A 72,089-nucleotide genomic window follows, 5' to 3' on the forward strand; every position below is an offset into this window, starting at 1 on the left:
GCATGCATGTGCACAGGCATTTGTACTCACCAATGAGCCATGTGTTGCCATGCTTCACAGCTTCCAGGTCCCGGCTCAAGGCGTACATTCTGTATATGAAACTGTCATTGGTGGACCGAGGATAGTTAGCATCACATACTATCTGCATGTTGATGGTATGCCAGTGCTTGTGGTTGAGGTGGATATTCTCCGTGGCCCTAGGTGGACGTAGTGCCACATGGGTGCAATCTAGGGCACCGGGAACTTTGGGGAAAGTGCCACCCTGTAAAAGTCCTGGACCATGGCCTGCCTTTCTGAGGGTGTTCTGGGCATGTATATGTGCCTGCGGACTGGGGGTTGCACAGTCATGATTGCCAACACCTGGTGTAGGCAGCGTGACTGCGTGGGCTGTGAGACACCCCCACTATGAGAGTGGTCCGCTGAAATGACCCAGTGGCCAAGAAATGCAGTACATTGAGCACCCTTTCCAAGGGGTTCAGTGCTTGGGAGCACAAGGTGGGTGTTGTGAGGTCATCGTTCCACTCCTGGACCAGGTATAGGATGATATGAGGTGGAAACCTATACCTGTCATAGACCTGGTCATCAGGCATCCCAAAAAGGCTGGTCCTGTGCAAATAAATGCAGGGCCTGGCTATTCTCCTCCTCCTGCGGTGTCCCATAATCAGTGCTGCGGGAAATGGGACATTCAGCGTAGCTGTATGTACGTGTTTGTTGTTTGCGTGCATTTTTATACTGCGTGGGGACTCTTCCTCCTGCCTTTGTGTGGCGGACGTGTTTAGGCCTGTGCATGTCTTTTGGCCTGCACGGGTTTCCCCTATTCGATTCCATGAATACATGTAGTTTGCGTGCGTGTGGGCGTTCCGTGTACTTCCCAGCAGTACTTTGCCAGTTACGCCCTTACTTTCATGCGTTGTTCCCCATTCCGCGTGTTCCACCCCGTGTTCCGCCCCCTTTTTGGTGTGCGCTAACGTTGTGGGCTTTTGCTGTGTGCGTCACGCACATTGTTCGGGATGTTGCAGTGACATGTGCACCCATGTGCGCCACCCGCAGATTTGGCGCACATCCCGGGGAAAACACGCGCAGGGCCTTCCATGAATCACACTTGTGCACATGCGCTTGCTTTTTCACACTTGCGCCACAAATTTCGGCGCACATTTGTTCCATGAATCGGCCCTGTTATCTGTAATACTGCCTCCTTAATAAAGGGCAGATGGATGGCAGGTCGCTACACATTAGGAATATATCACCTCTTGCTACAACCACACTCTTCTCTCAAAATGTTGCTATAACGATTCATATGGTTTATAGTCATAATGTCGACAACAAAAATGTCGACAGTCAAAAAGTCGAAAAAAAAATGTCGAAAAAAAAATGTCGACTTTTTTTTTCAATGCATTTTTTTTTCGAAATGGGGGGGTTCCCTCCCAGCCCCCCTTTTTTTTATTTCTTTTTTATTTTTCCCTTTTTTTTTACTCCCGAACCCCTAAAATAAATATATAATTAAAAAAACGAAAGTCGACATTTTTTTTTTCGACATTATTTTGTCGACATTTTTGTCTGTCGACATTTATTTTTCGACATTATGACTCCCCACCGATTCATATATTGTCTGGTTGTGTTGTTTTATGATTCATACACGTTTCGAGTCATAGATATAAAACTGAATGTTATTTTAGCATATATCTTGATCACATGGTTTCTACATGTTAATTTTTTCCATTTTACCAATTATTTTGACATAAAGTCTTTTAAGGGTAGTCAACAAAGTAGGAATTAAATTGGCTTACTTTTGCATGGCTGAATTCTGTGACTTGACAGACATGTGAGCAATTTGCATGAATTGGGGTTATGCTAAACTAAACTGGAAGTGGATTGCATTTTTTGAGAAAGCAGAACATGGTATATGCTGAATTGTTTTAAAACAGTGTAACACATTGATTGAAATTCTCCTCAGATTGTTTTTGCACATGCAGCCCCAAAAGAAACAAATAAACTACCCTTATAGAAATCAAGGAGGCTGATGCAGACACACCATCCGACAAAAGCCAAAAGATGTACCATTTCCATCCACAGTGGGAAAACTATTTTCTTTCTTCCAGCGTAAAAATAAAATGTGCATCTTTAATCTACGGTGCCCCAGTTCCAATGGGGGAAAAAGAGTAATGTTGAGAGGCGTTTTGCAATAATATGCACGCATTATGATAATAATTTCCCCAAAGGAAGCTGTCCTGGATCCTAAAAATTAGGTAAACTAAATGTTTCAATGCAAATGCTGTTAAAGAGGCATCCTTTAAAATTGCTAATTATTTGATGAAAAACAAATGTACTTTTATAGACTGTGCAATTGTGAAGGGTGCAGTGACGCCCATAGCTGAGTCAGTTATACGAGATATTTTAAACTGTCCTGAACTGGCCTGCCATGTCAGGCGTGCAGTTAGGTGCAAACACTATGGCAAGGTGGGTATCTGCACTATCAGCCAATCTGATTGCCTATCTCTGCGGATCTGCCTTTTTCAGAACTTCCTGAAATTAAAACTTAGATCCCAGCTGACAGCATCTGAGTGCTGTTCCTTTTTCAAGCTACAAACCAGAATACTGCACACTGGTGGATAGCACACTGTGTCAGCCCTCACAGTGAATGTCTCGATTGGTTTGCTACATTCGGAAATACCTGACAATTCTTAAGAGACATCACTAATAAAAAATTATGAAATAAATATGTTATTGAAGTTGTTGATATCATGGTAAAGGTATATATTTTTTTTATGAAAAGAGCTAATAAACATCCGGAAAAAAATCTTGGTGTAAATATTCATACACATGGACATCACCACCTCAGTAGCTCTCGCCACTAGCTCCCGCCTATTGGCCATTAATTACAAGTAGATCTTGCTAACGTACAGGTTGGAGACCCCTGCGCTAGAGCATTTCATCACTTACGCCAAAACAAGGAGCCACCCAATCCACAAAGGACATCTGAATGGGTGCATCTCACACGAACATTGTCTTTTTCACCTCTTTGCGCATTTATGCAAATCAGGGGCGTTTCTGAGCATTTAAAAGCATATCCCGAACTCACAAGCAGGATGCGCTTTGAAATGTGCAGAAAACTAAGGCAACCCCAGCAGCCCCATCTGCCTGAATAGGCACAGGAGTGTCCCACCCTGCCATGCAATTTTTTTAAAGTGTGACAGCAGAGGAATAAACTGCTGCTGTCGCACTTGTATTTCGATTCCTCAAATGGATATTTTTTCAATTACACTTTACAGTGACATGCCCTTTAAGGGCCCATCATGGAGAAATGCGCTAGGAGCCTTATAGCATTAGTTTGGGGAGAGTGCTCCGTACACTAATGTATACAAGGTGGCAGGCCAGGGCATAATTTGCGCTACAGCTCAATACACTGGAAATATGAAGGTCATCTTTGAGAATAAGGTGACCTGCTCATTTCCCAAAATGGGGCTATCTAAAAACCGCAACTCCTCTGCTCTTTTTTAAGATGCCCCATTTTTTGAGGTTCTGGAGCAAAAATTAATATTTCATTTCTTTTTTTTAAAGTCACAATTTGAGGTGTACAGAGAGAGATGGGGAGCGATGAGCTAGAGGAGGAGTGATGGGCATGAAAGCAGAGGGAGAGCAGTGGGAGTTGGTGGGCAAGAGAGCAGAGAGGGAGCACTGTGCCAGAGGTAGGGCAGTAGGCTAGAAAGCTGAGGGGGAACGACATGCCAGAAAGCAGAGTGAGAATAGAGGGCCGTAAATTATATGGAGCGGGTGTGCTAATTGGGAAGCAGTGGGCCAGAAAGAGGGGGAGTGGTTGGCCGGAAAGAGGCAGCGAGCTGCATATCGTGAGAAAGGATGGAGGAAGAGTGCAATACAGTGGGAGAAAGGATGAAAGAAGCAGAAACAGCAAGAAAGAGTGAAAGACAGTAGACTGCTAGAGGAACTGGGGAGCATAAGGTGTGAGTTGGGAGCATGGGTGTGGCAGGGACTGGAGAGAGTGAGTTGAGACTTGGCGGTGTGACAAAGCATATATGCATGCGTTTGACTGACAGAGGGAGAGATTTGGAAATGTAAATTGTGATGGGGATTTGTTGAATTTGCACGGTTTTGGTGAGTGGGGCGTATGAGTGCTTGGTGAACAGAGAAGAGGAATGTTTTCACCATTACACCTGATAATGATAAATACATTTCAGATTACATAGGCACATACATTAAACCTCCAGAAAAGGCAAGCAAACAATGTTTTGTCAAGGCAGGGATATCTGAGACTCTTCCTTGTAAATAGATACAAAATGTGCCAATAATGATAACCTGGCTCTCTGGTAGCCACACACGGCCTCTTTCCTGAAACCTGCACCTTTCAACCAATGAAAGATTTACAGCACAAATGAAAAATACAATTTTGTGCCACAAAGATTATTTTTTATGATGAAAACATTTCAAATTCATCTCACAATAAGAGCTTACTGCCTCTCCTAAGTCCATACTATGCCAAAGAGAATCAATTTCCGACGTCGACTTAGGACTGGTCTTTTTTTCATCGCTTTGACCTTGGACCGGTCCTGATGGAACTATTTAGAATAACCATTTATTGGTTCCCTCCTAATAATGGCAACAAACTCCCAATTAGACATGCAATGCATGAACTTTGATCTAACTGTATCAGTTATTCATATATGCTTTAGGAGTTATTTACATTATGATTTACTTTAATATCTTGTTTCTTTGCATTGAAGTGTTCAACTCACATTTATTTGCAGCAGGATTTTATATGTGTATTTTCTGCTCCGCGTTGAATTCATCAATATATTTGTTTGTGATTTTTTTGTACATGCACTTGTATACTGTTTGCGTTGTAAAATATGACAAAGATTAATTCTGCAAAAAATGATCTAAAAATAAATATACAGTGGCTGCAGATTGAACTACAGAAAAAGAAAAGAACCCATATAGACTGAAGTACATGTGCAAAATAGTGGAGGGAAAATCAACAGTTGTGAATTGCCTCAACAATGACCTGGTTCCTCTAGGACCTACAAAGGGTTCTTTTTGAGACTAATTGATTGTGGCCTTGTGCGTTTTTTGAACTCAATACATACTGAATCAAGAGTATGTTGCAAATGAATTAGTGGAAAGACCACACCCCATTGTTTCCTAATCTTTGGTAGCCTCACACACTGCCTCTTTCCTGCAACCTGGCAATCTTACACCCTTCAACTAATGAAAAATGTACAGCACAAATGAAAAATACAATTTTGTGCCACAAAGATAATTTTTTTATGACACAAACATTTCAATTTCATGTCACAATATCCTAGGGTCTGGAACGCCTCCACCCCTCCTGACTCACATACTATAACTATGCATATGTCACCCAAATTATCTACAAACTGGAAAAGGACCCCTCCACTACTGTGCCAGACCTAAAAGGAAGTCTCACACAGGTGGATGTATGGATGATGACAAAATCGACTTAAGCTTAGCCCTTCCAAAACGGAACTCATGCTTTGCATTCATTGCAACCCCTGCAATACTGTGTATTGGTGTGTTGTATAAGGTACATGTCATTTAATACACATGTGAAGGGTTACTGGATGGTGTGAGCAATGGACTGTCAATACAAATATATATGTGACCTTGGTAAACCTCTCCTGTGCTGGCAATTGAGAGCAGCCGCCTACTGCAGGGGTTGTTGCATGCTCCCTTTACTGTGGCACAGTGACGGGTACATGTTTTTTCCTACCCCATCTCCCACCACAGCCCCTGCTGGGGGCGTCGTGGGCACTCCCATGCGGGTGGAGGGAAGGCTCTGGAGGTAGGGGTGATAAAAAATCACATCAGTTGAGTCTGCTGAAACAAAGCAAACATGCCATGAACACTCCTAAGAAATCACCATAAGTGGGCCCCATTCCTCTGGCCTCACTAATAACTCACCGCATGACACCACCGCTCGCGGATGCTCTGTAGACCTCCCGTGAGGTCTAGCAAACTATATGCAGATTCCTATCCTTCCTCTGCCTAGCAACGCCTCGCCCAACTCCAATTCATCGACTACTACAGCCAACACACCCCAGAGCATATCTATGTGCGATAACACAACAAAGTCCATACCCAGCACTCGGGCAACGGGTGCTCCCAATCTGTAAACACAACAACCTTTCCACACCTTGCCTTTCCCACTATTCCACTGAATAGTCCCACCCAACACTTTTTATTTCAAGGCCACAAGCAGCGATGCCAACATTCTTTGCAGACGGGCACTAAAACCACTTCCCATTCTCTTACTTAATCTCAGTCACCAACATTCCGACTTCATTCTCGATTGGCTAGCAGGACACTTAGACAAGTGAATCCACATACATGTGACACTCAAGTCCAGGATACAACTACAACTTAATGACAAAAAACAGATAAAGAGGAGCTACCCAGCATACCCACAAAACGTAATAATCATCAGTTTGTATTTGCCAAATTAGGTTAGGCATCCACTACGTATTATTGTTGAAATAGACTTGTTATTCTTAGTCAATAGTGAACATGTAAATATTGCAGAAGAAACAACAAGCTACATAGAAATCTATTCAACACCTTTGCTTGCCATTCTATTCATGTTTTTAAAACTTCTAGATATGATTTAAGGCAATAAATACATTTTTGCTCTTGCTTGGACAATTCTTGATGAATCAATAAATGTTCAAGATCACTCTCAGAAAGGTTATATTCGACAGAATGGGCAATATTCAGGGGCTTAAAGAGACTTACGGCCTAATTACAAGTTTGGCTGTAAGTGGTCAGGTTGGTGGTAACTCTGTTACCGCCAACGTTACCACTGTGCCAAATTACGAGTTTGTGCCTGTAGTGGAGGATTTGCCTCCAGGAACATCCTGGAGGTAAATCCTCCATCTCACTGCCAAAAAATCAGTAGAATCGGCAGAAAATTCTGCCACAGAAATGCAACCAAAAAAGCCCTATTGAGTCCAATGGACTAAAAATAAATGGAGAATTACACTGCCACCAAAACTTGTAATCCGGCAGAAATTATGCCAGACCAAGTGGCAGTAATGGTAATTCTATTTGGCAGTATTCTGGCAGATTTACCACTGGGATACCGCCCAGCTTGTAATGAGGCCCTTAGAAAAAAATTTGTATTATTATTATTATTATTAGAGCCAAGTTCTGTAGTAGTGGTAAAACAAGACGTCATTGGAAATACTTCCAGCAAGATATTTGTAAATTCTGCCTGTTTTACCTCTCCACCCAATGATGGGCTTTGGAACCGATAAACCAAACAAACGCCACCTTTCATGCGGTATCGCCTCTACTTTACAAAGGCAGTATTGACCCATTTGTTTTTACCACATGTTTTAATACTACATGTCCACAATACAGTCCAATGGGCTCCAAAATGGGGGTTAACTTGTACTTTAAATAGTGGGCCTCATCACTGATTACTGGTAATATCACTTGGTCCCATGGGTTTAACACAGGATTACAAGTGTCAGCATGGCTGTGTAAATCCCTATTTTCGGAGTCCATAGGACTCCATGGGGGTTTTGGCAGAACTACATCTGGCGGTAGTTCTGCTGCGGTAATTCCATTGAACATTGGTGGTAGGGGTTTGGATTTGGGAATGCAGCAGGAATGCAGCAGGAATGCAGCAGTAACATGATTTCTGCTGCATTCCCGCTGATCTCTCCCACACTGCCAAACTTGTGATAAGGCCCAAGTGCAGCAATTTACCATTACCTCATGCGGTAACAATAGCTGAGGGTGGTGATGATACTGCTTCTAATACTGCTAAGCTTGTAATGAGAGCGTTAGCGTGAATATGGGTCTGACGTTCCACAAACCGGAAATAGGCAGAGCATGGGTCATTCCAATATAGACTTCATTACTTGGGCATCTAGAACAATAGTTATATGTGTGGTCCAGCAATTGCTGTGAAAATGTAAATCCCAGGCAACAGTGTTAATGCTGAAATGTATTTTTTGGGGGGAAAAGGCATATGACCACAGGGGAAATGTTCCAATCTAGGAGAGTGAGCCCAAATGTCAATGAGTGACAATTCTCGCTAGTTTTTTGGCACGGATTGTGGATCAAATGGTTTCATGTACGAAGCAGGGATCCAGTCCAAAGAGCAAAATGGGGGGATACATTAACATATCAATTGAATGTTGCCTCACCAGAAATTAGCATATCAAGGAGTCCGCTGAAAAAAGTGTGGGGATTCCTGAAAAAAAGTGGCGGGACTCAGTCCACCCGTGTGTACCCTCGACTTGAGTCCTGGTAGAAGTAACTGTGTTAGTTGTTGCCTGCGATTTATTAATCGCTGGCAAAATAGACCAAATATCTAAGGTTGCTTAACCCCACGCCACACCACATACAAGTCTGCGCAGAGGTTGACTGGCCCATCCTACGAGTGGCCCGGAAGATGAAAGCCGTGAGATCAGGCTGCATGTAAGTGTGTGTGTGTGTGTCTGTGATGGCGAAGGGATGAGGCAGGGAGTGAAGGAGGTTTGGGGGTGAAACCGCCCACCCATCGATGCAAACAAATTCCCATCTGCGCGGAAGATGCTGAGTGTGGGGTGTGCGGGTTGGGTAGCAGCACCAAGGGGAGTTCAGGGGGTGCAACCCCCCAAACTCGGCATAAACTTGCCCGTTGACGGCCGCCCCAGATCAGCTTAACTTGCCAACATGACCCATTCCAATCCTTAGGTGCTTATCAAGTCCTGGTTTTTTCTTTGCATTCTGGGTCTTGTAGTTCGAGTTTTATAATGGGAAAAGTGGAACTTCAAATCCCAGAATGCAAAGTAAAAAAAAAAAACAGGACTGCATAAGCACCTACAGATTGGAATGGGTCATGTTGGCAGGTATATTGTGTGCGACCTTCAACGTGCGGCTTTTAGATATGGAACCGTCAGAGAAGCAATTTAAAGTGATTAGGTCACTTGTCCAGATTATAAGGCTATTGGCTGATGTACATGTTCAGAGATCTACATGGGTGCAGAAATAGGCGCTCTTTTATGTATACGTTTCTGAGACTGTACGTGCATTGGGCATGGACACACCCACAGCCATCCATACTCTTGAAACCCAGCCCCTCCTAACTTTTTCATGGGTCTCCTCATATGGGAGAGAACACATTATCTGTAGCTTTCTGGAAACAAGAGGCAGGACGCTCTTTGGCCCCAGACATTTTATTCCGTGTGATGAACATACAAATCCTGAGACTGTTCGGACCAGTATACATGGGTTAGGATGAATGTTTGATGCAAGAGGTGGGTCATCAGAAGGCTTTTTTAGGATCTAAATAATAGAAGCATGTTTAAAAGAAGAAGGAAAAGTAGCAAATCCATGACGGAGACACCACCACCTCAAAGTTGCCGATAAATCGACCCAGGTTGGGTAAATAAAGCTACGGGTGCACCCAATCCACACAGATTCACCCAATACACACAGGAACAGTTTAGCATTGGTTGGAGTTATTGGTGTCGGGACTCCCTCTCTCCTGCGCACCTCCTCTTTGCTTGTTCCTGAATCTACCAGCAGCCTAAATCCTGGTTTGTCTGGGAACCAACTCCGGGGTTCCCAATTACTTAGAAGATTTGTGGGGATGACAGATCCATGGATCATTTGGGCACTGCTTGGATATGGTAGTCCAATGATCGCTGTTGTGCAAATTGATTCAATATATGGTCCAGTCAAGTCTTTGTCATTAAATTAATTATTTATTTCTTGGTTAGTTAGCACCAGAGAAAGAATCATTGTAGAAATGAATGACAATTTTTGACATGGTAAATCGCTACACAGCCCGCTGCGGCTATATAATTGTGTGCTCTTAGTAGTCACCATGACACAGCAAGGCATGGCTTATATTTCAAGATGTACTTGCCACCAGACTGAATAAGGCATGCAATTATTGAGTTTGAATATAGAGGTGCGGAATATTCAAAAGCCACCTCTGCCTGCAGGAACTTTGTGTTCCAGCGTGCGTGACCATTGAGCCTGTCCTGTGCTACTGAAGGGCTAGGGCAGAGTATACTAGGAGGCTGTCACAGCAAGGGTACATGTGTGCACTATAATTTTGGCATGGAGCATTTATGAAAGGGGGTGTAATTAGCAGAAATCAATTTCAGAAATAGAAATTCCTGCATCATTTTATATTAATAAAATCAAAAAAAGTGAGGCTATTCTGCCCTCACCAGATGCCATTCTGCCACAGTAAGAGGACAGGTGGAAATGGGAGATGAAAGTGCATGTTGAACTCTCCCCAAAGTAGAAATGGCATGGAAGAGGAAACGTGGACAACATTATACTGCATAGATATCACTAGAGAATGATTGAAGTGGCCGCAGTGGACGACGCAGAATTGAGATAGTAACAGGAGAGGTTTTGGAAATGGTGAGTTAGTGAATCCCAGATGTTGAGCAAGAAGACAATTGCGTAGAAAAGGAGCCCCCAATGACCGGGTGTTTAGTGACAAGGAAGGATTAAGCTACAAGTGGGAAGAACAGTGGCGACAGCAGGATCGAGGGCAGTGATCCAGATTCCGGAATGCACAGGAATTGGAGGGAATACACCCATATTAGATGCAATCATGTTATATGAAGGCTGGGCTTTCCAAAGCCCTAATAAAAGAAAAGTGGGTAGAAAAAGTGCGATTGGATTTTACTAATATGGGCGGGAAATATTTGTATCAAGTCATAAGACTTGTGAACAAGCATATTTATTGGTGCTAAAGCAATGTACAGAGCATCGAACAAGATACCAAAAAACAGCAAAACATCATGAAAGTTTACTATCAGCTCTTAAGCATGCTACGAGAAAGTGAATTGCTGCACGTGGCGACTATCCTGACCCAGATGTACAAAGCGACGTGCTTCTTGTGAATTAGGATTTTACAATGTACCTTCTTCGCCGCTTTGCCAGATCCCAGCCCCTCTCAAGTGCACTTACCTCTCTACCTTGAGGGTCATTCTAGGCTGTTTTGTAATTAACTGTGTTTTAAATTAATGTCATATATTTTTGATGGTGAAATAAACAGATACTTGGGAAGCATGAGGACCTAACATATCCAAAAACCTCTGGTGGGTAAGTCGTTTCGCGTTATAATTGAAGTGGCAGATAAACGAGGCGTACTGGCTTAATGGCAGCAGCGCCCATGTTGCTACTGCCCAGTGTAACATGTATGTGGTTCCAGAGGAATGGAGGTGCTGGGAGGAGTCTTGCTCAGGTACGAGGGCTGCAGCTCCACTATCAGTGCCAAATGATGACTGATCGCAGGAAGGGTCATCCTGCTGGCCTCATCACTCGGGTGCATGTAGAGTTGGGTCCACGCAAGGCCACACAGGTGCAGCATAGCCCTGGGATAGATCTGCTGTCCCAGAGCATAACTTACACAGTCCCAGAGCATAGCGGACACGGTCCCAGAGCATAGCGGACACGGTCCCAGAGCATAGCGGACACGGTCCCAGAGCATACCTTACACAGTCCCAGAGCATAGCTTACACAGTCCCAGAGCATAGCGGACACGGTCCCAGAGCATACCTTACACAGTCCCAGAGCATAGCTTACACAGTCCCAGAGCATAGCGGACACGGTCCCAGAGCATACCTTACACAGTCCCAGAGCATAGCGGACACGGTCCCGGAGCATAGCTTACACAGTCCCAGAGCATAGCGGACACGGTCCCAGAGCATAGCTTACACAGTCCCAGAGCATAGCGGACACGGTCCCAGAGCATACCTTACACAGTCCCAGAGCATAGCGGACACGGTCCCAGAGCATACCTTACACAGTCCCAGAGCATACCTTACACAGTCCCAGAGCATAGCGGACACAGTCCCAGAGCATAGCGGACACGGTCCCAGAGCATACCTTACGCAGTCCCAGAGCATAGCGGACACGGTCCCAGAGCATACCTTACACAGTCCCAGAGCATAGCTTACACAGTCCCAGAGCATAGCGGACACGGTCCCAGAGCATACCTTACACGGTCCCAGAGCATAGCGGACACAGTCCCAGAGCATAGCTTACACAGTCCCAGAGCATAGCGGACACGGTCCCAGAGCATAGCTTACACAGTCCCAGAGCATAGCGGACATGGTCCCAGAGCATACCTTACACAGTCCCAGAGCATAGCGGACACAGTCCCAGAGCATAGCTTACACAGTCCCAGAGCATAGCGGACACGGTCCCAGAGCATAGCGGACACGGTCCCAGAGCATACCTTACACGGTCCCAGAGCATAGCGGACACGGTCCCAGAGCATACCTTACACAGTCCCAGAGCATAGCGGACACAGTCCCAGAGCATACCTTACACAGTCCCAGAGCATACCTTACACAGTCCCAGGGCCAACCTATCCCACTTAGGATTAGTCTTACTTCTGGCAAGTGTTGGCATGGTTTCTGAACTTTAGGCAGTACATCATAGGTACGACAGGATTGTCCTGCCATAGAAATGTTCGATCTTCATCAAGTAAGATACCTTCTTACACTAGTTCCTTATATTCTTTCAAAATGTCTTTGACCGATTCTTTTTCAGTTGAATGTAACACTGCGGTGTATTGAGATGTATGAGCCCCATTTTAACATGTTTAAAATGTCAATGGTGCCGCCCTTACCAGCCTCCTTGATTACAATGGACTCCTCATTGGATACATTGCTAAGCGCTGTGCGTTCCTTCGGGGATAGATCATCCCTTGCTCTCAATGGTTGTTTGGAAGCCTTCCTATCCATACAGCAATGCACATCCAATAGGGTTGCTTCATAATAAGGTTTCTATGACACCATCCGTTGCTGTTGCTGGAGTAAACCTAGGGGCCTCATTAAGAGTCCGGTGGTAACCTGCCGGTTTTTCCGGCTCGGTTACCGCCAGACTCGTATTACCATTCCGCCTCCGTGATTCCCGGAATTACCGGGGCATTACAACCCCAGTGACCTGGGAATTCCGGAGGCGGAATTCGGTAAATCCCCATTCCCATTGAGTCCCGTAGGAGTCAAAGGGAATGGGGACCATGGAAACACTGGCACCATCTCGTGATGATGCCTGTGTTTCCACGTCCGCCTGCAGGCGGGCGGTGTTAAACCCGCCAGGTCAGACCTGGCGAGAATGACATCTCCGCCTGCAGGACTCGAGAAACACCGGTGGCAGCGGGTTTACCGCCACCGTTATTTGCTTACCGGGTGACTCATAATGAGGCCCTAGATCTTGCTTTCAAAGTGGAGTCTGTGATGGTACCTGAATCTATCTCTATGTCCCGTATAATGTGTGTGCCTGTGAACTGTGTTTCTTCATCAATAGACAGAACTGACCTGGTGTCCTCAATGTCACTCACTGTAAATTGCTGGCTGCTATTTTCTCATGCTCTGACTTGTGTTTTCCATACTATGAAAATACGCTCTTATCAAAACCCAACATTTACTTGTGTACTGACTGATATGCAAAACTATTTGACTTATACCAGTCTAAATACTAACCGAGCTGATCATCTTATAAGTTTTCTATCCATAAAAGGAAGAAAGAGATAGAGGAAGGGTGAAGAGAGGGAGGAGGGAACAGAGAGACGGAGAGAAAGATAGATGGGTACATGATAATGACGCTGTCGCTAGTTGACGTGATTACGGGATCACTCTTTGGGACATCTTAATGGTTTCATGCCATATTGTTAGTTCCAGGTTGTGCAAGGCACACTGTCTAGACTTCACTTAGAGGTTACAATCTTTGGGCGAAGTTCATGGTTGCAGAGTAGTTACCAGTGGGTGGTCTTAGTGCTTGTAATACGTGGGCAGGCTAGCTGGTTGCCAATTGGCTGTTTTTGAAGAATGGTGAACGATCAGGGGTGGACGGCTCCAGATGAGACGTGGAAGGTCTGAGATCTGGGTAATCCATGTGATAAGTGGGCTGCCTGAAGCCTAGCCTTGCATTGCTGGAGACACAGGGAAGCTATATGAAGCCGAGAGTGCTGCTGCTTCGGCCTTTAGCATTTAGGATATGTACAACCTGATTGATAGCTTTGGGACCTGAGCCTGTGAGATCTGTGTAACATTAGGAACGCATTTACTGTCTGAGGTCTGAGCTTTTATGATCTATATAATGTAAGGAATAGTCCTGATGTTGTAACCTGTGGGTACCTCTAGGTTCAGTTGTGCTGGCTCTGGCTTGTGAGATTTGTGTACCATGTGTGACAGCTCTGCTCTTCGAGTGGTTGATGAGTTCTAGAGTGCCTGCTTCACTTCCTTTAATAACCTAGGTGTTCTGCACAAGAGGAGACCCCTCAGCCACTGCTGCGGGCCTCAGAGCCTCCCTCAACTTGGCCCAGAAGAGCCTGCGGGCCTCGGGCTCCATTGGCCACTTTCAGTAGGTGGTCTTTCTGACCATCCTCTGCATCCGGGCATAGGAGGAGAGAGCCTGGTCAGGAATGTCATTGAGGAACATAAGTAGTAGAACATCACGGCGCTCCTCGAAGAGTCGGTATAGTGCCACCTGCACCTCCATGGAACACCACTCACTGGTCAGGTAGTGACGGCTGACTATGCAAATTGTCTTGCGGCTGCTGTAGATTGCATCTACGATGTTGGTGACCACCGGTCGACCAGCCTCAAAGTCTCTCTGGTGTAGGCAGAGCTTGAAACGCGGCTCCCCTCTTCTTCCAGGTGCGGCTGGAGCGTCTTTATCACCCAGGCCTCATCCTTGCAGTTGTAGGACGCAAAGGCATCATACCTGGGGAGTAAGGAAAACAGTGTGTTAGACAAGGAAATGGAGACCAGGCCTAGTTGCCACCAACAGGCCCCCACCATGCTCTTTCAGAACCTATGAAAGAAGCTGCCTCCGATATGCAAGTGGGAGGGCAGTCCCTTTAGAGGCTGCAGAGCCAAGGGGAATACAGTCGCCACATTTGGACTCATTACCAGTTTGGCTGTATTGATAGGTGTAATACACCTAAACCATATTACTGTTACCATCGCTAATAACCAGGGCATCTTCGTTTTTCCTCATTGTGAATCAGCATTGGACTTTATTGGGAAATTGAGGTATTTGCAATGGTGGTAATATCGCTGGGCCATTCCGCCATTGTTTGGAGTTAATACTGGCATGCACGTACAGGTGGCTGTGCAGAATATGGGTTTCCAAACCCACAACAAAGCAGTCTCGAGAAACAGTTTTTCATATAGTGCCAAGCTCATATATTTAAATATTCCTTAAAAGAGTAAAATGCCATGATTTCTTCTATTATGATTCATCTGGGAGGCCAGGGCTTCTCTGAATGTGTCTTCAGTCTCTTGACTCTTTATCTACAGCCCTCGTGGGAGCTCCTCTATCCCTCTATCCTGCGCGGATGCGGCTCACTCTCTGATGGAGAGGAAGGGGGGCGGGACCAGGTGACTTGCTGCAGACGGGTCCTGACTTTTGCGCCCGCACAGAGGGGCTTTGTTCTAATTGGCTAGTAGGTGCTATTTTCTCTAGCGATAGTTCCTCCCCTTTACATTTAGCTCATCCACCCATCACCGAATCCCACCGTCACCAAGAGTTGGTAAAAGCCCAACCAAAAAAGACAAGGGCAGAATTCTTAAACAAGTGAAGACTTAGGGCCTCATTACACGGACGGCGGTAACCATGGCGCTGTTAGCGCCATGGTTGCCGCCAGTATTTTATATTTTACCGAGTCCGCCATGGTGAATGGCGGAATTACCGCCCTATTCCAAGGTGTGTGGGGGCGGTAATTCCCCATTCACCATGGCCCTTCCCCATTCCCATTTTGCCCCCATAGGGCTCAATGGGAATAAGGAAGGCGGTAATCATGGTACCGCAAATTGCAGTACCGTAATTACCTCCTAGGTCCCTGTTCAGGTCCCGTCCTTAACGGCTGGTAAAACCAGCCGTTAAGGTAGGATCCCACAAAGGGACCTCGTAGTAAGGCGGTAAGGGTTTACCGGCACTGGTACCCACTGGTACCCTTACCGGTACCGGTAAACCCTCACCGCCGTCCGTGTAATGAGGCCCTTAGTGTAATAAAGGTAACACCCTTAGTTTTGGATTTGTTTTTTTTGCTGTTTGATGTAACTAATCCAGGGAATTTGTCCCCTCTCCCCCAGGGAGAGCCACCCCCTTTGGGACTATGGAGGTGAGCCTGCTTAGCTTAACATACTCTAGGGGATAGGGTAAGCGGGATTCCCACTAGGGGTAACCGCCTCTTAGAGCACAGGAAATCCCTAGAAAGCAATATAAGTCATCCTCCCTTGTCTCAAGATCTCAATACCTTTGTTGGCTACATAGGACTTAAACTGTATGATAATTTGAAACTTCCTGTATGAATAGCTGGCACGGTTTCTGACCCTTTGCATGCACCGTCAACACCTGTGATGGAGAACAGTGGATAGTCCCACCCCCCCTAGTAGAGTGGGCGATAAAGAGCCAATGAGAACTGGAAAAAGAGGGAAGCTGGAGAAGCCCGGGAATCTCCTCCTGGGAGGTATGGCAGGACAGACTGGACGTATGCCAAGCATGGAAGTCCCAGCTGTGGCAGAGCCAGTGGAATACTTACAACCACTGCTGAGCCAGGAGCTAGAAGGAGCTAGACGTGCTGCGCCAAGAGTACCGAGGAGCAGATGCCAACCAAGAAGCGGACAACCGGCGTACCCATAAGACTCAACCAGGGGGAAGAGAGGGCTAGCCACTCCTGCTGCAAACGCTGTAATGAAGCAGGTCCACATTGGTCGCACTCACCGATTCTCCCAGGGATCACCATCTGGAAACCAGAGGTATGTGGTGGTTGTGGGAGAAATGGGAGGGGGCCAGCGAGGCACCAAAAGACCCCAGGTTGGAGTGAGAGGAACAAGACCCCAAGGCGGGGTGTGAGAAGTGAGATTCCAATGCGTGGTAAGAGAAACAAGAACCCAGGGTGGGGCAAGAGAAACAAAAACCCCAAGGAGGTGTGAGAAAATCGAGAGCACAAGATGGGCTCAGAGAAACCAGATCCCACATCAGGATTAGAGAAGCGAGACCCCAAGGTGGGGTGGGAGAAAAGAAACCCCAGGGCGGGGTGAAAGGAACAAGACCCCAAAGTGGGGAGAGAGAAACAAGACCCAACGGCAGAGTGAGAGAAGCGAGACCCCAAAGAAGGGTGAGAGAAGTGTGACCTCAAGGTGGGGTTAGAGGAACGCAACCTCAAGGCGGGGTTAAGACCAGGTGTTTAGTTGGAGAGAGTGTCAGGAGTGTCATTGCGGGGGAACAAAAGGAGAACACCTAGAGGGGGCATATAAGCAGGAGTCCCCAAGTAGTAAAGAAGACAAGAGACTATTATAAAACCCTGGTTGACCAGGGAGAAGAGGATAAAACATAGACTTGCACCCAACCCGCGGAGAGAGAGGTGGTTGCAGAGACATTCAGGTACTTGCTTAAACTGTTCATCTGGGCGAGTAGACACCACAGTTGGGGTCAGATACCAGCCACTGTTCTTTTGTTTGGGCAAGGGTTCTAATTGTACCTCTGTTGAATTTACGTTTCTCCTTTTTGATAGTGGTAGGGACAGAACTCGTGTTGGCATAGGATTCTGGACAGAGGACTTTTCTTATTTCGTAAGACATTCTGACAAACCCGCTTTTAGGGTTTTCCTTTATAGAATAGGACAGAGAATCTTCGGATTAGGGACAGTTTAAGACGTGAGTGTTCTAATAAAGAAACATTCAGTCAAAATGCCACCCTGGCCATCTCCTGATTCTGATCTACCACAGTTGATAGATCAGAAGTAAAGTGTTCGCCTCTCACATGGGGCCAGCCAGTACTTTGCACGTTCAAATGACTTATCAAGGCTGACTTAGCTTTTCATGCTTTCAAGGTTGATAAATTGATGACCATACAACAGAGTATTAGCAACTCCTGTTATAGACGTTCAGCCTTTCCAGGCTGATAGATTAAGTAACATAAAGTGGGGAAATAATAACACCTGTTTTCACAGCCATTAGAAGTGCGAGTAATATGGCATGAGGCGCTATATAAAAACACACATTATCATACCATTTATATGAGGCTTTAAATAGTATTGGATTTAATTACTGAGGCATTTGAGGTTGCCCTTGGCACATAATGGCAGAAACTAAACGGTATCAGGTGATATTATCCCCATAAATAATGTTGCCATACATATAGTCGCCGGGAAACGGCATAGGTGACATTATTTATGGGGATAATTTATGGGGTAAATGGGAAGCGGGGTTTGCGGGGTGTCCCCACTCCCTTTAAAAAAATGTGGGGGTTGCAGGGGTGTCCCCCGCAGGTTCCATGGGTTAATATTGCTGCAAAAAAAGGCTGCGTTCTAGTATGGAACCATCTAAACATGGGAGGGCTTAAATGTGTTCACTATTCCATAATTAAGGCACTATTCCATAATTAAGTTTACCAGTATCCCGCCGGTATTATTGACTGGATACCGGGCAACTGCACTATCGTTTCTGCCACTTGGTCTGCCAGTATTACCGGCAGATTCCAAGTCGCGGAAGCACCGGTAAATCCCCATTCCATGGAGTCCTGTAGGACTCTGTGGGGGGATTTACCTGTATTACCGGCATCGGTATAACCGTGCTGGTAATACGGGCAGATTTTTGCCAGTAGGGTGGCGAATATACCGCCAGCTCTTAGCTGAAGGTAAATCCTCCACCCTACCTGCAGACTTATAGTTGGCTGGTCCAGAAAAATGCCAGTACATGTTTTTACCAGCACTTTATTTCCAGACCGCCCAACTTATAATGAGACCCAATTACTGTGGCATTTGAGACTGTGCATTGCATATGACGGAAGCAAGCAAACAACGAGACACGAGAGGCTGCACTTTACATGCGAAGCATTAACTGGCATGGGGGTGCATTGCTGGCCTTTGAAGCTGTGCTTACATATGATGGCAGCACATGCAGATGCAATGCTGCACCTTCTAGGCGCTAACACACAAACACTCCATTCAAAAGCCACAGTCTTTGGTTTGCCAATGCTTATTTTTTCATTATGTGTCTTCTTCTCCCGCAGGATATCTATTTACATGTTTCAATCTTGTTAGCAGCCCCCACTGACCACCACTGACTGTGGCACATTGACCTTCTGCCTTGACCCTCCAGTCGAAGTTGACACACGAGTATGTCTGCATGGACGTGTTCCAGAAGCAGACCCTATCCATATAGTCAAAAGCTGACATTGGTGCATGACTGCAACATACAGGCTGCCCTCATGCCAGGAATGCACATAGAAATAACCAGGTGGCAGGTAGCAGCCTGCTCCATAGTGGCCAGTCCTAGGAAACGGGCAGGCTATTTATCACACAGTGATATACCGTTTTACTGAATAATTTCACTGAAGCATCAATAAGTGAGGTGAGATCATTGACTTGTGGGTCAGAGCTATCATGTTTCCTTATTGTGACATGCCATACCAACACTTGGGCATATTATGACATGATATAGCATGCCATTGCATGAGATGTCATATCCTGACAAGACATCATACCATGAGATCCTGGCAGATCATGACATTTCATTACATGGCATGATCTGTCCTGTTGTGATATGTCATGTGCAAACTGGGCGAATATCGGGGTTTGCATCGTGGACTACTTGTACGAGAGTCATGAATTTCCGGTTGTGGAGCTTGCATAAGCAGTAGATTTGGCTGACATTAGCTAGCACTGGAGCACAGAAAGGATTTGCACGAGTGCTGGGGCTTACGCAATGACCACATTGACCCTGTATGTGTTCCCCTGCTAAACCTGATCCAAATGTTCTCAATGCGCCAGTGCCAGGACCCACCAGAATCGCACATTTTGCTGGGATTAGGCTTGGCAAGGTGAGGGCAATGACCCAATTTGTGCTGACGTTGCTGTGATGCAAATTCGGGAATTTAGCTGGTACTTCCAAATGTACAACGGTATGACAGTCTGAAATCCAGCCATATTTCGCAGTTTCCCTGATTTTTGAACTATGCTTAAGCCCCTGCTGCAGCACTAAGAGCAGTACAGAGTGTGACAATCCACTGATGATAGGACAATGTGTGGGTGCCAAAAAGGGGGTGCATGTGAGAACTGAGGTTAAAGGCCCGCGCCCCACTCTGTGGTCTGTACTTGGCAGTTGAGCCAATTCCACACCAGCCAGGCGTCAGGTATAGCATACAGTGTGGGGGTGGAGCCTTTACTTCTATGTCCTGTGAGTCTATTCGACCACACATGTGAGTATTTTCTCCACCGGCTGGCATTGATGGGTTAACTAAACACAATGGCAACCTGCAATAACCTGGGGTCCTAACAGGAAGTGGAAATTGACTGCAAAGTCGACATACTGAAAAGAGCCATGGATGTGCGCTACCGCTCTTCACCGACCCCCACAGATGCACGTCACTCCCGTACGTGCATGCGTCATCACACCACAGCTATATCCTGTCATGTGGTGGTGCGTCCCTGCTAAGGTGCCAATCCTTCTGTACCCCGCTCGGGAGCTAGCGTGAAGCCAGCACTTTTACCATACCCAGAGTAGAATATGCTCTCTGCATGTGACCTCTGCATAATAGTGCGTAGCTGGCTAGTCTGCCCTGTTTCAGGACATGAAGATGTGTAAAGGAGAATGAAACGAGACACACTCGTATAGCTACCAACCAGTGCGCTGATCAGTTCTGAATACATGTCAATGCGTGAATGCAGATTCATCAACTTTCCAACTCTAAAGGTGGCAACGCAAACTAACAGAGGCGCAGCCAGGCACAAAATGATGGGGGCGGGGGTAGGATGGCAGTTTTGAAAGCTGGTAGTGTGTTGATAGATCTGAAAAAGATCTGGGGCTACGCTAATGTTGGAACTGTTGGGACTGGGGGCCTGCTAGCCTTTTGGTTGTAGCTCCTGAGATTCTATCCAGGGCTACAAACAAAAGACCAGGGGCTATAGCCCCCTTAGTCCCCCCCTAGCAACGCCTCTGAGTGGGACCATTAAACCTATTGCGCTGTTGATCTCCACCCTGAGCCAAGGAGGCTGAATAGTTATTATGCCTTCCTTTGGCCCATTAGATGCATCTTTCACCCCAACCCACCCTAACAAGAGGGGCCTGGAGCTAATGTAGTAGAGCTCGCTCCAAACAGCCCCCAAAGAGGGAACTGGGCTTGTTCTGCCCCCGGAGGAATCCGCAGGATCTACCGAGCGTAGCGAGAGAGATCGAACCAACTAAGGTGGGTTCGGAGGGGTTCTCCCCACGCGATAAATTTGTAAATAAGGGGTTATTTTGCTGAATTTTACAGTACACTTTCTCTGATACATTAGGTAAAAAGCCACACAGTTTACTTGACAAATCTGTGAGAAACGTCTAATTCCTGTGGATTCGGCAGCAACACAGAGGAAACACTCAGAGACATGATACTGGAGGAACATTTGATTGAAAGACAAATTGAAATAAAAGCTCGTACTGACCGAACACCCCACCATAAATGAAACTTTGGTGACAGCTGATAGCATATTACAATGGCAAAACACCAACACGGCAGGGAACCTCATAACCAGGAAACAGACACACGTGAAATAAATGCAGAACACTGTTGTATATGAGAGGGAAGGAATATTCATTTAAAAGGGAAAGGAACGTGCGAGAAAGAGGAAGGGGAGGAGCCAGAATGGAAAGAGGCAGACAAAGAAGAAGGGAATAAAGAGAAGGAAGACCCTTAAGAAGATGGGTCATTACGAGTATGGTGGTAGTCATGGCGCTATTTTCGCCATGACTGCCTCCCATACCGGTACCGACACCGGTGTGGTTCAATGGCGACTTACCGGTGTAGTCCGACCTTTGCGGGACCGGTAAGTCCCCATTGAAAAAGCCATTCCCCATTCCCATTTGAGCCCCCATAGGGCTATATGGGAATGGGGAGGGTGCAAATAACGGGCTGGCGTATGTCAAGCCCATTATTTGCGCCCTGGTCCCTTAAAGGGTCCCGTCCACAACGCCTGGTCAGACCAGGTGTTAAAGGAGGGACCCGCTAAGGGACCTCGTAGTAGGGCGGTAAGGGATTACCGGCACTGGTCTCCTTATCGGTGCCCGCTATCCCTTAACGCCCTACTCGAAATGAGGCCCATGGGGTACGATCCTCTGTTCCATCCTCTCACACCTGCCTAGAGAAACCAACAACTGGAGATGAAGGAAGAAACGTTCCTATGCCCCAGCCTGCTTGAGTGTGTATAGTTGCTAGAAGTGATCCTATGCTGTGGCACGTCCATCCATGACTGGCTTTCTGCCGACTCCTGCTGGGGCCATATACCTGCTCTGACCGGTGGTGCAGAGAGCCCGCCGGCCTCCTCCATGACCCACCTGTCGGCTCCTGTCACGGTCATCTGCCCAATCCAAGAAGCAGTCCCACCGGCTCCTGCTACGGGCATACCTCCGACAGGGAGAAGACCCATCCTACAAGGTAACCATCACTAATGCATGCTACGACCCCTCTCCCAGGTAGTGCAGTTCGTGACCCATCAGCCAGGCAGTGCAGCCCACATCACCACGCTTTTTAATAGGACAGCATGACAGCCACATAGGATACAGCACAACAGAATGCTGCAGAGTATGGGATGCCGTCCCAGAGGAAACAAATAGAATAAAACACCAAAGAATACACGTACAAGAAACCGGGGAGCAACCTTCCCCTATACACTGAGCACTAATGCCATCTACAACATGGTGAACTGCCTCCACTCACAGTCCACGCTGCCATTTTTGTTATACCATGTGAGATGATCAAGCTGGCCAGGTCCTTACCCAAACAACATCTGAATCTAGAGCATCGCTCCTGAGGAGGCCACAACCCTCCCAGCTACAGCCCCAACAGGACAGATGCCGAGATGGGAAGAATGGTTGGGGGAATTCTCAGTCTTTATCAAAGCGCTGGGAGGTGACAAATCACCTGCCCTGCTGGATATACTCACCAACTTAGCAGGAAAAGAAGTCCAGATGATCCACAAAACTATAGCGTAGCAAGCTAGAATGTCCTATGACATGACCACAGTGGCCCTCACCAGAAAACTAATAGTATAACAAACAACGACTATGAAAGGTACGCTTTCAACCAGTGTCATCAATTACCCCACAAAATGGTAGATGAATGTATCCGGCTACAAAAAAAATAATGTACTGCAGTTCGCAAATTTCTCTGATGAAGAGGCAATCCGCCTGAGGATAATAGAAGAATGTACGACATTAGGGTTCCAGAACACCCATTGGAAAAAAACACAATCCCTGGAAGAAATAATAGATCTGGCATGCATCTACGAAAGAGTAGATGTCCAAGTGGCCGGCATTGAAGCATCCAAGAAAGGAGAAACAGCTGCCTCAATCATACAACACCCGACCTCTGACACATCCTTAACCCACGACACACCCACCACTGTATCAGCCAGGGACCCACAGGAGCCAAATGACACGCCTTTGCTACAGGTGCAGACTAACGTTTCTACACAGAGGGCAAAGACTGACCATCAGGCAACAATGCTTCAACTGCAGGGAGATAGCCACTTTAAGTCATTATGCAGACAAGGGGTGCCATTTCCACAAGGGCCCTTTCCACCAACATGGACGAACACACCCGGAAAAGCATGAAGAACTCCACCTCCCAGACAGCAGTCCCAGACAGCCCACATGACGAGGATGATAAGGGCGCAAGAAGACATCCGAATTCAAGATCAGGAAACCCAGGACGCTACCACAGACTGACACTCATACTCCACGAAATATGTACACCTCATAAGTGAGGAACTAGAAGATGACAATGCACCAAGTGTAACGTTATAAATAGGAAGTCGGAGTCACAAGTGCATCGTCAACACAGGTTCTACTATCAATGTCATGAGTGAGAGTGAATACACACCCATAAAAGAAGCATACCCTTTCATAGAATCCACAGCAGAAATATACCCATTGGGCATGACCCATCGGCTACCCTGCCCAGGACAGTTCACATGACACCTTTGACACAGAGGTAGAGTGATCTCAGAAACCATACACGTCCTCCAATGCCCACTTTCCAGCAAATGTCTACTAAGCTACAAAATGGCTAGAAAGCCGGCCCTGATCGACATACACTATGACAGCTCGGAAGTAGTCCACTGCCGCCCGATGATGTCAGAAACCATCCAGAACATCGATTGTTGTAGGCCCAATATCGAAGAGTCATCTATGGGCCACATTCCCGCAATTGTTCTGTGAGCTAGGAAAATTAAAATATCAAGCTAAAAATCAACAAAATGATCAGACCAGTGCCACAGCACGCTAGATGTGGGAGGTTTCATCCTCAGAACAAAGCCTCAGAAGAGATATGTTGCCATCTCCAAGACAACATCATTGAAAGAGCGGAAATCCCGACCCCATGGGTGTCAACGCTTGGGGAGAAAGAATAGCTCTGGGGAAACGTGCTTGTCTTGGAAGCAAGACACTGCAGCCCAACAAAGGTTTGAGTCCCGATCCGGCGCTTAGAAAACACTCCCTGTTATTAAGCATGTTATAAATCCAGTGTACTGGAGGGCGGAGCGACCTCTGAACGGGCCCATGAGATTCAGAGCCCGCCCTCCGGCACCTTAAAACGAGATAGCTACATCTTGAGGAGGATGGGGTGCAGGATTCTCTTACTCCAACACCAATCAATAAGGACAAGTCAATGGTTTGGCAAAGGGAAGTCCGTTTAATGCAAGTACAAAAAACGGGGAAACAAATGGAAATCATCAGAGCTGCGATCGCCTGTCTTGCTTCAACTTCCAAATTCTTCATACAAACAGTAACTTTTATAGCAAATTCTCGTCATCATTGACGTGTAAAACTCCTAAGTTTGACATGCAATTCTATTGGCTGGGAAAGGTATTTTAAGTATAGGTACTATATCTGTATATGGTAACAGAGTTTGGGGATTGGATAACTCTTATCGGGTGGGCGTCTATGCCCATCCCTCTACATCACTCGTGATAGACGTCATTAAAAGTACAACGTCTTATTGGTTCTACTCGCTATAGGACTCTAAATTATTTGGTCCATCGTGATTGGGTCGGTTACATCCCTAGACATAAATCTCCACTTTAATTAGCAGCATGCAGAATGGACACCCAGATGCAGTGTGTCCCAAGATTCACCCTACCTCCCGTCCATCAATTAGCACTTTAGGGCTGTGTGTCAATTAGTTGGCTGAGAGTGGCCTCGAACTGTAGCTTCTTATCCGGAAACGTTATGGCATCCTCTGGGTTTGGATGACATTAGATGTGGGCACCACTCCACGCCAGGTTGGTCACCAGGCCAGGCTGGTCACGTGTCTGTTCACCGTGGATCGGCTTCATTTTCCCTCTATTTGTGAATTTGATTCTTTGTTCTACCACGCCACCTGCCTGGGCCTCCTTATCTCGACCTTCACAGGGTAGGCTTCAATGCTCTTAAATTTCAATTCTTCAGAGTTGCTGCTCTCCTCCCTTCCTTGGGTTGACCTTGAATTCCTAGCCATGAGCTGCTTCTTGCTGAGTTTCGATTCCGATCTTTCGTCTGACTTTGAGCTAGTTTATGAATCCTGGCCAGTCCGTCCTCAATCATCCTAGGCTTAATTCTGCTTTCGTAAAGATGGAGTCGCACTTGTATAATGTGCTCCTTGAGGTAGATTTATAGTTGGCGCTTGCCGCTCTATCCTTCTATTTAAGCATTGCAAGCAGTATCAGTTCCTTAGCTTCTTCCGTTCCAAGCCTATTTACAGGCATTTAGCCACTAAAATACTTCTGCTTTAATGGTTACATTTCTTTAAAGTTCAGCATCGTTTCTTCTTTTATGTTCATTACATCCTTATTTGCAACATTTCGTCTTTTTTATCACCTTTTTGGTTGTCCTTTCTGTCATCTGTGAGTCTGTCCGGACCATTGTGATGTCAGCATTCGCCTCCGATAAGAGCCTTTTGGGTCTCTTCCGGGGCAGTTTGTAAGTAATCTTCATTTCGCGTCAGCTGCTGGTATGGTTGTCTCAATGGGGATCGTGCGCCCCATGGTTGTCTGGTTATTGGTGCTTCAATAGGTATTTAAGTCCTTCTGATGGGCACTGGACAGAGCCCTACTGTGGCTCTCTGTTGGTTTATTTGCTCCTTATACGTCACATACCTTGGCGAGTATGCTTCTGGCATCTCAAAATGGGTGGCTGGAGTGCAGGCCGTATTTGGGACCTTCTCTACACAACAATAACATTAATTTTAAAAAATAGTACTTGTGTCAAAGGACAACTGCTGCACCCGCCTGTGCTTAGACATGCACATTTCCAACTGGGCCATCCAGAAAGAAAGATACCTGGGCCCGAATATAGCTGAAATTATGGTAAGACTCAACAAAGCAGTTAGATTCACGAAACTCAACTTGAATCAGGGAAACTACCAACTCGGCCTTGACCCTGCATCAAGGCCCATCACCACATTCTCCATCCACGAAGGCCTGTTCCAATGCAAGCTGTTAGAGTTCGGAATCTTGTCTGCCACCGAGGTATTCCAAACAACAATCAGGTCCATCCTCCTACCCTTCACCTCCGCGTTCAACTACAGCGATGACATTCTCGTATTTGGGGCATACCAGAATGAGCATGACCTGACACTAATGCAAGTCTATAAAACCCTACACAAGGCAGGACTAACTCTGAATGAAAGTAAATGCAAGATAAACAAGAAACACTTGGGTTTTTACAGACATATCTTTTCCGACCAAGGAATGATTCCAGATCCTGAAAAGATACTCGCGATCACCACATTGTCCCCCCCCCTGAAGCAAGTTGCTAAAGTCAGATCCTCCTTGGGCATGGCAGGTTACCGTGCGCGGTATCTACCAAACTACGCTACCATGACAGAGCCAATATTACGATTACTCAAAAAAGAAATATCCTTCCAGTGGAACGAGAAGTGGCAGACAGTGTTTGAGAACATACAAGCTGCTCTTTCAGCAGTGTGACGTCTAGCATATTTCAACCTGACCAGGCACACCGAGATCACGGTGGACGCAAGCCTCTTAGGCCTGGGAGCCATCCTGGCTCACAGTGAGATGGAAACGACAGATGCAAAACATGTTGCATATGCCAGCAGAGCTCTATCCAACACTGAAGCAGCATACTCCCAGGCTAAAAAGGAAAGCCTAGCAGCTGTCTGGGCCTGTGAGTACTTCCATCATTTTGTGATCGTACGCAAATGTACCCTTATCACAGACCACTAAGCACTGTTGTCTCTATTTGGAAACCCAAAGACAAAAATGCCTCCACGAATAGAGGGACAGTGCATCTGGCTACAGGAATATGATTACGAGATTAAACACAAACCGGGGGGGTGGCCTGAACCCAGCTAATTACATATCCAGGCACCCCAAGGAGCAGATGAACAACAACCTTGAAAGCGAAGTACAAGCCTACATACCATACATCTCCCAAAATGCCCTTCCCCCAGCTGATGATACCAGCATTTGCAACAGAGTCAAAGGAGGTCCCGACAATACGTCTATCGTCTGAAACAACAAATGGAAACCAATGGAAGAACTACAGAAAAATACAACAGCACAAAGACACTGACATCTAAGATCTAGAAAGAATGGCCAAAGTTCACATGGAACTAGTAGTCACTGAATAAAGTGTCCTCCTGAGAGGATGTAGGCTAGTGGTACCCAAAGGCTTCAGGAAAACAATTGTTACAATGGCACTCGAAAGCCACAGAGGAGTGGTGAACATCAAAAAGATACTTTGCAACCAGGTGTGGTTTCTATACATGGACTCTGTCGTAGATGATGTCGTACAACATTGCATAGCTTGGCAAAGTACCTCTGCACCAGCAACAGCACTCCCACTAACAATCCCACCCATGCCAGATGGACCATGGCAGCGCTTAGTGTTAGACTTCTATGGGCCACTTCTAGAAGGAGGGTACCTGCTGGTGGCGATAGATGAATATTCCCCAATTCCCTACAGTGAAGATCACACAGTCGACAGCATCCTCTAACGTGGTGGGGATAATATATTAAACGTTCAGTGAATGGGCATCCCCAACATAACAAAAACAAACATCGGATCACCATTCAATGGACATGAGTTTGCAAGATTTGCAACACACATGGGATTCAAACACCAAAGGATCACTCAATTATGGCCACAAGCTTACTGTATGGCAGAGAGATGCATGGCCTCGATCAAATTAACAAGATAAAGAGAAATCCTCGAGAAGACATCAATGCAGCAGGCGTTGTTCCAAATGCTGCACCACTATCAGAACACACCGCACGAGGCGACTGAGAAGGGGCCCATAGAAATCATAAATATGTACAAACCAAGGAGACGGCTGATACAACTAGAAAACTACACTAGCGAAGAAGATGAAGAGATACGTAGAAAAGATGCGGCTAGGAAGCACCAGGTGAAAGACTGGACAGACATGCAGAGAAGGACAAGGGACAAGGAATTTGTAGTTTTTGAAGAGGTGATAGTAAAAGAAAAGCAACAGAAGAAAACAGATTCAAGATATGCAACAGAGCCACGCATAATAACCAACACAAAAGGATCCATGGTGACGGCACAAGATGGAGCCGGAGAGACCACCCGCAATGCGTCGTTCTTCAAACGACTGAATAGACCAGAGGGAAAAGACAGCTACATAGAAGGAGAAAACCAAAGAATGGACTTGTGCCAATAGAGACAGAGTGAAGAAGAAACAGAATGATCACCTCGAACAGGCTGTGATGAAAACAAAGCCTCCAACAATGACGAGAGACCACCGCGAACCATCAAGAAACCACAGAGACTGGTAGAGTAAATATCAGGCAAAAACATAAGTGGGGGGAAGGTGTTGTATATGAGAGGGAAGGAATATACCTTTAAGAAGGAAATGAAGGAGAAAGGCATTGGCTTGAAAGAGGAAGGGGAGGAGCCTGGGTGGGAAGAGGCAGAAAAAGAAGAAGGGAATAAAGAAAAGGTTGACTCAGTTCCAGCCTCTCACACCAGCCTAGAGAAACCAACACAACAAACACCAGAAACCAGAAAATGAAAAACACAAGTGGTAGGAACCAGGAAGATGGCCAGATCGGCAAGCAAAGGGTGTGTTTGCACTATTGGAACAAAGACTGCATAGCAAGTTATGCCTATTGTCTCACCAAAGACCCAAAGTGCACCAAATGTTCACACAATGGACAATTCACAAAGGTGTTCAGTGCACGTAGTGTGAGGATGTTGACTAATCCAGAATGAGGCTCCAGCAGGTCAACATCACACTTAGAATAGAATGAAGCAGTAGTAGGGCGAGGCATCTAATCCCATTTGTGAGGTGCCTCTAAGAGGTGCGTATGTTGGCTGACACTAAAGCTGACCACGCCATCATATGAATAGACAAATGCAAAGACTTATGTGCAAGCTGTGCCTATGAAATCCATGAAACAATAAGTCAGCCCTTTAACCACGATGGGCGGACCACGGTGCTTATGGGATACGTAAAGTGCCAGATACGATTCAAGACCAGATCTACCCATGGCGTGGTACACATAGCGGAATGTGGGTGCCTAGTGCTAAAACGGTTCGAGCCTGCCAAATTGGATATCAAACTTGTCCCCAACGTAACTTTCCAACTCTGCAATATCGCCTTATAGGAATCACCCCGTAACCAGAAGTTAAGCGGTGCCCAAAGCCACCATATGATGCAGGGTTTTAGGTCACCAGGCACAATGATCTGCCGCCTATTTTGCTTAATTCAACTTTCCCACCCAGGGACCCTTTTTCGAGGCACTACTGTGATGACATCACTAACAAATTCTGCGTTGCAATAGGCGGATTCACAAGTGAGCCAAGCTATTTAAAGCTCATCTTCCTCTACTATGAGTCCAGCTAGAAGCTGTGTTATATTCCGGGGGCTGGGATGGGCAAAGAGGAGTCCTTATAGCGAGGCCTCAGGAAGGATGCGACTATCCCTTGGGGAGAAAGTTAAAGGGCCCCAAGCAACAGGGAAGCTGATCTAATAATTGTCTGTGTAAAATAGTAAAAAATCCCATATTAGACAGACTAATGCAGAAGAAGAGGAGTGCCGTGGGAGCATAGACAACCGGAGGTTGTCCAACACCAGCTGACGGCTTGATTTGTGTGTCTTCCAGATCTAAACACGTGAATCAATGGTGGCAAACTGTTATCGTTGTGGGGAATGTAGCTGTGAACACTTTCGCCATCGTCACCCTATCTGTTTGTCTTTAATGGCCTGACTTTTATTACAGGGGGGTTGGGTGAAGGCAGGGGTCTATGGTATGGAATATTGTTAAAGCATGACTATTTCTGCAAGTCCGCGTGCTGATATCACAGCACATACGTCATCCGACTCTGCCCGCTCTGCTATTAAGAGCCCTGGAGAAAGCCTCCTGACACAGGATGCATGACACAGTGACACAGCTTAGCAGAGCTCGACAATCGCTGTGCACGCAGAGCCTTCCGCATTTGAGAGAGCAGGACTGAATCCTCTTCACACAGAGCTCTCAAGTTTCCCAAGCCATGCACGAGAAAGCCATCCATTCTTCTTGGAATTCTGTTTTTTTTTTTCATTTTAAATTGAGAGCTCTCACGAATGGAATGTGCACATTTGAGAGTTGTCCATTTGTGAGTTAACAATATGTACCAAGAAGGAAGAGGGGTTCACATGTATGCAACCGGAGAGCAAATCGCCGGGATAAACTGCAATAAGCACAGGAATCAAGTCGGGGGATAGATCAGGTCAAGGAAAGTAAAATTTCATCAATCTTTAATGGACACATATTCAATTATATCGTACATAGTGCTGAAATGACAATAAAAGCAGCATAAAAACATACCATCAATACTCCACATTTCCTATTAAAGTGCATATAAGCTTGATAGTATTCCTAACATATTGGAATAAATACACTGGGAAAATTATAATGGTAGTTTGAATTAACTAGAGAAAACAAAAAGGAAAAATTATATATTCAAAAAGAAAAAACCAAAAAGAAAAAGAAAAAACAGAAAAAACAGAAAAACAAGGGCACTCATCCAGGCAAGACTGAACATTCAGTATCTCCTGCGAGGTGAACAAGTTGTCCCCTATTCAATCCAATAAATTGTTATGGGAAACAGACAAGTGTAGTCGCGTCGTAGCTTAATAGAACAGAAGCAATTACTTGTCTCCAATCTGACCATGATAGTCAACAACCAGTACCTCGTACAGCGACCGACCATTTCATGGGCTGTACTGGTATCATACACGGGTGGTTTCGACGACTAATTAGCACAGTCTAGGCAGTCTATCTCCTGCCCTAGCAGGAGAGAGAAGGCCTGACAGTCGTCTTCCTCAGGACAGGACAGATTAGATAATTTAGTAATACAATTTGAACATTTCATTTCTTCACATATCTCAAGGCACAAAGCACTTGGTTACAGGCAATATGGAAATAATTTTGAAATTCTTCCATGCAGACATTTATCTTCATGTAGATCTTCCGTGATTCACAACGATGAGATACTTCTCCATCTTAGTGATACTCAAAACTGTTAGTGGTCCCTTCATCAAATGTCTTAGTTAACTTGGTGTCTTTTTCTTTTTTCAAAGTAAACAACAGAATCAGGTTAAATGCATATTGTAAAGAATAAGGCACTGTCGCTTCCGTGCTGCAATTCGGTTTTCAGTTCTGTAGCTGCTTCTCATTAGCCGCTTCAATGCGTGTCTGAGTGCTGTCTCCAGCACTGGAGACAGCACTCAGACACGCATTGAAGCGGCTGGAGCACTGGAGACAGCACTCAGACACGCATTGAAGCGGCTAATGAGAAGCAGCTACAGAACTGAAAACCGAATTGCAGCACGGAAGCGACAGTGCCTTATTCTTTACAATATGCATTTAACCTGATTCTGTTGTTTACTTTGAAAAAAGAAAAAGACACCAAGTTAACTAAGACATTTGATGAAGGGACCACTAACAGTTTTGAGTATCACTAAGATGGAGAAGTATCTCATCGTTGTGAATCACGGAAGATCTACATGAAGATAAATGTCTGCATGGAAGAATTTCAAAATTATTTCCATATTGCCTGTAACCAAGTGCTTTGTGCCTTGAGATATGTGAAGAAATGAAATGTTCAAATTGTATTACTAAATTATCTAATCTGTCCTGTCCTGAGGAAGACGACTGTCAGGCCTTCTCTCTCCTGCTAGGGCAGGAGATAGACTGCCTAGACTGTGCTAATTAGTCGTCGAAACCACCCGTGTATGATACCAGTACAGCCCATGAAATGGTCGGTCGCTGTACGAGGTACTGGTTGTTGACTATCATGGTCAGATTGGAGACAAGTAATTGCTTCTGTTCTATTAAGCTACGACGCGACTACACTTGTCTGTTTCCCATAACAATTTATTGGATTGAATAGGGGACAACTTGTTCACCTCGCAGGAGATACTGAATGTTCAGTCTTGCCTGGATGAGTGCCCTTGTTTTTCTGTTTTTTCTGTTTTTTCTTTTTCTTTTTGGTTTTTTCTTTTTGAATATATAATTTTTCCTTTTTGTTTTCTCTAGTTAATTCAAACTACCATTATAATTTTCCCAGTGTATTTATTCCAATATGTTAGGAATACTATCAAGCTTATATGCACTTTAATAGGAAATGTGGAGTATTGATGGTATGTTTTTATGCTGCTTTTATTGTCATTTCAGCACTATGTACAATATAATTGAATATGTGTCCATTAAAGATTGATGAAATTTTACTTTCCTTGACCTGATCTATCCCCCGACTTGATTCCTGTGCTTATTGCAGTTTATCCCGGCGATTTGCTCTCCGGTTGCATACATGTGAACCCCTCTTCCTTCTTGGTACATATTATTTTGGTTCTCCCCTGGGTTCATGTGGTCGGGGACGCCTATTCTTTGTTTTAACATTTGTGAGTTAACAGCTTCATGGTAAACGTTGCTTCCTGTCCCAAATAAACCGATTTCAAAAGAGAGCAGCTGTAAACCCTGCCTGTCCAGGATTTGTATTTACCCGAATTTCTGGAAAAAGTCCCCTGACTATCTTACTACAAAACGCTGTTTAACAAATGCAAAACTACTATCAAAGCAGGAGGCACCCCATTGCCTCACGTTTTACAGAGAGGGACCCTGTTGACAGCATTAAAATCAGCAAGGGTATATTTGATACCACTTACAATCTGTACCCGTCCCATGCCCCAAAAGCACCCGCTCTGCACTGAAAATACCCTCAGCAAACGTCCTTTAACTCGATTTAAGGGTTTCATGTGATAATTTCTTTTATGGCAATGTTTCTCAATTATTATTTATATATTTTTCACTTCTGGATAATTTAGTATTTGAAGTTTGTAGATTGCTTTTACATAATTTCTTTTGAATAATTACTCTTGGATTCTATTTATTTTTTCGCCCTTTTATTATCCGCCAATCTGAAAGTTGTTGTCACTGTATTTGATCATAGGTTGTAAGGCCGCGAGGGTCCCGTACATGTGACGCCACGAAGTGACTGTGTCTCACTGTTGGTACCTTATAAATACACAATTAAAAAAACATGGATATGCAGTGTTTTTTTTAGCTGTACAAGCAGAGGTTCTCTTGTGCGAACGTTTGCTCCATATTCGGGGTGCATTTGGAATTTTGGAGCACAGTGAACTGGAAAGTGAAAATTGGGACCCTCCCCTAGCTGCACACTTAGCAACAGCTATGAACGCGATGAGATCTGTGCAGAAGTAGCACAGAACTTCACTAGAGAAGCAAGGCAGTAAAAAGAGCTGCGATTTGGTTACTGAATGGAAGCATCCATGTCACTATAGTGCAAAGCCTCACAAAAGTGGAAGATTTAAACAGACAGGAAAAAGAAATGTGATAGATATAAGTGTCCAGTTTAATGTTAGCACTAAGAACACTTAGAAATTGGCAACAGCATTAGATGCAAGAAAAGGGACAACAATGAAGGGTCCCAAGAGCTGCAGAAAGATGGTTCTTTCCAATCCATTTATGGAGAATGGATTTGGGGGAACAAATGTTGCTGTGTCCTGATGAAGGTCTTAAGAAAACTCATAGGGGCACACTGTGAAGAGAGTAGACACTGAAACCACAGGCCGAAACACACCAGTGCTGACATTTTGTTTTTTTAAATGACATTGCATAACCAAGTTATTTTGGTCTGCGACGTAAACCACGGAGCCAATCATTGTATTTGGCTTTTGGAGCTTGCCAGCCAGGTTTGGCCAATTTAGATAATTTATGAGCCTGTGTCTAATTAAATGGCCATCCATGAAGAACATAGCACTTTAGACTAGACCTATGCTTTGCTTCATATTTAGTTTTCTCAGTGGAATTTTACCAGGAAATAACAAGTTTTATGAAAATCAAAACAATGGTGCACTTTACTGACCCCATAGCCAAGCTTCTGTGAAACAATGTATTTTTGTTTTGTTGTTTTCTTGTATGACGAGTGATACAACAATTGTGGAATATACATTCTTATGTTTTTTTATATTGTTATAAACAATTGAAATTTATTTTTGTACATTAGAGGTTGGGTTGCTGCTGAATGAATGGTATGTTTGCATATAGAATGGTGTGAATTGAATGTCAGAGGAATAGAAAAGCCAAAGTGAGCACATTGTGCTGTGTTTAGGTAAGTTTAATCCCGGTTGTGGGAGACACTTGTCTGGGCGCCACCTTTTGTAGGCTGCACAAAAACGGCCAGCATTCAATTGATTGACGGTGGGCTACACATCATAGTCAGCGGTGACCCCTACCTACGGTCTTGCTTGATCATTGTCTGTGGCTTTCAACATAGTAGTTCCCAAAGTATTGATCAACATCCTTTGAACATGCATGGGATTCAATCACACATCCTCCAATATGTGTACTACATCATCAACCAACACCAGCTCATCCATATTATCCCAATAGGTCAGAACAGTAGCTGGTGATGTGTGGATTGCCAAGCAAACATCTTCTCTTCAGTCTTTATCATAACATGGATACACTAGGAGAGCCACTTGCTCACCAGAGCGTCAAGCTTTACCAATCCACTGATGACATGCAACTGCACCAGAAGCTTACATCACTCAACATCATCGACAACCGACCAAACAACTCAAAACTGCCAATTCCGCCTCCAAACCTGGATGTCAATGGCTCACTTGAAATGGAACTCGACAAAGACAGAATTTGTCTTCCTCGGCAATGGTACAAGACATACTCAAACAAAGACCAGGCTCACTGACATGACGCTTTTCATATTCACGCCCTACGTCATTTCCAGATGATAGTCATTCAGATTTACCATTGACAGTGGCCTCCCATTCAGTACTCACATTACTAAGAGAACCCAGACAGCATGGTGCCAGCAATCGCTCATCTGCAAAATCAAGCCCTTCCTATCTCAATTGGACTTGAAAACCATTGTGCAATGAATGGTGGCAACTCTGTCCTGGCTCATGCCGGATGCCTCCTGACCCGCTGAACACCATCCTGCATGGATCTATGTCACGTTGATCAGCTTTTCCATTTGCGATTCAGAAACTTTCTCCTTCTGGCAAATACTATGGGAATCTGTGCATTCACCCTCATTATTGCCTGCTTTGGACCCCCGTCCTGCTCCCGTGCTCCCCTACTAGTGCCTGTCTCCCCTGACCCTATGGAACATTTTTCATTTCCCTCTTGACTGTCAGCACTCTGAATCGTGGGCTACAATTTCCAGGCGTCCCACCTTGTCCTTTCCACCCCCCTTTCCCTTTGCTACACCTACTTCCTATTCCTTTCCAGTATCACTTCCTGTTGGCATTCTCCGTCTGTGCCATATTGGTACAGTACATGCACCAAACTTTATTTCAGGAAACTGCACGTTTCGTCATGGAAGGCTTTTTTGTCGCGTAGGAGGATGATCTAGAAAAAGAATCATATATATGACTGAAGCCCGACTCAAGCCACAGCCCGACTCATGAAAGAACTAAAGAAGCACCATCTCGCCCACCATGACGGAGCTGCCTCTTCAGACCGGCATCATCTTCAAGACCGTCTGCATCACCCACAACGCAATGACATCTCGCACTTCTGCTTACCTGACTGAAAGACACTGAGTACTTCCGCTTACCTGACTGAAAGACATCGAGCACTTCTGCTTACATGACTGAAATATATCGAGCACTTCCGCTTACATGACTGAAAGACATCGAGCACTTCTGCTTACCTGCCCGAAAGACACAGAGTACTTCCGCTTACCTGGCTGAAAGACATCGAGCACTTCCGCTTACCTGACTGAAAGACACCGAGTACTTCCGCTTACCTGACTGAAAGACATCGAGCACTTCCGCTTACCTGACTGAAAGACATCGAGCACTTCCGCTTATTTGACTGAAAGACATCGAGCACTACTTCCGCTTACCTGACTGAAAGACACCGAGCACTTCCGCTTACCTGACTGAAAGACACCGAGTACTTCCGCTTACCTGACTGAAAGACACCGAGTACTTCCGCTTACCTGACTGAAAAACATCGAGCACTTCCGCTTACCTGACTGAAAGACATCGAGCACTTCCGCTTACCTGACTGAAAGACATCGAGTACTTCCGCTTACCTGACTGAAAGACATCGAGCACTTCCGCTTACATGACTGAAAGACACCGAGTACTTCCGCTTACCTGACTGAAAGACATTGAGCACTTCCGATTACATGACTGAAAGACATTGAGCACTTCCGCTTACCTGACTGAAAGACATCGAGCACTTCCGCTTACATGACTGAAATACATCGAGCACTTCCGCTTACCTGACTGAAAGACATTGAGCACTTCCGCTTAAATGACTGAAAGACATAGAGCACTTCCGCTTACCTGACTGAAAGACATCGAGCACTTCCGCTTACCTGACTGAAAGACATCGAGCACTTCCGCTTACATGACTTAAATACATCGAGCACTTCCGCTTACATGACTGAAAGACATCGAGCACTTCCGCTTACCTGACTGAAAGACATCGAGCACTTCTGCTTACATGACTGAAATATATCGAGCACTTCCGCTTACATGACTGAAAGACATCGAGCACTTCTGCTTACCTGCCCGAAAGACACAGAGTACTTCCGCTTACCTGGCTGAAAGACATCGAGCACTTCCGCTTACCTGACTGAAAGACACCGAGTACTTCCGCTTACCTGACTGAAAGACATCGAGCACTTCCGCTTACCTGACTGAAAGACATCGAGCACTTCCGCTTATTTGACTGAAAGACATCGAGCACTACTTCCGCTTACCTGACTGAAAGACACCGAGCACTTCCGCTTACCTGACTGAAAGACACCGAGTACTTCCGCTTACCTGACTGAAAGACACCGAGTACTTCCGCTTACCTGACTGAAAAACATCGAGCACTTCCGCTTACCTGACTGAAAGACATCGAGCACTTCCGCTTACCTGACTGAAAGACATCGAGTACTTCCGCTTACCTGACTGAAAGACATCGAGCACTTCCGCTTACATGACTGAAAGACACCGAGTACTTCCGCTTACCTGACTGAAAGACATTGAGCACTTCCGATTACATGACTGAAAGACATTGAGCACTTCCGCTTACCTGACTGAAAGACATCGAGCACTTCCGCTTACATGACTGAAATACATCGAGCACTTCCGCTTACCTGACTGAAAGACATTGAGCACTTCCGCTTAAATGACTGAAAGACATAGAGCACTTCCGCTTACCTGACTGAAAGACATCGAGCACTTCCGCTTACCTGACTGAAAGACATCGAGCACTTCCGCTTACATGACTTAAATACATCGAGCACTTCCGCTTACATGACTGAAAGACATCGAGCACTTCCGCTTACCTGACTGAAAGACATCGAGTACTTCCGCTTACATGACTGAAAGACATCGAGCACTTCCGCTTACATGACTGAAAGACATCGAGCACTTCCGCTTACCTGACTGAAAGACATCGAGTACTTCCGCTTACATGACTGAAAGACATCGAGCACTTCCGCTTACATGACTGAAAGACATCAAGCACTTCCGCTTACACATCTGAAAGACACCGAGTACTTCCGCTTATCTGACTGAAAGACACCGAGCACTTCCACTTACCTGACTGAAAGACACTGAGCACTTCCGCTTAAATGACTGAAAGACACCGAGCACTTCTGCTTAAATGACTGAAAGACACCGAGTACTTCCGTTTACCTGCCTGAAAAGGCAAGATCTCATGAGGCTAATGCATCAGGGAAGCCACAATGACACTGAATGTCAAGGCATGCAAGGGAGGCCCTAGGAAAGAAGTCTTCTCCAGCTTCGGTCAGAGACTTCAAAACAATACCCCGCCCTTATCAGGCTAGCGCCCACTCGCATGTCATTCCACATCCACTTAACTTCCCAGTCCCTCAACATCACCCTGCATCCCTGCACTAGTGTGTTTCCTTCTTCCCCAACCTCACACTTCTGTTACATGTTTCACGTACCTTCGTGTGCAAGGCGTCCTGGCTTTTGAGCTAGATTTATGGTATATGCAACCTGATATACATACATTCATTGGCCCTCATTACGAGTTTGGCAGTAGCCATGGAGCTATTAGCTCCATGGCTGCCACCAAACCGGGCTCCTTTACCGGGTCCCTGCAATGAGGAATAACCGGGTGATTCCGACAAAGGAGGACCCGCTAATTCCTCCCTGCAGGAACCATTCCCTATTCCCATTTGAGCCCCATAGGGCTCAATAGGAATGGGGATGGAGGTAACAACGGGCACATTATAAGTGTCCCGTTGTTACCTCCCTCTTCCCCTTGCGCGTCCCGGAAAAGACTTCTGGTTTTACCAGACGTCTTATCCGGGTCCCGCGAAAGGAACCTCGTAATCGGCCCTGACGTACCGCCCCCTTCATTCCGTCAGCGCCTGCCTCGTAATGAGGCCCATAGACTGAAGAGCCTACCCGGTGCATGCATAAGTAGCAGGTATTCGCGCTTTCCTAATAGTAAAGAGGCGGATGTAAACCCGAAGTTCAGAGAGAGGCTTAAAGTTCCAGAGTCAGTAAGGCTGGGGCTTTAGAGACCCCTTCCGCAGTCTCCCTCCTATGGGCTGCTCTTCCCTAGCCATCCTAGGATCTCCAGATGAAAGAGATATTCACCTTGGACTTCAGTGTTTGAGGTTGTAAGCAGGAGCATGGTGGAGCTAGGACGGAGGGGCAAGGGAAGCAGGGTTCCAAGAGCCGGGTGCCAGATCCTCCTTTCCCGAGAGTAGGCCCTGGACTAGAAGTGAAACAAGGCCATCCTCCCCTGTCTCTACACATTGGTAGCCCGCTCAGTCCCCTCCCCTCTTCTGTGGCATAGCCCTCTCCTTAATATGATGCTGAGCCGGCGCTAGAGATGGATATCGATTGTGGGAGCAGATTTGCTCTCGGGATAGATATCCCCTTGGTCATATTAACTCAAAGATCAGCCTAGAGCTTCACCCTGGCAGAGCCTTAGCCAGCCCGAAAGGGATAACATTGCCACTGCTCTCCCTAGTCTTTCTGTGCTTACTAAGGGAATAGAAGGATGAAGGCATGCATGGGAATACATTTCCCTATTAGGGCCGCTACATATATGGCTAATAAAGTCTTGCCCTATCATCTCCAGGTTGGCAATTCCCACCGATAATATACCATGGTCAGCCCTCAAGGCCTTTCAGCGTCCTTGGAGAAGCCCAGCATCTATTGAGGCCCAGGAAACCCAGTTGCATTGGCGTCTCACACTTTCCGATACGCCAGCAAGGCAATGTCTCCACCTTGGGCTTTACATTACCATGGTTGCTAGCAGTCCTTCGGGAGACCATGTTTCTGTGGACTGACTAGACCCAGGCAAGGCTTCATCCCCAAATGAATCTTTCCCTTTCATGTTGGGCAGAAGATTATTATTCCTTCTTTACTTGAAGAGGAGTGGGTCGGATTCCATCTTCTTTAGCTGTCCATAACACCCTAGGAATGTATTTGGAACCCCCCCTTCTGTAGGCACTGTGATTGGAAGATTGCACACACTGGCGTATCACATCAAAATGTGAGGTCTTCCATGGTGACTTTGAGTAAGTGCGCGAAGAAGGTCATTTCTGGGAGGGTGATATGGGCGCGGGGGCTGCCCCCAATAAAAAGCTGCAAAAATGTTATGTAGCAAAATGAGCCAGGTGATCAGCTGTCCCCGATTCTACACAGTCACCTTGGAATGCACTTTTCACTTGCCACACATGATTATTGGAGTGTCATGCATCCAAGCTTCCACAATCGATCCCCTCTTTATCTCACTCATGTGTCTTACCCCGTGTGTCCTTTATTTGATACCTTCTTTCTATTTCCCTCTACCACTTGCCCGTTTCTCCTCCTCCTTCGCCTACTCACGCTACATTCTGGAAACAACTGTAGGGGACAGGTATGCCTCTTTTCGAACACGTCTAGGTGCTCTGACAATACTACGGTGTTGCATGTGCACAGTATAATAACTTTAAACCATAACATAGACACATAGGACAAGCACGACCAGCTGCCTCTCCCTTCGTCTGCAGCTACAGTGGCCTGTGCTGAAGATGTACGCTTTTGTTTGGTTGTGGTATTTTAACACATTCATTAAAGTAGATCTGTTCACGAGCAGGAAGTTGTATATTGTGTATTTGTGGGTTTGGTCAGTAGAATTAAAACTATAAAAAGCATGCTACTCTTCTATATAACCATGAAAGTAAGAACCGGTAGCCGAGTCATTGTAGCGCCCATTTTACTTAGTTCTAACATTCATTACACTGATACCCCATCCTCGTACCCGCCTCTTCTCTCTATACTTCCACTGTTATTGAGCTCTGCTGGTCTGGGGAGTGAGACAGGGAGATTGATGGGAGTGTTGGATTGGTTCTTTATGGACCCTTCGGCAGGTGGAGAGGGGCTTGCAGGATGACATCAGACAGATGTTTTGTTCAGGGGGGTGGCAAGGTGCCTATCTCTTGGAGCTGGGCTCATTCTTTGAAAGGTAGATCAGTGACGAGGAAGGGGAATCAGTTTATTGAATGTGTCCGGTAAGTAATCAGTCTTAAATCTCTCTGTTCTGTGCTGCACCCATTTGTCATATGTCCTGTCCACCAACCACCACAAATTGTTCGGAATGGGCACCTCTTTGGTCAGTTTCAGCAGAGATGTCAAAAACAAAAGGTGCATAGAGCCTGAATCCTTTTTTCCCAAGTATGCGGGAAATTGTGTGATCCGTGTTCGTTTGTGAGGACGACAAGCAGTGGCGGCTGGTGAATTGTTTAATTGGAGGGGCGGAAAAATTTATCACAAATATGTAAGAGCGACTGAGCATAACAAGACAGCCTGAACCATCCAAGGGGGGTTCGTTGTTGTTCTCCCGAGGGAACATTTTTTGAATAGTGCCTCAAAATTGTGCATTATACAGCACACTTTCTGTGAAAAATTGGGTAAAAACCGGACCGTTTGCTATCGGTTTTGTAGGGTCATTTATAAAAAAAATCCCAAAAATGCAAGTCACCAACAGTGCACAGGAGTATTTCCCAATGCATTTTCATGATGCCGTTCCCCACAATATATGCCAGTATATCAAAAAGGGTCATGCTGGCTGAGCCCATACATTTACATGCTGGCTGTACCAATATATGGCAATTTTCCCATATAAGAACATACTCATGTTTGCTTTGCTCATAATGCCAGTAATGATACTATAAGAAAACATGTCCAAGCTGGCTCTGCCAATATATGCCAATATCGTCACATAAGAACATATTCTTACTGGCTTTGCCATTACAAATGCCATGCCACAATAAGAAATCATGTTCAGACCGGCTGCAGCAAAGTAGGCCAGTCTGGACACATAATAACACTTATCATGTTTGCTTTATCATAGATATCCAATAAAAATGGCATGCCACAGCAACAAATTGCTAGACTTGCTGCACCAAAATGCCAGGCTAGTTACGTAATAACACTTTTCATGCTTGCTTCATCATAGATGCCCAGTAAATAATGGCATGCCAAAGTAAGTAATGGCTAGACTGGCTGTACCAAAATGCCAGTCTAGCTACATAATGATACTTGTCATGCTTGCTTTAGCAAAGATGCCCAGTAATAAAATGTCAAGCCAGAGTAAGAAATGGCTAGATTGGTGGCACCAATATGTCAGTCTAGCCACATAGTACCTCGTATCATGCTTGCTTCATCATAGATGCAGAGTAAAAAATATCATGCCACAGTAAACAATGGCTAGATGGGCTTCACCAATATGCCAGTCTAGCCACGTAATAACACCTATCATGAATATTTTCACATAGATACCCAGTAACAGCATGCTGGACACTGTTCTGCTCACTCCCACCTAGTCCCACCAAAATCATTGTACCATCCCGGAAAACACAAGCATGCACACATTCACACAACATTCACACACAGCAGTCACTTGCTTATTCACACATGTATCAATACACAATGCACTTGCGAATTCACATGCACACCCATTCATCATACACTAACTAATTCCACGCGCATATATGCAAACATACACACATTAAACATTAAACTGAATGTTATTTCTGCATCAGTCCAGATACTCCCCACCAATGGTGCCTCTCTAAACGCTCTTCCACTCTCAAAGCACAAACAGGAACCAGGCAGCAAAGAACGCTTCCTGCACATGCACGCAGCAGCCAGAGCACCCTTGAAGTACCTCCGCAGGCCATATGAATGAGGGAGGTGCAGGAGTGCCTTCTCACACATTCAGACTTGAATTTTACTAGCCTGCATCCACAATGGGCCATGCAAGGCTGGGGAGGAAAAACACCCCCAGCCTCGCAGGGTCCATTGGACATGGACACTGGGGAACACAGAATCTGTCAAAGGGAAACCGCGTTTGCTTTATTATAGATGCCCAGTAATAAATGTCATGCCACAGTAAGAAATGGCTATACTGGCTGCACCAAAATGCCAGTTTAGCCACCTATTGACACTTAACATGCTGGTGAGTACACTACGGGTGGAAAGCAGCTGCAGGTGGCATTGAAGACGCTTCAGCAGGCAGTATGGGAGGGGAGAATAGGCCTGTCCAACTTCTGCAGGTACTACTGGGCCGCACAACTAGGGGTAGTAAATGACTGGTTAGATAGGGACCCGGCACTCCCTCACATCGCGATTGAGCGTAGGAGGATGAAGGGACGGACACCTAGCCAGGTATTGCATGTGAAGGCTAGGTACAGAGGGGCTTTCCCCGGGTTGATGCAGCACATTTGCCAAGTATGGGTCAAATCATACCAGGACATTGGATGGGGGGTAGACCGACCCATGACCAGCCCATTTGGCATAATGCACACCTGGCTGAATTGCTAAAAGTGGGAAATTTTAGGAGCTAGGAGGCAAAGGGGATAGCCTCCCTAGCAGATATGGTGCAGCAGGTCCGACTCTGCTCATTTGAGACTCTGCAAAGGAAATATGGTATGCCAAAGAGGGAACGGTTTCGGTATGTGCAAATTGCTCACGCTTTGAGGGTTCAATTTCCCTCTCTGGAAGAAATCCAGAGGAGCTCATCCCTGGAGGCTAATTTGTTCTCTGCACGTATCTCCTCCAAGGTAATGTCCACGTTATACTAGGTGATTACGGCTTTTGGGGCCAAGGAACTGACCTGGCTGAAAGAGAGGTGGGAAGGGGATGTGGGGCGGTTGGAACCAGAAGAGTGGGTGGAGGCCCTAATGTTTCTGAGAGAGGTCGGAATTGTGGCCAGACTGTGGCTAATACAACTCAAGATACTCCAGCGGGTATATTATTCCTGCACTGCTTTGGCTAAGTGGGGCGTTGTGGGGAGCGATGCTTGTCTTAAATGTGGACAGGGGGGTGGCACCTTCTATCACACACTGTGGGACTGTGCACAGGTCCAGGTTTTCTGGGGGAAGTGTTTGCGTAAATTGTCCGCTACAGTGGGTACTCGGGTGCCCCTGGAAAAAAAACTGGCTTTTCTGGGGATCTGGGAGGACACCGGATTCAGGAAACACAAAAAAGCTTTTTGGGGGTGACGATGGCACTGGTTAAAAGGTTGATAGCAGCATCCTGGGGCTCTGCAGAGCGCCCGAGGCTGAGCCAATGGATTGCAGAAGAGAACCGATGCTCCTCCCTTGAAAGAAGAGTGTACGGGGCGAGGGGATTTTGTCAAACATTATGGGGCAAATGGGTGGGGTAGGGCTGAGGGAGTATCGTAGTCTGTTTTGCTTCAATCCCGGACCTCTAACAAGGCGCACGATCACCTGTTGGCCTCTTCTGTTTTATCATGTTACGTATTCATATCACCCTGTGGAGACTGTTGCATCATGCTTCGACGTACCTATGTTTGTTGGTTTTCTTTTTCTGTTACAGTAAAATCAATAAAAAGATGTGATCATATTTTTTTAAAAATAAAAGATGCTGGTGAATATGAGAGTGAAGGAATGCACTTGCACTTTCCCCTTTCATACACTGACGCAATCAGCAGCATTCATTCACTCATTCAGTCGCACATTCAGTTTATTTTATTTATTTATTTATTTTTTCCAACTTTATTTAATAATTATACAGAAAATAATTCAACTGAGTAACAACAGAATGGGAACAAGTAAGAGATAACTCCATATACATCAGTGCAAAAAAATGCAAATTACTACTAAATTAACAGCTATTCAAAAGGAAATCCGAAAACATCCCCACCCATCAGTCGCACATTCAGCAATCACCTGCATCATTCTTTCACATGCACATGTAATGGCATTTCATCCCCACTCAATCATACACATAACCACTCACATACATGCAGGCAGACACGCATACATACAGAGTTGTAAAAATAAATGTAAGACAATGCTTACCTGTTTGTCAGCTCAGCTCCAGGCTCCCGCTCACTGCACTGCTGCTCCGGAAGCTCCACCCTGCAAACCCTCCAGACAGCAAGCAGGGCCAGGTGTCAATCAAACACCGCTCTCTGCTTTCTAGTGCCTGGAGGGCAGAGTGGGGCGGCGGGGATTGGCCACACAAGGCCCTCCTAATCTATGGCAGGAGCCCCCGCAAGGCCCTTTGAGGATGCAGTACCCCAGCCAGCATGGCCAGTGGGCCATACAAGGCTGGGGTACAAAACATACCTGGGTTACTGCACCCAAGGGCAAACCTTGTATCCCCATATCACAGGCAACCCAGAAGCACCGCCACTGCTGCATGCTGTAACCGAGGGAGTGCTCAGGTTTTCACTGGGCTCTGGCTTCACCTCCTCCATAATCGGGGACTACTGGCTACATCTTTCCTAATCGGGCATTAATAATATCCCCTTAAGTGCTAAGGGCGAGTACGTTTCTCCTGAACCCCCACAATGAATCATTGTAGGCTCTGTGATCTAGCAATCAGTCCACACCTGCTGAGGTGCTCCGCTGCTGTGGCTGCAGGGGAGGAATACCGACCCTGACACGAGATCGGAATACAACATACAACAAAAGGTGTCCAATCTATGGACACTCCCGTCCTCCTGAAGAAGGGGAAAGCATCCCCGAAACGCGTTGAGCACATGTTGGCCTCCTCTTGAACATTACAGAAATTACCATTACTTCAAAGGGTCGTTGGAGATAAACATGGCCATCTCGAATGTGTATGAATAATAATTGGGTGATTGCAGCAGGCGGGAGTGTCCATAGGTCGGACACCTTTTGTCATTGTAGGCTCTGCCCGCTCTCTCACTCAAGTTTAAAGGGGCACTGTCCTAAATAATATTATTTTAAAACATTGACGTATTCCGCGGTTGAAATGTAAACACCAACAGACTTGTAAAAATATGTTCAGTAGCTTCATAAGTGAATGCTCCAGTGGGCCTTGGGGGTCAGCCATCTTTCACATTGCCCCGGATAAGGCCGTGGCTAAGATAGACATGACTGATCACGGCAGGACACTTTCTCCAACTCTCAGAGGCAAAGGTTCCAGGTACAGTGTACAATTACGAACCTGGCTTCCTTCCTTCCTTCCCTTCCTTTCCTCCCTTCCTTCCTCCCTTCCTCCCTCCCTCCCTTCCTCTCTTCCTTTGCTCCCTTCCTCCCTTCCGTCCTTTGCTCCCTGCCTCCCTTCCTTCTTCCCTGCCTTTTCCTTCCTTCCTCCCTCCCTCCCTTCCTCCCTCCCTTTGCTCCCTTCCTTCCTTCATTCCCTACTTCCCTCCTTACTTCCTTCCTCCCCCCCTCCCTTCCTCCCCCCCTCCCTCCCTCCCTTCCTTCCTTCCTTCCTTCCTTCCTTCCTTCCTTCCTTCCTTCCTTCCTTCCTTCCTTCCTTCCTTCCTTCCTTCCTTCCTTCCTTCCATTCTTCCTCCCTTCCTCCCTTCCTCCTTCCATCCTTCCTCTCTTCCTTTGCTCCCTTCCCCTTCCTTCCTTTGTTCCCTGCCTCCCTTCCTTCTTCCCTTCCTTTTCCTTCCTGGCTTCCTTCCTCCCTCCCTTCCTCCCTCCCTCCCTCCCTCCCTCCCTCCCTCCCTCCCTCCCTCCCTTCCTTCCTTCCTTCCTTCCTTCCTTCCTTCCTTCCTTCCTTCCTTCCTTCCTTCCTTCCTTCCTTCCTTCCTTCCTTCCTTCCTTCCTTCCTCCCTCCCTCCCTCCCTCCCTCCTTTCCTTCCTTCCTTCCTTCCTTCCTTCCTTCCTTTCCTCCCTTCCTCCTTCCCTCCCTTCCTCTCTTCCTTTGCTCCCTTCCCCCTTCCTTCCTTTGTTCCCTGCCTCCCTTCCTTCTTCCCTTCCTTTTCCTTCCTTGCTTCCCTCCTCCCTCCCTCCCTTCCTCCCTCCCTCCCTTCCTCCCTTCCCTCCCTCCCTCCCTCCCTCCCTCCCTCCCTCCCTCCCTCCCTCCCTCCCTCCCTTCCTTCCTTCCTTCCTTCCTTCCTTCCTTCCTTCCTTCCTTCCTTCCTTCCTTCCTTCCTTCCTTCCTTCCTTCCTTCCTTCCTTCCTTCCTTCCTCCCCTCCCTCTCCCCCTTCCTCCCTCCCTCCTTCCCTCCCTCCCTCCCTCCCTTCCTTCCTTCCTTCCGTCCTTCCTTCCTTCCTCCTTCCCTCCCTTCCTCTCTTCCTTTGCTCCCTTCCTTCCTTTCCTTCCTTTCCTTCCTTCCTTCCTTCCTTCCTTCCTTCCTTCCTTCCTTCCTTCCTTCCTTCCTTCCTTCCTTCCTTCCTTCCTTCCTTCCTTCCTTCCTTCCTCCCCTCCCTCTCTCCCTTCCTCCCTCCCTCCCTCCCTCCCTCCCTCCCTCCCTCCCTTCCTTCCTTCCTTCCTTCCTTCCTTCCTTCCTTCCTTCCTTCCTTCCTTCCTTCCTTCCTTCCTTCCTTCCTTCCTTCCTTCCTTCCTTCCTTCCTTCCTTCCTTCCTTCCCCTAGAGAAATCTGACAAATTAAGCCTCATTAGTTGGCAATCTTGTTTCAGAAAAGTATGCGCAACCTTACTTCCAGTCCATAAGTATCATTATCAGAGTAATCACACCTCAGCCCATCCCACGACTGGTGGGAAAGTCTTCACGCGTTGCCAACCTGGAATAAGATTAGGCTAGACATACTATACCCAAAGGGAGCCTTCACCAGTGGAGTAACTTTGCTGAAAATGTTGGGGGAAGGAGTGGCATAGGACATGACATCTGAAGAAAAGGTGCCCCAGCCAAATGAATGGGGACAAAATGGTGTGCCATGAAAGTTGGGGGGACAAACACCCCTGTCCCCCCCTAAAATTACGCTCATGGCCTTCAGGCTATGCAACACCCTTTTCCAATAGTTATCACTCGTCTTTTCATCCACCCTCAGCTGGTGAACGCATGCTGTCTCTGTTTGTTTTGAGGTAAATAAGGTTAGTTTCTAAACCAGCACTTACTACTAGCCACTCGTTAGACACACAGGCGTCGCTGGGAGTCGTTTGCGTTAAAGAAACACCAAACGCATGTTGTGTGTTGGATAGACTACATTTACACGGCACCTAATAGACTAACTTAATACTAAAGCACTTCACTCAAAGCCCCCCCCCCCTCCGACCTCCCCCGCCCCCCACCACTGAAGGCTCTCCAAATGACTAATGGCAAACATCTCCACCAGGCTCACATGTTCATCTAACGGTGACCATGTACATAACACACACACTGGTTAAGAGGGAGTAAGACATGACTAATAGAGTGGGGATTAATAACTGATAGGAAATAATGTGGGTACCGTGTGAACTCTTGCACGGGGTAATAGGCTCCTTTCTGCGGTAATACTTCTGAACTATGTTGTATGCCAGGTGGGAGAAATGCAAAGAGTTTGCCACCAGTCACAGAAAAGGCTCCTACCCATGCGGTTGATCTGATCATATTTATTGGCGGGAAGTCAAGTGTGTTGTTCATTTTTTTTAAATGAGTTTTGACGTCGATTTTCCGTGTATTTGTCAGATCATCTTCTAAGGGCATCATGGACGGGATAATTGCACCGTTGGCAATGATTGGAGGCAAGCTGGTCATAGCAGAGCGTGTATTGTTTGTCAGCTGAAATAAACAAACAAAAAACTAGAATGAAGGAAAGATAGAAAGCAACATGGAATGGAGGAAGGAAAGAAACACGGAAAAAGAGAAAGAAAATGAAAGCCTGGAAGGCAAGGTGGAATAAAGAGAAGAAATGGGAAGCAACGACCGGAAGAAACACCTGGATCGAGTGTACAAATGTAATGTAACATAGCTTTGTGAATTATTCCATTTCAGTTTGAGAATTGTATAATTGCTTCTAAGAGTGCAAAGATGCCCATTACTGATGCTTTGCAATAGCAGCTGTTTCCTCATAGTCTTGTAGGGATGGTTCTGCAGCGATCTGCCAAGCCTGTTACTGGTGCTTGGATACAGGAGCGATGCCTACTTAACACAGAAACGTAGCTGCTACCCAGGCTGAAAATATCTAGACGCCAGCACACAGAATGCTCCTGGCATAGACAGAAAATGTCCCTACCTGCCTCATTAAAGTCACTCAGACCCTAATACTTATCACTGCTATAATGGCCTTTACTATCAAAACTACTCCTCCCCCCCCCAAAGGACAGAAACCTGAGACTCCGGTCTAGATTGCCTAGCATCTATGAACCTGTAGGAAACCACCCTAATAATGCCAACAGACGCACCAATACCCAGCCAAAAAACTTGTCTCGATTAGTCAAGCAATCCACCTATACCTGCGCTCAAACCTCTACTAAAACTGACGTAACTCTAGATACCTCACCACCTAAAACTCCCCAAACAACCAAACTTAATAGCTCTTTAACGCTAACAGGATCCCTCATTAACACTAGGTCAGTGGTATCCCACGCCTCAGAAATTGCAGACATCCTAAATAATGACAACCTGGTCCTATTGGCCATAACTGAGACTTGGCTTCACGAGGCTGCGGGACCAACTCTAATGCTAGCAGTGCCCGATAGATACTAAATCCTCAGAGCTGACAGGCCAAATGCCAGAGGTGGTGGACTAGCCATCATCTTCAAATCTACCAATCTCATTATACCTGCCACGTCAGTCTCCTACTCATCCTGTGAAATACTTACAGCCAAAATGTCCCTTTCCAATAATCGCACGCTCTCAATCCACTTGATATATAGGCCCCCTGGGCCACTAGGCACCTTTGAAGACGATCTAACTAGCATTATAGCCAACAACACCAAAGACCACTCCCAAACCTTACTGTTGGGAGACTTTAATCTCGGCTTCAATGAAGACTGGCAATAAACATGCAGAGTCAGTTGCAGCCTTGCTAAAGGACCACGGTCTTGATCAAAAAGTCCTCTCCCCTACCCACATCAAAGGAAGGACCCTCGACTGGGTATCTGAACTGAATTGCAACATCAGCATTACCAATATTGCTCCACTAACATGGACTGATCATTATTTAATAACCTTCTCCGCCACACTAGATCTCCTTAGCCCTAAAATTAACAACATGGTTCCCCCTCTCCCGACCAGAAGTAAGAAGGATATAACCGCTGAAAATATTATCTCTCTCCTCCTTCCAGCTATATCTGGACTGGAAAGTAACAACCCTGACTCCCTAGTAAATACTTCCAATGATGCTATCATTAAAGCACTAGACACAATTGCTCCAATCAAACTGTGCAAAGCTAAACAAGAAGCCCACTTAAATGCCTGGTTTACGCCCCACCTCAAATCTCTAAGATTACAAAAAAGAAAGCTCCAATGCACCTGGCGCCACTCACCCACTGAAAACAACAAAAACAACCTAACTGAATTTGCCAAATTTTACAAAAAAGAAATAATCAAAACCAAGAAGAATACCTTGAATAACAGGATTGCGAAAGCTAACTCTAATACTAAAGAGCTATTCGCCATCCTCCATGAACTGGAATCCCCAATTCAACCAATAGACAATGCCCCTGAAAACACAGTATGGTGCACCAACATACAAAACGCCCTTTCTAACAAAATCTCCTCTCATCAATGCAAAATTTCAAACAAAAAGGCCACACTGTCACCCTTAGACCAACAAACACCTCAACCTCAGGAGAATAGGACTACCACACCGTTCAGATTCAAGGCCATCTCCATAATCGACACAGAAAAAATAATACTCTCCCTCAAACCCTCAAACTGCAAGGGCGACTCCTGCCCAGCACAAAAATTAAAGGACGCAGCTAGGGACCTAGCTCCCTTTATCTCCAAGCTTATAAACTCCTCCTTTAAATCCAACACGGTACCCACCAACCTCAAAGAATCATGGGTCCTCCCACTACTTAAAAAGCAAACCTTGGACCCCACTATCCCTACCAACTATAGACCAATCACCACCGTGCCATTTTTACTTAAAATCCTAGACAGAGCTGCCTACATACAAATCTAGGACTACTTGGAAGCTAACCACCTGCTTGGCTCGCGGCAATCTGGCTTCCGCCCACTCCATGGTACGGAAACAGCTCTGCTAGACCTAAAGACACAAATTAAGGAACTAAAGGATAATGGAAAAACAGCCTTGCTCCTCTTACTGGATTTGACGGCAGCTTTCGACTTGGTGGACCATGCAGTCTTATGTAACCACCTCGGATCTGCCGCCAACTTCACCGGAGATGCCATAACCTGGGTCCAATCCTTCTTAGCTAATCGCACTATGCGAGTCTTCTCCACTTCCGACTCTGCTGACCCTATCAAAATAACCTGTGATGTCCCACAGGGATCTTGTGTCTCCCCCACCATGTACAACATCTTCACCAAGCCTTTGTTTGACAAGTTGGACAGACTGGGTGTCACCTACACAAACTATGCAGACGACACCCAGCTCCTCATACCTCTTTCGGGTGACTTTGAGGCACACTCAGCCTTGGTGAACAAGATATACACCCTCATTCAGGCAGGATGGCCTCACATAGCCTCTGCCTGAATGACGATAAAAAGGAGATACTAATCTTAGGATCTGAAGCTAACATCCAAAAATTAAGCCCAAACTAAACATCCTTCAGCATTGATAACAACCCTATTACGGTGATGTCTGTGGTTAAAACCCTGGGATTCTATCTGGACTCCTCCCTTACTCTCAAGAAGCAAGTCAACTCCCTTGCCTCTTCTACCGCTTACACCTGCAAACTCATCCGCGCATCCAGACCGTACCTCTCCAATGCTAGTTGTATCACTCTAGCCAATGCTCTTATCATGTCTAGGTTAGACTACTGCAATGCCCTGTACTCTGGAGCCAATAAATACATCACAGATAAAATTCAAAGACTGCAGCACAATGCCTTAAGAGCAGCATTAAACATCCCACACAGAGAGCGCATCACCAAATACAGGAAAGAGGTTAACTGGTTAAAGATAACGGACAGAACCATACTCAAAACAGCTTCCCTCACCTCTAAATGTCTGAACAACTTAGCCCCCCCCGTACCTAGTGGAAAAAATAACGAGGAAAACATCCACGCGCCCCATGAGATCTGCTAACACCTTTAAATTAGAGACTCCTGGGTTCAAACGCTCGACTGCGGGAGGAACTAGTTTTCCTGTCAAAGCTGCTCATTACTGGAACAAGTTACCACTCGACCTCAGAACCGAACAACTGTACCCTAAATTCAGACACAAGATACTTAAATGGCTGCATGCCACTGACACATAACCTGACTGACACCTAGCCTACTTCCACCTTGGCCCATACCAAACCTTTTGCTTCCATGTACTACTCCGTACTAGAGAGAGCCAAGCATGCATCCCTACCTACCTAGCCCACATATGATACCTAGATTTATGAGTTTGACTTATAAACTTGATTATATATCTGTCTGTTTAGATAAACTTGCTAGAGTGCCTCAGACATCCCAAGATATGCCCTGTACATATGTTTGCATATATTCTTGCATATATTTTTGCCTATGTGTTTTATATACTCATGCCAAATACTGTAATACGCTTAAGATTTCTTGTACACTGTTGCGCCCGGCTACCCAAGGGTTTGGCGCGCATTACCAAATAAATAAACAAACAAACAAACAAACAAACATCTTTACAAGCCTGTTGGTGTTCTACAAGTTGCCACTGGCGATTATGTCATTGTCTTCAAATAAAAATGATCCATGACAGAGCCCCAGTCCCCTAAACTCATCATACTCTGCGTGCCCTATATAAGAACACCCAATCACATTAGAGAGGGGACATGCCATTTTGATAGGAGAGAGGGAGGAGGAACATGAATTGGAGAAACAGGGGGAGGGATAAAGCCACTCAGGGGGCAGACAGTCGAGCTAGGAATAAGAGCAACCAGGTGAGGGTGAGTAGAGTCATAAACATAGACTGGAACTGGAAATAAAAGCAACAGAGAGAGGAATCATTCCAAGCGAGCAAGAAATAAGAGAAACAGAAAGTGGACTTGTGCAACTAAACAGCTAAGGAAACCGTCAATAAGAAAAAAAAAAGGGGGAATAGAGCTGGAAAAAGTCAGTAAAGCAACATCACCCTGATGCTTATGGGTTTGGTGCTCTTTATAAATGCTAAAATAAATCAAAATAAATAAACATGTAGAGCAGCAGACGGAGGAATAGCGCCTGGTAATTGGAAGCAAAGTGAGGAACAACAGCGAGGGGAATAGAGGCGAAGCAGGCAGGAGATCTGGAAGTATGATTAAAGGTGGTGAAATAGAGCCAGCAAGCGAAGGCGAGCGCGAAGAATAGCCCTGACAGATAGCTAGTGCCAGGGGCTAGCATTTGCTGCTGGAAAATGTTGGTCCCAGAAAGTGGGTAGAGGGTAGGCTCCTGGTACCTGTGGGTCTTGATTTTTCCATGGTGGAGTTGTGCTTCTATCAGCCAAGCATGCAGACGGTAGAAACCATACTTGAAGTACCATTTTCCTTTGGCATAGAGAGCAGCGACAAGCAGGCAGCAAAGCAGGGCCGGTGTGGTGCAGAGAAAGGCAAGAAACCCCCGGTCTGTGTTGCAGACCGTTGCCTTGAATCCTGCCAGGATTTCCACCATGCGGCTATTGCCTGAGCAGCGGTAGTGGTGGAACAAGACCACCTGCACGGGGCTGTCTTTTGCCCACTTCTGGAATGGTGCATTCCTACAGGTGCACATCAGGACGTTGTACCGGAGATCCAAATACTGCAGGCTCGGTAGGGCTTGCACGCTGCCAACTGGGACAATATGGATCATGTTGCTAGTCAACAGCAAGGTGCTCAATCTCTGCAGGCCCTGGAGCATCCTCAATTGCCTCTCACCCAGGCCAGCATTGTTCATCCTCAGCCATCGGAGGCTGACAAGCCCCTGGAAGGACTTGTTTTGCAGAATTTGGTCTCCATTGGAGATGTCCCGCATGTCCAGGTGGGTCAGGTTGCCCAGCTCTTGGAATGGGGTTGTGCCCAGGGTGGAAAATCTGTTGCTGGAGATTGTCAACTCTTTCAGGTTCTGCAGCTTTGTAAATATGTTGTAGGGCAGGAGATTCAGCCCATCAGGTTGTTGTCCCTGTAGCTTTAAAGACCGTAAGTTCCTCAAGTGCACAAATGGTGGATCTGGAAGGTTCCAAGAGGTGAACTCCAGAAAGTTGCCTGCTAAATCAAGGACCTCCAAGCCATCCAAGTCCTGGAAGAAAGTCAAACTGATGCTTTCCAGGTGGATTCCATCCAAGTAGAGGTCCTTCAGGGAGTGAAGCCCCACAAAGCTGTCCTTATTAATTCGTTTGATGTTGTTCCTACCTAGGTCTAGTATCCTGAGGTGTGCAAGGCTGACAAATGTGGAGTTATTCAAGACGGAGATGCGATTCTTCCATAACTTAAGATGCTCCATGTTGGGAATGCTTGCAAAAGTCTCCCAGAAGACTTCTCCGATGGCATTATAGCTAAGGGCGAGGAACCGCAGCTGGCTTAAACCCTGGAAGGCATCCTTGCCGATGAAGCTGATCTCGTTCATTGTCAGCGCGAGGTTGGTGAGATTAGAAAAGCCCTGGAAAGCGCCATTCTGCACAGTTGACAGATGGTTGTCCTGTAGCGAGAGGTACTGAAGGCTGGGCAAGCAGGTTCCTGTGACATCTGCTCCAATTCCCTTCCTGCAGAAGTGAAGTGTGTGGATCTTATTGTTGACAAGAAGGAGCCGCCTCAAGGATGCAGGTGGGGAGCCATAGGTGAAAAGATCCGGCACCTGGATCTCGTTTTCTGACATGTCCATTTCGGTCAATCTATGGCATCCCTCCATTGAGCCACTAACCTTCTCAAATTTGTTCCCCTCCAGCTTGAGGTAGCGCACAGATTCCTGGAGCTGCCCACACAGCTCAGTCAAGGTCTCCCGATGAGTCAGATTCAGGAAACCGAGGCTCATTGTCCTGACCACATGGAGATAACCCATGAGATTCTTCACCTCTTCAAATCCCATTGGGTTTCCTGCCACATCAAGCTGAAGAAGGCTAGAGAGGTTCAGCAATGTCAGATTCTGTAGTTTGCTGATGTTATTGTATGACAAATCCAGCTTCCATACTTTGACCAGAAAATCAGTTGAGAAACTCAGTGAGGTAATGACATTTTTGGACAGTGCAAAATTGTATAGTTGGGGAGGGAGAGCACCAGATGCCTCAAAAACCACAATTTTGTTTCTTTTGGCCACCAGCACTCTAAGGTCTGTTAAGTCCTTTATGGCTTTGACAACCAGAACGAAGTTGAAGAAATGATTCCAGGAAATATCAAGGTATTGAAGCCGGACAAGTGGTCGTAGAATCCTGAGTGCAAAGCTAGACAAGGAATTGTTGCTCAAAACTAAGCTAGTCAGGTTTCCTAAGTCATGGAAGGTGCCCAAGTTCAGGTTCTTGAGGCTGTTACTGGAAAGATTCAGTACTGAGAGATTGATCAATCCGCGGAAGGCACCAGAGTCCACCTGCATGATTTGGTTAGCTGCCATGCTCAGCAAGGCCAGTCTGTTTAAGTTGGCAAACCCATGGTGAGACACAGTCCTGAAGTTGTTCTGAGTGATCTCCAGGTGCAGGATGTCATTGTGAAGGTCCCCCACAATGTCCAGCAGCTGTTCCGCTGGCAGGTTCTGGCATGTGACGGTGGTTTTCTGCATGTCGTTCCTGTAGCAGTTCTTGTAGCTGTAGCCATGGGTTAGAGCCGCCAGAAGAAGCACAAGTGCAAGGGTTGTGATGCCAGGATCTGGAGACAGAGACCTTCGGTGGAAGAAACAGATAGCACAGAACGCCATGGTATAGTTACACTCGATTGCATATCATTAAGAACTTCCCCAGAATATACTCTGGGAGGAAATGGAGGAGACGGCCATGCCTTTGCCGAAAATGAAAACAGACCTACAACACTAGGTATAGCTGAAAGTAGAATCTGGAATTCCAATTCACACAAAATTCCTCTCAAAGTCCCTGCTGTTCCCCTTCAACGTAAGCCTGTAGGAGCCCACAGCCTCATAGTATTGCCTCAATCAATATCCCGGGCAACCAGAGGCTCCCTCGCCCGCTCCCGGCCAGCAAAGCAGATCAAATAAAGGGCATTCGTCCCTGCAGAACTGGTTATGTGGTGAGAGCGTGCACAGGGTGGCATTGGTGCGCGGTGGACTAATGGGCTGGAAGAGCAAGGGTCTCCAATCAGAAAGACCGAAACGTTTTAGCAGAAGTTTTGTGGAATAGTATAAAGGCTGCGAAACCTATTGGGGAAGTGTAAGTGGAGACACTGCACTACAAAGGGAAATGAGTTCACACTGTGGTGCTAAAGAAGAAGTTGAGCGAGAGAGCAACGTGGATAGGGGGTGGATGGAACTCATAGCTCTGCCACAGAAGCATAGGTATAGGAAGAGGTTTGGGAAGAACAGTCTTCTGCCCACTTCACTCAGAAAAAACAAGTTCAAATCAATTAGGCCAGCAGTAGCATGAACAGGGCCTCAAAAAACAGTACATTTAACAAACTGCATTCAGTTGCTCTGCCTTTGTTGTCTCTTGCACACTGGGCCAAATCCCAGCAGTTCTGTGAATGCTGACTTTGAATGTATTTTAGGGGATTTCGACCTTTGGCTTAGAGTAGACATTCAGCTGAAGTTTTTTTTTATAGTGCCACTAAGTTGGGGGGTGTAAGAGAGGGCCCAGGCACAAGGGATTTCGGCAAGCCAGTGGGTAGGGTATTTTTTCCCAGTTGGAGCAGATTTGATAGCCCAGGGATCCGCGCCTCTGACAAGTCTCACTCGTGATGTCAGCTCAGCGGAATATATGTTTGGTTGCAAATCTAGACTTTAAAATGTGGATGAAGGGGACATGAGGAGTGCCGCAGGACCCGCAGATGACTTTGGTGAAACCAGAGGCGGTGTTCGAGAAAGACATTGGCAAGTTGGAGGATACCAGTGTTGTGCAGTTGCTACTGGAAATAACGCTCATGTGCCTACAGGACCCCATGAGCTTGCCCAATGCCATGAACATGTTGAAGAGTGGCTGCAAGTGTGATCTTCTAAGCCACACTACAGCTCCCTTATTGGATTCATGGACTGTTGCCTCATTACAAGGTTGGAGGTAGCCTTCCTGGCTACCTCCAAACTTGCAAGAAAGTCCGGCACCCGCGAATGGGCAATTACCGGGGTATTCCGGCTCTGCCAGACCCAGTAATTGCCCTTTCGTGGGTGCCGGAATCGGGTGATCCCCATTCCCATTTGAGCCTCATAGGGCTCAATGGGAATGGGGATGCCTGTAGCACCGGTATGGTTCATTACCAGGGCCGGTCTTACAACAGATTACACCCCAGGAGGGAAGCATCGTTGGTGCCCCCCCCCACCCGACCTGCGATCTCATGCATGTGTCATGGGCTGAGCAGCAGGAGTGGGGACTATGAGTTAACAAACTTGTCAATGCTGGCATCTGCTGAATTTCATGAACCTCAGAAAACAGCAATAAGAGGGTCAACCTGAACAGGCCTGGTTATGTTAATCTGCTTTTGCTCTTCCTTTTTAGTAACAATGGCCAGTTTGCTGCTGTGACCCAGGTCAGAGAATCGATAATTTCAGATCTACACTAATGTCATTCGTATGAACTCAAACGTTTAGCCACTCTTAAAAGGTGATGAACTGGTCTTGAACAGTGTTACTCGAACCTCCAAGAACAAGCACCAGCAACATACCCACCGATAGCTGTACAAGCCCGTCTATCTCAGCATTAAAATACATGCATTTATGCAATATGTATTGCATCAAATGTTTCACGGGAAGTTGAATATATTTAGGCGGGACACACGTAAACAATAGCACTACTCCATGTGAGTGGTAAAGTGTACTTTAAACATATGCAGAGAGTTGACATGCATGTACAATTCAACATAGCTTCCAATGTTAATGTTGGAGAGGCGGCGTTCTAAAATGATGACATTGAAACACACTGCAGTGCATTACCGTGGCAGAGAAATGGCAGTTCGAGTGTTGTGGTTTGTTTCGCTCATGCTCGTGAATTCTCACAATTCTTAAATGTTTCCTTTGTGATCACTCATTTTAGAGCCCGACAGCACCATGAAACTGTAAAATCGCAAAGAAAAATGATGTCTACCATCCCAACATAAAAACAAAAACAAAAATAATCAAATTCTTAAAGGGTGGAAGGCAACCTTTTCTTGGGACTTGTTAAGTTTACTTTTTGCAAATTACTGGTCGCGTTCTGCTTGAATAAGAGCGGCCCTTGCACATTGTGCAGTGTATAGACGAATTTCATTTCAAGGGACTTGGAGTACTGTGGGTATCAGGGGAAGCATCTCCAGTGTACCCAAAGCGTAGTGCGCTTTGCCCTCCACCCTCACCCCCAGCCTTGCAGCCCTGTGCTTTTTCACATTCTCCATTATGGTAAAGAACATTGTCCCAAGCTTGGGAGAGAAATTGACTATGCAGAAGGAGATGCCTCCCCAGTGTGTGTTTAGCTGCTGGTGTATCAAATGCAGAAATGGGTGGCATCAAGAGCCCCACGCTCTGAAACACCTTTTGCGCACTGGTTGGTCACACGACAGAAAGTGTGAGCCCGTTGATTCCCCAACACTTGAACCATTATTTAGAGACCTGGCTTTGATTAATGCAGCGTTAGCTACTCATGGCCATTTCCTAGCGTTTGTGTTAAAGGAGATCAGAAGCTGCACCGTGCGGGGTATTTTAAAGGCCATGAATTGATGCTACAGCATGTCTCCCCCAATGGAACAAAGAAAGTGAAGCATGCATCCTGCAAGTTTAGGTATTTGCATTATACGGAAGACGGGCCAACCGTTCACGGAGACGGTTTCTACTATAGTTGCTGAGTCGCTTTCCCAAGCCAGCTGCTGTGCAGACTTCCCTCAGCTTTTGGTCCAGCGCCTGCATCCATCCTTCACACCATCATTCACAAGGCGCGTTTGTGTAGGTGTTTGTTTATCTCGTTAGACTAGCGTGATTGCTATTCCAATCAAAAGAAGCACAATGACAAAGAAGAGTATAAGATAAGTCTGAGCGAACAGTGAAATGTATGAAACTCTTGCACTAAAAGTCAGCAGTGCATCCCCAGGAAAAAGAGGGAATGACGAACAATATGCTCGGGAGTGGGAAATAGGGGGGCGTAGTAACTCCCAAACTGGCCCAGGCGTGGTACCGGCCCCCAGGGCCTCGCCCTCAAAGTGATTTTGGCCTGGCCACGGGCTGAATGGCCGAAGGACGGACCAATCCAACCCTGCTGGAACGTGCAACTGTCTAAGATCTGCTGACGGTGACACTCTGCCCAGGTCTTCCGAGAACCAGCCTTTTGATCACCTGAGGAGAGTCCACTACCAGTGCTTGCTTCCTTTTTCATGACTAATTGAGCCTTGACAAAGGTGTCTAGCTTTGTGGCTTCCAGAGGCTGTTCTTGGATGGCCCAGTCATCTCCGCAATACCATTTTAAAATAAATAAAACGCCTATGCAGCAATAGGCCTCACCTGGGAGGATGGGAGCAGGAGGAAAGAAGTGTGCTTGCCTCGGCAGGCTGTAATTACTGCCGGGTGTCCTGAAACAAGGCCAATCAGCGAGGGCAGGATGCAGCAACTGTTTGTATTTGCTGATTCTGCTGCTGCTTGGCAGTGTGTGATTGTGATGGGAACAACTTCAGGATTTAGTGACCCACTTGCTCCTCTTTTCCATAATGGCCGGGGCATGCCCAGGAAAAAGAGGGAACGATGAAAAATATGCTCGGGAGCGGGAACTATGGGGGGCATAGTAACCTCCAAACCGGCCCACGTATGGTACTGGCCCCCAGGCCCTCGCCCTCGAAGTGATTTTGGCCTGACCATGGGCCGAATGGCCGACGGACGGACCAATCCAACCCTGCTGGAACTTGCAACTGTCTAAGATCTGCTGACGGTGACACTCTGCCCAGGCATTCTGAGAACTGGCCTTTTGATCTCCTGAGGAGAGTCCACCACCAGTGCTCGCTTCCTTTTTCATGACTACTTGAGCCTTGACAAAAGTGTCTAGCTTTGTGGCCTCCAGAGGCCGTTCTTGGTTGGCACAGTCATCTCTGCAATACCATTTTAAAATAAATAAAACACCTATGCAGCAATAGGCCTCACCTGAGAGGAAGGAAGTGTGCTTGCCTCGGCAGGCTGTAGTTCTGCAGGATTTCATGAAACAAGGCCCAATCAGCGAGGGCAGGATGTGGCAACTGTTTGTATTTGCTGATTCTGCTGCTGCTTGGCAGTGTGTGCTACAACTTCAGGATTTAGTGACCCAATCGCTCCTCTTTTCTGTAATGGCCGGGGCCGACACCACCAGCCAGCCCCAATCGATCCACACTTCAGTTTCTTTGCGCGCCCACAGCCTAGAGGAGGGCACACCACACGTGCGCCCATGGACCTGGCGCCACCCAGGGCCGGGGGAAGGTAATAAAGCAACAAATGTTGCTAATTTATCTGGCAATTGCCCTGCCCTGCCTAAGGGCCGAGGCCACGCCCGTTTCTTGGCCCGTGCGAGGCGGGCAACTGCCCGGGGTGCAATAGCCCCGGTCCCTGGAACCTCTGGAGGGGATGGAATTCCCCAGTATGTGGGGCGGCGCATCGACGTGGGGAAAGTTCCGCAGGTCAGGTGCTGCTCTGCGCCTTCCGACTGTAATGTCACGTAGTACAAAAGTACTACTTTTGTACTACGTGACATTACAGAAGTCAGAAGCTCCCTCTGACCACTTTCGCACCACTTGCGGTGTGGGGCATAAGCACACCAATAAAAACACTTTAGGTCCCCCTGCAGCTAACACCAGCCCCTTCCATCACAATGTCGGCAGGAAACTGCTAATGGTGGCCCATTAGTCACTAAATGGTTTTGTGCTGGCATTGAGATGGGAGGGGAGGTGCTGTGGGCTGTGGTTAGTGGACATGCCTTGCAGGGACGCACCGTGGCCCCAGACACAGTACAAACGGAGACCCGTTTGGGCCCGTGGTGCATCCCTGCAAGCCCAGAAAATGGCCAAAATAATAGTTTAAAGCAGCACTATTTCTTTCATGCCGATTCTTTTCCAAACTATACATCAATTATACTTTAAACCACTTCCATGGCAATGGTGATGAGTTACTTCACTATGCAGATAATAGTTTTGACCAGTGTTTCTGAGTAAATATTCTTTAAGCCACGACCAGTTTATTTATTTATTCATGCAATGTTTGTCGGGTACATGGAGACGGACAATTTATTTATTTATGCAATGTTTGTCGGATACCTGTATCAGACACACATTGCATAAATAAATATGCAGGTACCCGACAAACCTTGCATGAATAAATAAATAATCCTGGTCCATGTATCCTTACAACAGTCAAGACTTTACTGTATCAAAGCATACACTTGATTCCCATTTAAAAAAATGTTAAAGTGATTGTTTATTGGGTTCAGGTGTCTCCTTGTCATTGCCCTTTTGGCTTAGGTTGCCTCCAAACCACCTTCGGCATCTTGTGTTCTTTGTTGGTTGTATATACTGCATCCTATGCCATATTCATGGTCTCTTGGTGTGCCCAGTCCTCATTATCTGCAGCCTACGTGGGACTGGGGCATAAAATTGGGCACCATTGAAAAAGTGGCCCACTGTTGCAAATGGCAATTCACTCTTTGTGTAACGGACTGTTTGACTTTGGGTAGGAGCTCCTTAACGGTGTAGTTTGGGAATGGTGCGCAGGGTGCAGTGGGAGTGGTGCGCGTGGTGCGGTGGGAGGGGTGAGCGGGGTGCGGCAGGAGTGGAGCGCGGGGTTCAGTGGCGCATGGGATGGAGTGTGGGGGGAGCGCATTCCTAGTGTTTCGGCCTGGGCACCAAATGGACTAGAAACTGCCCTGGCCGAGGCCACAGCCTGCAGCAGTGCCACTGGTAGAATACACATGTAACACGTTTGTTTCCTAACATTATAAAAATGAACAGGCACATTCATTTTTATAATGTTAGGAAACAAACGTGTTACACGTGTATTCTAGCACTGGTACTGTGGACTGCTGGTGCAGCGCCCTCTAGAGGCTGACTGACGTCAGACACCCGCCTGGGCTGCCTGATGCAAAGACTGGCCCTGTTCATTACCGTGCCGGTGCTACAGGCTTGCAGTGCTCGCGGGTGCCTTTCATTCCGCCAGGTCAGACCTGGCGGAATAAAGGGCATCTTTTTAAATCCAAATGCATATCTCCTTCAATGGTAACGGTGATCCCATCCCACGGTATTAGCTCCAAAAACCTACACTGATTGGTAATTCCCCCGCATCGTTAGCACTGAGTGGTGAGGAAATAGAGTTATCTCTGCAAATTGGAGGCTCAGGGGCGGCCATCTTTCAAAACACAGTCCATTCAAAATCACCCATTTCCTAGTGCCATCCGGGTCCACACATGTTTTTAAACATACCAGGGAGGAAAAGGCAATGGTAAGAGGCCTAAAATGTGATGTGGGAACTAAAACTCAGCCAGGCAGAGCTCCATGTTTTTGCTGATAAGGTGGTCAGCCGAGCAGGAAATATTTCAGGGCTGGGAGGATAGCTCAGGGGCAACACGCCCGCCTTGGAAGCAAGACGATGCGAAGCAACACAGGTTCCATCCCTGGGTCCGTGCTTAGAAACCTCTGGCATTAAGTGCATTATAAATAACCAATTATAATTAATTGGTCACAGAATTCCTCTATGACTTGCAATATAATTTGGAGCTCATCACAATAAAACAACTGTTCAGAGAAAGAGCAACATCTGAACAGAAATAAGAGTCAAGGTGTTTGCTGTGGGCACTTCACTATGGGACAATAAAGACTCCCACAATGTCCGAATAGTGTTCTCCCTGCGCGCCGACCCCCCTAACTCCTCTTTGCAACTGGCCATTGATCAGCATGCCCAAGAGTCATGCACACCTGCATACCAGTCACCATGATGTCTAACTGATGACTAACCACTTGCTATTCATCCCCAAACAGATTGACAGGCTGCCCAAGAATGAAGGAACCAGTGAGTGGTCCATCATGAAGGGAACAGCCAGAGTAGAGTGAGCAGTGACTTGCTATTACGTCTTAAAAAGAAACCATTTTGCACTGAGATGCACCGCCATCAATACTTGAAAGGGAACACAATACCAATGTCTCCAAGTCAAGAAGGAGCCTTGCTTAGTCCTGGATAATACAGAATACAAGGTGGCGTTTATTCAAATTGCAACTACGTGAAGTCGTGATTCTTTTTTGATTTTACAACTACTACTGCTCAAAAAGAAAGCCTAAAGGTCATATAAGAAAGTCAAGAAGCTGAACAAGTATTTGAGAATGATACATTGATCACAGATGTCAAAGCAAAGTTAGATACGATCAGCAAACAAATTCATGAATTCAAGTCCATTACGACAACTAAAAAAATGGAAAAGCTAAAACAAGATTTAAGCAATTTTAAATAGGAAGTCATACACCCTTATTTAATCGATGACTTTGTTCCAATACCACAATGGAATTTCATGAATACCAGTTCAGGTAGAGCACTTCAATCAAAAAAGAAATGGGTCGGCGTGGCCTGGAGCGCCATCTATGATGCTGCTCCATTAATGGCCTCCGTGCGCTGCCCGCTTTTACTGCAATTATAACTGTGTTCCTGGGTACCCAGATGACGGAATAGAGAACCTCTGGTTACCAGAATGCCTGGGGGCATGGATGGCTGCAGTCTGTGCCCTTAACGCGCCTGTGTTCGCCTGACCGAAGCCGAAATCCAAGGCGTCCAGCCACAAAGCGCTTCAAGATGGCAGGCAGGCTCCATGACATGTGAAGGAGGAGGGGTCCGGACCCGAGCCTGGCTGCCTAGACATGGTGGGGACCCAAGGGAACAGCGACTCACAGCGACCGCACTGCCCCACCGGTCGACTGCTGCGGTCGGTGCAAAGTCAAAACCTCGTCAGCCATCAGGTTCTCCGGTGAGGCTGCTGTGTTGCCCCTGTCCCCAAGCGGAGACCGTGGCTGCATTGGGCAGAGACCGCTGGATCATTTCAGAGCCTCGGCCTGCCGGTGGGGCTCCACACGCGCCCTTGTGGCGAGAACCCCGGCCGACCTTTAAACCCCTCTGGCAATGCCCCGGTGTTGGCCGTAATACGGCAAAGAGCATCTGACGGCCAGGGCATGGGGGTTGCTCTCCCCCCCCCGCATCCTGAGTCATGTGTGGTGGTGCGCCCCGGTCCCTGGAGGGGCCGGGTGCTTCAAGCTTCCTGACCTCAGCCGCCACTGGATCTCCCATCCATTCGACGGGTGGCTAGCCCGCGCTGAGGGCTCCTTCTGCCCCTTCCATCTGGGTGGATATCATCGTATGCTAGCTCCCAAGGCCACCCTGCAGCGATGACTCAGCACATTGACATCTGACCAGGAAGAGGTCGCTGTACAAGCTTCCATATGAAGGTATGGACCCTGAGCTCGGCACACTCTAATGGCTAAGAACTGTCACCCGTGAATCTTCCCTGGCCCATCCAGTTCATCTGGGCAGACGGGGGGAGCCCAACTCATTTACATTTACCCCTACTTGTGGCTATACCCGGCAGCCGGCCCCCACCTACCGAGGACACAGGGCTTCTTTGTCACTGAGGTGGCATCAGCTATCAATAACTACAGGACTGATTCAACGACCTACATAAGTTGTGGCCCTGGGCTCCGAGGTAGGGAGCTACCAGGTGTCAAAGCATTCTAATCCCACAAAGCACCATTGGGCACAACAAACCTTTAAAATGAATTGGCAAAAGAGGCCTCCTCCCTGCCCCAGGTAGCCTTAAGGTGATGAAGATGGCATAATACCTCTTGAGCGGAGGTGTACTGGGGCTAGAAAACTGGTGCTTACTCCAGCTCTGCTCGGTGTCCACTCTTAAGGACTCACATCATAGGGGCCAAGGGAACTATCCAGACTCTCCCTCGAAGGCGTCCTCTGCTGCTCCAGCTTACAACACTTGAAAGAACCACTGTGGCACTCTCCAAAATCCAGCAAAGATGGCTAAACATCTTAAAACCTTGAAGAATGCAGACATCTCCACCATGCTGTTCCCGGCTGACAAGGGGAAAAAGCTGAAAACGCCAAAATCCCCACCTGAAGCTGCCCCAGAGGGTGCTAGTCAACTGGCAACCAAGGGGGACATACAAGCATTTATGTTGGACATTAAAGCTGAATTTCGGTCCTGCATGGTGGAACTCACCACTAAGCTGGAACAGACGGAACAGAGGGTCATGGAGGTGGAACGGAGGGTAGGAGCGGTGGAGGACTTAACTCAACAACATTCGGCAACACTGTTGGAGGTACAACGCTCGATTCAGACCCTACTCAACAGAAATGAAATTCTGGAGCACAAGCAAGAAGATCTGGTAAATAGGGCTCGGTGTAACAACCTGCAGATTCGAGGAGTCCCCTCCTCGATCCCGGACCAGAACCTGGCGGAATATGTAGGGGACCTTTTCTATCCCTCTTGCCACATCTGGATAAACCTCAACTCATACTGGACCACACTCATAGACTCCGGCCCCGACGGGGAGTAGACTCTGACTCCCCTACAGATGTCATTACGTGAGTCAATTTCTACACCACCAAAGAGGCTATAATGGTGATAAATCACTCCCAAGATGACCTAACCTTCCAAGGGTCCCCCCTTCAGGTCTTCCAAGATCTAGCAATGGCAACTATTCAGAAGCGAAGAGCCCTGCGACCCCTGACGCAGTTCCTTCGGGGCCAACAGGTTAGATATCGTTGGCTGTTCCCTACTGCCCTCCAATTCTTGTATAAAGGGGTATCCCGGACGATGGCTCACTTGGAGGACGCTGAGTCAATTCTGCATCCCCACTCACCTGAAAAGAACCGTGGCGCCTCACCAGACTCGCCGGGGGACAGCTCTGAGGAACTCCCCCCAAACTGAAGTGCACAACCTGGACAAAGGTCCAGAAGGGACGAAATGTAAAGTGACCTGTCCCCTCTGGGGGCCAACGACTTGAAGAGGGACCGCTTCTAAAGCCTTGATGACATCACTTCTAAATGAAAGATCTCAATTTGTCGGTCCAGAGGATGTTGACATGCAAAGGAACGCAGTACTACTAGTTGTCTGAGGCAGGCCCCGCACGGCCCATGCCTGACTCCAAGGTGGATGTAATCTAAAAACCCTTGGAGTGATTCACGGATAGTTTTAGCCCAGTTAGCTAAGGGAAGTGCCGACGAAGAAGGGTCGGCTTCCCATAAGTTTACTGTTATGGCTTCATGTTGGAAGCCTAAGTTAAAACCCCACTTGCACTATGAAAGCAGGAGGACAAATGACCTAGATGGTGACTTAGTCACACCCAGCCCAGGCTCCGCTACTGCAGAATATCGACACGCAAGAGACACCCCCACCACATCAGAAATTGAAGTTCATCTCGCTGAACACCAGAGGCCTAAACTCTCCCTTCAAACTGAAAGCGACACTGAAACGGCTCCAAGATATGGAGGGCTCAGTAGTCTTCCTACAGAAGACACACTTGCAGCCCTCTGACTTTACACGCATTTGCAAGAGAAACATCCCTCTCCCGTACCTAGCTTCAAATGGGACCAAAAAAGGGGGTACAGCTATCCTCTTTGCCAGAAATGTGCGACCCAGAATATTAGAGATCCTACTGTGCCCGGAGGGATGCTACACAGCAGACAAAGGCCTTGTATATGGACAGCTGTACTCTTTCATTTCCTATTATGCCCCTAATGAAGGACAAAAAACATTCTATGATGCTCTAGGTGAGACCCTCCTTCCCTTCATTCAAGACCAAATCATCATAGGAGGAGACTTCAATGGAGTCCCAGACCCCTCATGGGATAGGTCCCATCCTCTGGCCCACAGAGACTTTAAGCTTCCACAAGCCTCCTTCATCTCTTTCGAACTCTGGGGGTTGTGGACACATGGAGGGTGCTTCACTCCGCTGAGAAAGACTTCTCCTTTTTCTCACATAGGACTTCTTCCCGAATAGATTTTCTTTTGTCCTCCACGCAAGTCCTCGCTTTTGTTGACAAAGCTATAGGAACTTGGATACTCTCAGACCATTCCCCAGTTTTACTCAACCTTCGAGCTCACGACCCTGACCCGCCCCCCCAACACCTCTGGAATATCTGTGATCCCATTCTGAATGAAATGCTGTTAAGGGACTCCATTGCCACAGTGACCAAGAACTTCTTTCGGGAAAATCCATTCGAAGATACCTCCCCAGCTAACATGTGGATGCCATGAAGGCAGTAGTTCGAGGGGAACTGATGGCACACGGAGCGGCGTTCCATAAATGCAAACAACTTGAAGGGGAGGTTCAGAAAGCCAAGACCCACCATAAGCAGAAGGGTTGGTCCCCGAGGACTCAACGCGCCCTACAGTTGGCCCGGAGGAAATTGGAGGCCCATTTTGTGGAGGAAACAGCTCACCTACTGGCCAAATCCAAACAGGGCTATTATGCTAGGAACAATAAAGCAAACAAGCTCCTGGTGGAGAAGCTGGCTAGAGCAAAGAGGAAGAACACCACAGTGGGCCTCCGTGACCCAGAGGGAAAGGTCCAGTACGCTGACCAAGATAAGCTACGATTGACAGTGAACCATCTCTCCGAGACAATGTCCGCATCTCCCCGAGATGAGGCAGAACAGCTATGGTACCTACAAGGTGCCACACTCCCACGTCTTGAAGATTCTGACAGAGAGGGATTGAATACTCCGATTACAGGTGAAGAGGTGAAGGCAGCCATCAAATCTCTAAAGCCCAGAGCCCCACGCCCAGATGGGTTCACAACACGATTTTATAAAGTCTTTCATCCTCAGTTCATAGCCAGACTAACAGCCCTCTTTAACTCATTTGGGGTCTCGGGCTCGATCACATCTTCAATTCAAGAATCCATAACTGTACTATTGCTTAAACCTGGCAAAGACCTCAAGGAAAACAGCTCATACAGGCCCATCTCTCTACTGAACATTGATGCTAACATTTATTCCAAGGTCTTAGCGAATTGCCTAGCGGTGGTCCTGCCCAAATTGATAAACCTAGACCAAACCGGCTTTATAAAGCACAGATCGACTGGTGACAACATCTGTAGGGCCCTGAACTTAGTGGACATTGCAAACCAAGACCCGCACAAATTGGCCCTCCTGGCTTTGGACGCCTCTAAGGCCTTTGATAAAGTGGACTGGACCTTTCTATGACTCACTCTGGAAGCCTTTCACCTTGGCCAGAACTTCTGAAAATTGGTCCCGGCAAACTATCAGTCCCCTAAAACTTTCTCCAGGTTAATTGCAACCTCTCAGACCCGATCCCCCTAACCTATGGAACTAGGCAGGGATGCCCTCTGTCCCCACTGCTTTCTGCCATGGTAATTGCACAGCGGGTTCGGCTGGAACCAGGCATCAAAGGCCTTACCTTTGGGGCCTCCCAACACAAGATCTCAGTTTATGCTGACGACGTGCTGTTATCTATAACAGACTTTTGGCCTTCCCTAACGCTGGCCCTTAAAGTCCGTAGATTTGGGCGGGTAGCAGGTTTTGCCATTCATTTTGGGAAATCGACAGCCTTGGGTGTGGGCCTGGCACCAGGGAACGGGAGGTCTTAGAACTCCTATGCCCGATCCAATGGATCGAGAAATCGATCCCCTACGTGGGGGTCCGGATCCCGACCCGTCATAATGATGTATATCGACTGAACTTTCCTCCACTTTTTGAAGAGCTCGAGAGGGACCTCGAGAGATGGAGCTCATCGGGTGGATTACTGCCTGCAAAATTAATCTCCTTCCAAGATTCCTTTATGCCTGCTCCTCCCTCCCCACGATGATCCCACTTCCCCCACCTCTTGTGTATGCAGAGGAAAATGCTCTGGTTCACCTGCAAGGGTAGAAAGGTGAGGATATCCCATAAAGCCATGATGGGCAATCCTTGATTGGGAGGCCTTGGAGTTCCCGATCTGCGCAAATACCACGTAGCATCACAATTAGTGCATGTCTGGGCATGGGTAGAGCTACCGAAATGGGTAGAGCTAGAACAGCCTGCCTCGCAGTTCCCCTCCGCTTTCTCCTCACACTCTGCCCTTACTACGGAGGACTGGGACCCTGGCCTCCACCAAATATACCCTTAAAATTTGGGACTGGGCATTAAAACATAAAGGCATCCCGCATGGCTTGGGTCCGTCCTCACCATCTTCCACAACCTGGCCTTCTCTCGTGGGTCCCAGCCGAATAATTTTAATACTGGTCTATTGGGGGGCTTGAATCCCTGGGACAACATTTCGAGGCTGGACAACCCCTGCTCATTCAAACAATGCAAGTTAGCCATCCAAATAGCTGAAACTGACAGGTTCTCGTATGTGCAACTTCGTCACTGGTGCTCTCACCAGCAGATCCGACAAGCAGCTACACGTACCCCCACCCCACTTGAACTTACGCTGAAGGAAGTTCCATCCAAGGGGAAAACCTCTACTCTTTATAAGCTGTTGCAGGAGGATGCCCTTACCACCAGCGCCCCCCTAAATAGCACTATGGGAGGCAGACCCGGGTCACCCTCTGGAAGACCAAACATGGGTGGACATATGGTCTAGGACCGACACCTCCTCCTGCTGCATCACTAACCGGGAACGTGCTCACAAACTGCTATTGCGGTGGTACTATCCTCCAGTCCGCCTACACCACTTTAAGCAATCCCTCCACCCCCACTGCTGGTGCAAATGTGGGCAGCTCTGACCATTCTTCCATATGTGGTGGTCTTGCCCCATTGTGCAATCTTTCTGGACCCAATGCATCTCTTTGATAGAGGACATCACTCAGGTGGCGATCCCCAGAGAGCCAGAAACCATTCTGCTAGGCGCCCCGGTGGGGGCTTACCCAAAATCGGGGAGAACAGCTAACCTCCTCCCCCAACTTTTTTTGGCCGGGAAACTCACAATCACCCGCACTTGGAAGGCTATCCAGGGACCCTCACTGACTCTCTGGTGGATCAAACTTTGGGACATCTTGGTTGCGGAAAAAGTTACAGCAGGCAAGGCAGGCCTCTTACACCGATTTGCAGACACATGGGCCCCTCTCTAAGACTTTGACCTGAACTTTCCGGTGATGACTCATAAGCTATGATTAGCTGGATGGGCCGTACGCTGGTGCGCTGAACCAACCATGGATGCTTCTGCTCAGCTGGGTCAAGAGGAGGTGTGAACTGGGGGTGGGGGTGTGGGGAGTGAGACGTGGGGGGACCTGTAATTTCTTCACTTGTGCAACTGGTTCTAAAATAAACATGTTAAAAAAGAAGAAAAAAAAGAAATGGATCACTTTTTCTGATACATCTTCATCCAATTTTGACTCGGAACAAAATCATACCTCCACCACGAATTCATTTCACTTACAATGATAACAGCAGCACCAGACCTTTGATAGAGAGTGGAAGATATCAAGGGGGAAGAAGAGGCCGGTCACAAGGACCTCCAGCCCAGATGTACATCAACGAGTACCAGGGGCAACACGTAGAGTTCAGGACCAGAAGGCAGATGAACAGCCCTGCACACATCTATCTTTAACCTCTCCAAAATAGAGTTATCTACATCAGACATTACCTTACTAAAGAAAGCTGGGTCCCTTGTTCCGAGTCAAGTTCCTTCAGACTTGAAAACGAGATGCCAATTTGGCAATTTCTTAGAAAGATTCAATTAAAACTGTTTTTTGATGATTTGGAGCAAGGCAATCATGATCCTTCTGATGATGCCTTTCAAGTAAAATATTTGTTTTTACCACCAACCAAAGATATGCCAAAAGACGTCAGTGGTAACTAAAGAACTTGAAAAAATCCTATAAATGAAAAAAACACATTAAGTACAATCTGGCAAAATCTGAACATTTGTCTTTAAAAAGGCTGAAATAAGAGACTTCCATCATGATTAAACCTGTCGACAAGGGGGGTGGTGAAATCGTTCTTGATACCGACAAATATAATGGTGAGGCCGTGAAGCAATTAGGCCCTATTGAGCACTATATTCTGTAGGGGAGGCATGGTATCACAAGTATGACACTGACAAAAAAGGTACAATTTGAAAAACCTTTATTAATGTTTCTGGGTTTGGAAAAACTCCTACTTTGCCCTATAATTAGGAGGGGAGTAGTTTCGACCATCAAAGAATAAATAAAACAGTCCTAGTTGAGTCCGTCAAATCAAAATGGCCTATACTAACAAAAACCTAATGCTTGCCCTATCACTTGTACACAAATGTGTAAAGGAGATTATGTATGTAAAGGAAAACAGTGTTAAACATATAAAGAATAAATGTGGCTGAGTCAGCTCTCCTCCTCACGTTAGGTAGCACAGAGTAAGGCGGTCCCCATAGGCAAGATGACACACTCTGGCTCAGGTTCTTAACACAAAGGCAGTTCAAAAACGTGGATCGAGGCCCGGATGGCCTTCCACGTTAAAGACTCTCTTTCCAGTTTTCAATTCACAATTCAAGCAAAAAATTCACACCGGTCCCCTTCTGTCGAGCTCAGACTTCTCAAAGCAAAGCTTCATCAAAATTTTCATGTCGGTCCCCCTCCGTCGGGCTCAGACCTTTCAAAGCAAAAGTTCACCAAAAAGTTCACATTGGTCCACCTCAGTCAGGCTTAGACCATTCAAAACAAAGGTTCAACAACACTTGCAGGGGCTCCCGGTTTCCCTCAGTCGGGCTCGGACCGTTTCCTGATGTCGAAGACTTTCGAATGTGCGTTTCTTTTTCTACAGACCTCCCCAGTAGCACTTCGTCTCAACATTCAATGTTGACCTTTTTACTCTCTCCTTTTCTCGTGGATAATTTTGATCACTTCACTTTTACAGTTCATTCACTTTATCTCTACAAACAATTCACCTTTCACAGAGACTTTCGAGTGGGCTACTTCCTTTTGCAGGACTACTGTGTTACACTGTAGCGCTGGATATACAGCTATCCTTACTTCAAAGCTCATTCACAGGTCTGCCTTTCTTCGCATCTCATCCACATGTGTGCAGCCTTCAATTGTGCGATATAATGTTGCAACTTCAATCTTTCTTTAGCACACACCGGTCTCTCACGTCGCATACCATTTCACTGGCTGTGTGCGTTTCTTTCTTGTCTTTTACTATTTTTCAATTCACGAGTCAAGGTTAGTACCACAGGCTTGGCATCGCCTCCCCAACTCTGCCGTTCACCCGGGACGGTCACTGGAGTACTTGAAATACAATGCAGCCTTCTCGATTGGGATTTGGCCTTCTCCA

At 46.7% G+C, this 72,089-nt stretch overlaps 1 pseudogene; it reads right to left on the reverse strand.

Moving 5' to 3' along the window:
* Positions 1-14,250: 14,250 nt before the first annotated feature.
* LOC138447925 (toll-like receptor 13) lies at positions 14,251-55,631 on the reverse strand (annotated as a pseudogene).
* Between the last annotated feature and the right edge of the window lie 16,458 nt (positions 55,632-72,089).

The sequence above is a fragment of the Ambystoma mexicanum genome, chromosome 3q, assembly GCF_040938575.1.
Source record: "Ambystoma mexicanum isolate Mex_15411 chromosome 3q, UKY_AmexF1_1, whole genome shotgun sequence".
NCBI lineage: Eukaryota > Metazoa > Chordata > Amphibia > Caudata > Ambystomatidae > Ambystoma > Ambystoma mexicanum.